The sequence below is a fragment of the Melospiza melodia genome, chromosome 7, assembly GCF_035770615.1.
Source record: "Melospiza melodia melodia isolate bMelMel2 chromosome 7, bMelMel2.pri, whole genome shotgun sequence".
Lineage (NCBI taxonomy): Eukaryota > Metazoa > Chordata > Aves > Passeriformes > Passerellidae > Melospiza > Melospiza melodia.
Window position 1 is genome coordinate 24,519,722 of NC_086200.1, and position 70,793 is coordinate 24,590,514.

General features: G+C 51.4%; 2 protein-coding genes across 2 annotated transcripts; one reads left to right on the forward strand and one right to left on the reverse strand.

Annotated features, from left to right (window-relative positions):
• Nucleotides 1-11,754: 11,754 nt before the first annotated feature.
• Nucleotides 11,755-15,045, reverse strand: LOC134420538 (hydrocephalus-inducing protein homolog). The gene is made up of 3 exons (XM_063160691.1): nt 14,699-15,045; nt 13,056-13,155; nt 11,755-11,809 (listed from the first exon to the last, which is right to left on the reverse strand). Exons 1-2 carry the CDS (start codon nt 14,861-14,863, stop codon nt 13,069-13,071), a joined length of 252 nt encoding a protein of 83 aa, XP_063016761.1. The 5' UTR covers nt 14,864-15,045; the 3' UTR covers nt 11,755-11,809; nt 13,056-13,068.
• Nucleotides 15,046-24,571: 9,526 nt separating this feature from the next.
• On the forward strand, nt 24,572-35,142 carry LOC134420587 (uncharacterized). Its single transcript, XM_063160740.1, has 4 exons — nt 24,572-24,672; nt 27,109-27,332; nt 31,477-31,709; nt 33,337-35,142. The coding sequence occupies exons 1-4, from the start codon at nt 24,643-24,645 to the stop codon at nt 33,675-33,677; spliced, it is 828 nt and encodes a 275-aa protein (XP_063016810.1). The 5' UTR covers nt 24,572-24,642; the 3' UTR covers nt 33,678-35,142.
• Nucleotides 35,143-70,793: the final 35,651 nt, after the last annotated feature.

Below are 70,793 nucleotides of genomic sequence, written 5' to 3' on the forward strand. Positions count from 1 at the left end.
GTGTGAGAACAAATAGGTCTGACAGGAGATTGTTTTACACATCCTGGCAGACCAGATCTCCCTGTTTGCCCCAAGGGCCCCTTTGGGAAATGCTCTGATCCACGGGGCTCCATGTGAAGGCTGCTGTGACACTGAGGGACTTGCACAGGAATTCCATCCAGGAGCCTGGGTGCCCCTCAGGCACTGGGACCCGGCCCCTTCCAGCCAGAGGGGAAAGGGCCCCCCAAGCCTTGTTAGCCACAGACTGCATGGGAAAGCTGAACAACAAAGGGCCTCGGGGCATTATTCTGGAATTAAAAAGGTGCAGGCTCCATGGACAACAGAATTCTTGTTCCTAATTGGGATGAGGTTGAGAAAAAAGAATGAAGAACGGTGTCACTGAAGTACTACTGATGTCTGTAAGGTGTACCTTGATAGTCAGCCAGAATCTTTGTCTGCCACAAACACCTCTGGTGTTTCATCAAGGGATTAGTCATCAAAATGTAATGATGGGTTCTGATGCATTGCTGAGCTTCTTTTGTAATTCTTTGCTAATGATGATGTGCTTTGCTGAGCTTATCCTATTGTAAATCTTGGCAGCTGTGCATGATATAAATGACACAATTCCTTAGGCTGGTGTCTGTCTCTGGTAGTGACCCTGCCCACTGGTGAAACAGGGCCCCCTCTTGCCTAGGTGTTACCTGGGAAGGCAAAAGCCCTCACTCCAAAATTCCCCCCTTCCTCCCTGTTCCCCCCTTCACACCCTGAGCATGATGTGCTCTGGTCTGGGGTATGCCCGGGGTCAGTTGGGGTCCCCTGTCCTGGCTGTGTCCCCTGCCCAGCTCCCCCGCAGCCCCAGCCCCTCCCCAGCGTGGCTGGACGAGGGGCAGGACAGGCCTTGGCTGTGCTGCAGCTCAGCAAGAACAAAACCATCTCTGCGTGCCCAGCCCTGTGCTCAGCACCCGGCCCAGCAGTGTCTCAGTGCCAGGGGCTGTGCCCTCAGTCCCTGCCAGGGGTTTCCATGGCAACTGCCAGGCCAGGTGACCCAGGTGTCCCCCGCAGTGCCGGTTGCCATGGAAACAGTGCCCAGCCCCGCCCCTTTCTGTCCGGCTGACCTGGCCTTTGGCCCTGGCAGTGCCGGTGGCTGCTGGTTCCTGGTGCCAGAGCGGCCAGCGCGGCACAGGGCAGGTGGCCATGGCACAGCCCCCAGAAAGGATCCCCTCTGGCTCTGGGCACTGACACCAGCCCTGAGCAAGGGCCCAGGACAGCTTCCCATGGCCACCAACCACCACAACGGCTCCGGGCATTGGTTGCCATGGCACCAAACCAAGGACCCGATCCCGGTGGCCACTGCTATGGCACCTGGTGGCACCAACGAGTGTCACTGCAATTGTACCTGGAACAGCCCTGGCACCGCTTTGTCCTCAGGGTTGCCATGGCAGCTGAGGGCAGCAACAGCTGGTGCTCTGCAAGGGCCCTGGGGCAGACGAGAAGGAGCAGCAGAGCAGGAGCTGATCCATCCCCAGTGTGCTGCACAGCCCAGGGCAGCATCCCAGAGCGTCCTGATGGAGCTGCCAACAACATCCCCCCTCTGCAGCTCTGGCCTCCCCCCTAGCTCACACAGGTGCCCCATCCTTGCAGGCACAGACATGGCAGCACTGGCTCAGGAGCCCCTGTTTGCATTGCACAGAGCAGGGGCAGCACCCCCATGCTGTTGGTGTGGGGACATGAACCTGAGGGAGCACAAATGCCATCAGCCCCTGGGGCCAGCAAGGGCTGGGGGACACCAGGGAAACCACTCAGCTTTGTCCTGGCCTCTGCACTCAGCCAGAAAGTTTGTTCCCATCAGCTGGGAGTTTCCTGTCTCACTGCAGACGCTGTTGCTCAGAGCCAGGGCTTCCTGGCAGCCACCCCCAAACTGCCCTGAGCATTTCCTCTGCTTCACCTTTGCTTTCTTTCCTCTTCCTGATACAAATGTCTTTTCATTTCCCACCCCTGTTCCCTCCCCTGCAAACAGCCCATCTCTGTTTGCCCTTTCCTCTCTGGCCCCACTCCCCATTGCAGTTCCTGACTTGTCCCCATGGGAACGTCCCTTGGGCAGCAGGATCATCCTACAAGTGCTGCAGGAATTGTCTGCAGGCTCCGGCAGTGCCTGGTGCTGCTCCCTTGCCAGAGGCACCCCGGGCCAGGGGGACACATCTGGGCTGCTGTGTCTGGCCCTGGGGCTCCCTGTTCTGGGCCGTGAGGAGGAGCTGCAGAGGCTCTGCAGGACTGACAGGATGGGCTTTGGGGCTGGCAGGAGAAGCTGAGGGACCTGGGCTGCTGGAGCTGCTGAAGAGGAGGCCCAGGGCTCATCGGTCAACTGCTGCAAGGGTCCTTTCAGAGAATCCCAGAATCAGCAAGGGTGGAACAGGCCATGGAGATCATCAAGTCCAACCTGTGCCCTGACACTGCCTTGTCTCCCGCGAGCCTCCTCTTCTCCAGGATAAACAACTCCATCTCCCTTAGCCACTCCTCACAGCAGTTGTGTTCCAATCTCCTCCCCAGCCTTCTCTGGACACACTCCAGCCCCTCCATGTCCTTCCTAAATTGAGGGGCCCAGAACTGGACGCAGCACTCGAGGTGCTGCCCAAGCAGTGCTGAGCACAGGGGAAGAATCCCTGCCCTGCTCCTGCTGGCCACACCATTCCTGATCCATAGGAGTGCCAGGGGTTGGATGAGGGTGTCCTGGGTTGACCATATGATGCTTTTATCCCCAATCGTTTCATTCTGTTTATGTTGAATCATAAGTTTTGCACCTTTAAGAGTGTTCCAGAGAGTGAAGGAGGGAGAGAAGAAGCGCGCAGTTTGTTTTCATACACTGCACTCCACTCCCCCACATTCCTGCTCCTGGACTGTTGCTGTCTGTGGACAGACAGCGGGACAGAGCTCTTCTTTGGCTTCTTAGTTAGTGTTAGCTAGCTGAGGCAAAGAAGTTCCCTCGACTGTGTATTTTCTTTTCTTTGGACCTCTTGAATCCTGCTCTGGACTGAACACCCAGGAGAGCACCTGCAGCTGCACCTGTGGCCCACCGGGCCGGGCCTGGCCTGCGACAATTCCAGCACCGGAGGGACTGATCAGAGACTGAGTGAGCTGCAACCCAGGGACGGGCTTTTCCCAGTTTGTCATCTCTTTTAGAGTGGCAAGGGGTCTCATTGTTTGATATTGTTTTGGTTTTATTGTTTAACAAACAGGGTTTTTTCCACCTTTCTCCAGGGAGGTATTTTTTCCTGCTGGACCAGTTAGGGGGAGGGGCCGATTGGATCTGCTTTTCCCACCAGAGCTGCTTTGGGGGATTCTTCCCCAAATTTGCTCTAAACCTGGACAAATACATGAATTGGCGCCCAACACGCGGCTGGAAAATGTGGAAAAAAAGCTCTATTAATTGTGTGTTTGTTGTTGTTAAGGCAGTTAGTAGCCATGCTGCTTGAACCCCTGATGTCTCTGGTTGTGAAAGCCTTTGTGTGGCTCTGGGCTCTAGACCTTTTTGAGGTTTCAATACCTTTCTGGTCACTAGGATTATTGTCCTTAACAAGTAATTTTTACGATAGAGGGGTACGAATTGGAATAGCTGTTGTGCTGGCCTTGGTGATAATGATTTATAAAGCATTTACAAAGATACTGACCTCTGTTTATGATATGTATGGTTCATGGTTTCTTCATCCTACCCTGCATCCCAATTCCAGTAGTATGTTTTGGGAATTTATTAGTAATTACACTCAGTCTGTTAGGGGAGGAGCCAAGAATGAGACTTTCCAGCCTTCCCTTTCCTTCTTCTCCTTCGGATCAGTTATGTCACTTTTTAAGAACGTTCAGTTTCCCCTGAATGTTAAAGAAACCGTCTTTCTGGTATTTAATCTGGTAAGCTTCCTCTATATCGTCTGCAGCTTCTCTAGAATGAGGGCTGATATATCCAGAGGAGCTGGTGAGACCCCTGGCCCAGAAGCAGATGCAGGTGTGAAAAATCCTAGTGGTGTGGACAATGGGAAAATATAAGCCAAACCCTGAAGGAATTTTCTGATCCTGTAGACTGGGATTTTCCATGGGAACAAATTCAGAACCCAGCTGAGGTGGGGAAATACCTAAAAGAGAAGTGCCATGACGATTCTAAGGAGAAAAGGCTCATTGCAATAAGCTGGGCCCTGCCCTATGCTTATCAGACTCTGTTAGATAGTGTAGGGCAGCAGACAGAGGCAGGGGGGCAGGGAGATAAATCAGCTATCCCAGTCACTCAAGCTGTAGCCAACAGCCCAGGCTCGAAGCCAGCAGCCAAACCAGATAGCGAGCCTAGGCCAGCATCTAAACCCATGGCTGTTGCTACCAGTACTAGAAGTGGGAAATGCACAGAAAAAACTAATCAACCAGTGGATGATGATGGTGATGGTGATACAGGAGAAGAAACCTTGATGCCTCCTGACATAAAATCAGGAGTCAAAGCAGCAGGTGCAAGATCAGACGCAAATATTGAGTCCTTTTCCCTGAAGGACCTTCGTGGCTTACGGAAAGATTACACCCGATGACCTGATGAATCCATAATTAGTTGGCTGGTCCGTCTCTGGGATGCTGCAGGCGAGGCTACAATTCTGGATGGCACTGAAGCCAAGCATTTGGGATCCCCGTCACATGATCCTGTCATTGACCAAGGAATGATGAGCGGGGCTAACCCTCACAGCCTCTGGGAACGGGTCCTAAGAAGTGTAGCACAAAGATACCTGTGCGCAGACGATGTCTATATGCAGCAAACCCAGTGTAAAACCATAAAGCAAGGGATTCAACGCTTGAGGGAAATGGCAGTGGCCGAGATTGTCTTCTCAGATGATGGAAACACTGTAAATCCAGACTTGGTACCATGCACATCTCTGATGTGGAGAAAACTTGTACGACTTGGGCCACGAGAACACGCTTCTGCTTTAACAATAATGAAGTGGGATGATGGTGAGGAGACTGTGCTGGATATGGCAAGGAAGCTCCGAGCATATGCAGATGCTGTGCATGGCCCAACACATGCCGGAATCACAGCAATGGAAACATGTCGGCAAAAATTAGAAGACAAGACAGAGGAGGGTCACAAGAAACTGAGGGAGGAGATTAAAGAGGGCTTTCTCCAAATCTCAGCAGTACAGATCAGAGGTTCTGGTACCCAGCGCAGACGTTCCCCAGATGGCGAGAGAAGGAACACCCCACGAGCTGAGCTGTGGTTCTACCTGCGTGATTGTGGAGAAACATGGGGAGATGGCACAGAAAACCTACCGCTGCTCTGGCACAACGGGTGTGTGAACTGAAGACTCAGAGAGGAAGTTCCAAAAGGGAAGCAGCTCCAGTGGCCAGTAACCGAACTGTCACATATGATGATAATGACAATATTTTTGATCCCCTTGAAAGGCCCTCCAAGGCATATGCCCAGGGAAAGAAGGATAACCAGGCTTAGAGGGGCCCTGCCTCTAGCCAGGTAGAGGCTGGGGAAAACCGTGTTTTTTGGACTGTGTGGATTCGTTGGCCTGGCACATCTGAACCGCAAGAATACAAAGCTTTGGTTGACACTGGTGCACAATGTACATTAATCCCATCGAGACATGTGGGGACAGAGTCTGTTTCTATTGCTGGTGTTACAGGGGGATCACAGGATTTTACTTTGGTGGAAGCTGAGTTGAGCCTGACTGGAAATGAGTGGAAGAAACACTCTATTGTGACTGGGCACGAGGCCCCATGCATTTAAGGCACAGACTTCCCCTGAAGTGGGTATTTCAAAGACCCAAAGGGACTCAGATGGGCATTTGGAATAGCTGCTGTAGAGACAGAGGGTGTCAAGCAGTTGAACAGCTTGCCTGGACTGTCAGAAAGCCCATCTGCAGTAGGTCTCCTGAAGGTGGAAGAGCAACGAGTGCCAATTGCCACCTCAACAGTGCACCGGCGACAGTACCGAACGAATCGAGATGCTGTGATCCCCATGCACAAAATGATCCGTGAGCTGGAGAGCCAAGGGGTGCTCAGCAAGACCCACTCACCCTTCAACAGCCCCATCTGGCCTGTGCGTAAATCTGAAGGAGAATGGAGATTGACAGTGGACTATCGTGCCTTGAATGAAGTGACTCCACCCCTGAGCGCTGCTGTACCGGACAGGCTGGAACTCCAGTACAAGCTGGAGTCCAAGGCAGCAAGGAGGTACACCATATAGACATTGCCAATGCATTTTTCTCCATTCCCCTGGCAGCAGAATGCAGGCCTCAGTTTGCCTTCACCTGGAGGGGCGTGCAGTACACCTGGAACTGACTGCCCCAGGGTGGAAGCACAGCCCCACCATCTACCATGGACTGATCCAGGCTGCACTGGAAAAGGGTGAGGCTCCAGAACACCTGCAATATATTGATGACATCATTGTGTGGGGGAAGACAGCAGCAGCTCGAGAAAGAGGAGAAAATCATCCAGATTCTCCTAAAAGCTGGCTTTGCCATCAAGAAGAGCAAAGTCAAGGGACCTGCCTGAGAGACCCAGTTTCTGGGAGTGAAGTGGCAAGATGGACAGCGTCAGATTCCCACCGATGTCATCAACAAGTTCACAGCAATGTCTCCACCATCCAGCAAGAAAGAAACACAAGCTTTCCTAGGCGCCATAGGTTTTTGGAGGATGCACATTGCCGAATACAGTCGGATCATGAGCCCTCTCTACCTGGTCACCCTTAAGAAGAATACTTTCCACTGGGGCCCTGAGCAGCAACAAGCCTTTGCACAGATCAAGCAGGAGATTGCTCATGGAGTGGCCCTTGGCCCAGTCAGGACAGGACCAGAGGTGAAGAACGTGCTCTACTCTGCAGCCGGGAACCATGGCTTGTCCTGGAGCCTTTGGCAGAAGGTGCCTGGGGAGACTCGAGGCCGACCACTGGGATTTTGGAGTCGAAGCTACAGAGGGTCTGAAGCCAACTACACTCCCACAGAGAAGGAAATCTTGGCTGCCTATGAAGGAGTCCAGGCTGCCTCAGAGGTAATAGGCACTCAAGCACAACTCCTCCTGGCACCCCGACTACCAGTACTGGGGTGGATGTCCAAAGCAAAAGTTCCCTCTACGCACCATGCAACCAGTGCTACATGAAGCAAATGGATTGCTGTTATCACACAGCGCGCCTGTATTGGAAAACTGAATCGCCCTGGGATTCTGGAAATAATTACAAACTGGCCAGAGGGTGAAAACTTTGGTCTCGCTGATGAAGGGGAACAAGAAGCGACACGGGCTGAGGAAGCTCCACCATACAACCAACTGCCAGCAGAAGATCCACAATACGCTCTCTTTACTGATGGTTGGTGCCGCATTGTGGGAATGAACCGGAAGTGGAAAGCAGCCGTGTGGAGCCCCACACGACAGGTGGCAGAGGCCACTGAAGGAGAAGGTGGATCAAGCCAACTTGCTGAACTCAAAGCTGTTCAACTGGCCCTGGACATTGCTGAGAGAGAGAAGTGGCCAACGCTCTACCTTTACACTGATTCATGGATGGCAGCCAATGCTCTGTGGGGATGGCTGGAGAGGTGGAAACAGGCTAACCGGCAGCGCCGAGGAAAACCAATTTGGGCTGCTGAAGCGTGGAAAGACATTGCTACCAGGGTAGGGAGGCTACCTGTGAAAGTCCGCCATGTGGATGCTCACATTCCCAAGAGCAGAGCTAATGAGGAGCACCAAAACAATGAGCAAGTAGACCAGGCTGCAAAGATAGAGGTGTCAAAGATAGACTTAGATTGGCAACATAAAAGAGAGTTATTCCCAGCTCGATGGGCCCACGATGCCTCGGGCCATCAGGGCAGGGATGCCACCTATAAGTGGGCACGAGACCGAGGGGTGGATTTAACCATGGACAGTATTGCTCAGGTTATCCATGACTGTGAGACGTGTGCTGCCATCAAGCAGGCCAAGGGAGTGAAGCCCCTGTGGTACGGTGGGCAGTGGTCTAAGTACAAGTATGGGGAGGCCTGGCAGATTGACTCCATCACACTGCCCCAGACACGCCAGGGCAAGCACTACGTGCTGACCATGGTTGAGGCCACCACTGGATGGTTGGAAACCTACCCTGTGTCTCATGCTACAGCCCGGAACACCATCCTCGGCCTGGAAATGCCAGTTCTGTGGAGACATGGTACCCCTGAGAGGATTGAGTCAGACAATGGGACTCATTTCAAGAACAGCCTTATCAAAACCTGGGCTAGGGAGCATGGCATTGAGTGGGTGTACCATATCCCCTACCATGCACCAGCTGCAGGAAAAGTAGAGAGGTACAACGGACTGTTAAAAACCACATTGAAAGCATTAGGTGGGGGATCTTTCAAAAACTGGGAGCAGCATCTGGCAAAAGCCACCTGGTTAGTTCACACCCGAGGCTCTACTAACCGAGTGGGCCCTGCCCAATCTGAGCCTTTGCAGAGAGTAGATGGAGACAAAGTCCCAGTGGCACATGTCAGAGGTTTATTAGGGAAGACAGTTTGGATTAAACGTGCCTCGAATACAGACAAACCCATTCGTGGGGTTGTTTTTTTCTCAGGGACCAGGTTGCACGTGGTGGATAATGCAAAAAGATGGAAGAACACGATGTGTACCTCAGGGAGATCTGGATGTTGGATAAAACCTCTGTAAATATCACTGTTTGCTGAATGTTATTACCATTGTCTGTGTATAGCTGTATAATGGATGTATCATGTATGTACTTGTAGAGTTAGAGTTTATATTAGTTTTAGTAGTGAGCAGATGATATGGGGATAAGGGGTGGAATGTCCTGGGTTGACCATATGATGCTTTTATCCCCAGTCATCTCATTCTGTTTATGTTGAACAATAAGTTTTGCGCTTTTAAGAGTGCTCCAGAGAGTGAAGGGGGGAGAGAAGAAGCGCGCAGTTTGTTTTCATACACTGCACTCCACTCCCCCACATTCCTGCTCCTGGACTGTTGCTGTCTGCGGACAGACAGCGGGACAGAGCTCTTCTTTGGCTTCTTAGTTAGTGTTAGCTAGCTGAGGCAAAGAAGTTCCCTCGACTGTGTATTTTCTTTTCTTTGGACCTCTTGAATCCTGCTCTGGACTGAACAGCCAGGAGAGCACCTGCAGCTGCACCTGTGGCCCACCGGGCCGGGCCTGGCCTGCGACAATTCCAGCACCGGAGGGACTGATCAGAGACTGAGTGAGCTGCAACCCAGGGACGGGCTTTTCCCAGTTTGTCATCTCTTTTAGAGTGGCAAGGGGTCTCGTTGTTTGATATTGTTTTGGTTTTATTGTTTAATAAACAGGGTTTTTTCCACCTTTCTCCAGGGAGGTATTTTTTCCTCCTGGACCAGTTTGGGGGAGGGGCCGATTGGATCTGCTTTTTTCCCACCAGAGCTCCTTCGGGGGATTCTTCCCCAAAATTGATCTAAACCTGGACAGGGCTCTGGCTGCCTCCTCCTGTCCAGTCCTGAAGTGCCTCCATCGAGTTGCCGGGAAATCCAGACTGGTTCTCATCTCCTTTGGTGGCGGGGGTTTGAATTTAGGTGGGTGGAGCTCATCTCTGGAAAATAAATAACTATGAACAGGGACCTGCAGTGGGAGGGAGGGAGGGACACCTGCACCAGCAGCTCCTGGCCAGGATGCAGCCCCTGGCTGGGTGCTGGCTCGTTGAACTGAGAAATGGTTTGACCCAGCCCTTCCCAATCCAGGCTGGGGCAGGTCTGTTCTAAAGGCAGCCCAGGGATGGCACTGAGGTGCTGCAGCAGCTGCAACTGCTTGCATTGAGCAATCACAGAGGACAGGCATTTACGCCTGGTGGGGATGCAAAAAGCACAGTGGGAGAGGAAAAGACAGAGAAGGCAGCACAAAGGTGAGATTTGAGACACCGAGGGGCAGACCCAGCCAGTGCCCAGCCAGCACAGCCCACCCAGTGCCCAAGGCCAGAAACTCTGCAGCTCCACCAGGGATTTATCAGGAATGTTCCCCTGACACCGCTGGGGGGTTGGTTGACATTTTACAACACTCCTAGGTGACTCAGGTCGCATTCCCCATCCATCCATCCATCCATCCATCCATCCATCCATCCATCCATCCATCCATCCATCCATCCATCCATCCATCCATACGTACACAGGCTGTGGTGCTGGGATCCTGCCAAGCTCTGCCAGCCTTGGGCTTGGGGAGATTTCTGCCAGCCGTCCTGAGCTCCGTAATTGTGCTCTCTGTTCCAGGAAGCAAGCAAGAAAGATTTTAAAAAACCCAAAACAAACCACAACAGAGAAACCTAAAAAACCTTCAACAGCTCAACCCTGCTCAAGATATTTCTTTAGGGACAGCTACCACTCTCCAGCTGAAATGCTGGGCTTTTGGGGAAAAAGAAAATTACATGTTCACCTCCAAATTGAAAAGGATTAAGATAAGAGAACCTTTCAAACTAAAAATTACTGTCCGAAAGCTTTCATCTTTGCAAGAAATCTCTAGGTAAGACCAGCCTGACAGTTAAACAACTGGTTCTTCTGGTGGGGAGAAACCCTCCTCTTTAAGGGAAGCAGCCTGATAGTTGAAAGCAACTGTTTGCTCAAACTTCAGGCTCCCTGGCACAGCCTGCATTGCCTTTCCTTCCTGTTCACTGATTTACAGGCAGTGCCACGATGGCCCGGGTTCAGATGTTCGGTGCCATCCAGGCAATTTGGCATTGCCATTCCCATATGTTTTAATCGAAGTTTCAGTCCTTGCAACCACTCTTCAAGTGCCAGCTTTCCTTTCTTTTACAGAAAGCTCAAGGTTCCTAGAAGACTTCTGACATCCTCTCTTGCGCTCAGAGAGATGACATTTTCAAACAGATGTTTCCAAAGTTAACAGCATTTGAAAGAATAATGACCTCAAATGCCCCTGCATTCCAGCTTAGCCCAACTCCATTCTGTGTCAGACACTGAGATTCCCACCTCTAAGGCAGGAGCTGTTTGTGCCCCCATCCCTCCTGTCCTTCTCCCCAGCAGCCTGTGCCTGTTTTCCCCGGCAGAATCCCTGTCCCCGTGCACCCTGCCAGGAGCAGCTGCACACAGGCTCACAGCTCCCCTTGCCCTCACCAGGGGGTTTCTCTCATCCCCGAACACGCCGATGAGAACGTCGGTGCGATGCGTGCCCAGGGCCTGCACTGCCACCACAACTGGGATCTCTGCTGTGCTCTGGGGCTGCACAATCCCACAGGGCTTGGGGCTGGAGTAGAGCACAGCAGAGTCCTCCTTGCGCTTCTGGAAGGGACACAATGAAACGCACATTCAGAGGGACCTCTCAAGAAACTGTAGGCTCCTTAACGTCCACCACAACAGCAACTTACACACACCTTGAAAGCTCCCCAGGACAAAGGTCAAAGGCACAAACAAGATGCAAGAATTGTAGGGTTAGCACTCCCAGGGCATCCTGCAAGGAGGCTGCCAGCACAGCCACTGGTGTCTGTGGGTGCAGCAGCTTTTCACAACCCTCTAAGATCTCCCACAGGAAAACACCCTGACGACTAGAGCATCAACTGTTTCCTCAGGAGCTTAAACTGCCTCCTCAAGTTTACACTTGGGTAGGATCCTGTTCTCAGCAGATCTTTAAGACTGAATAGAAACCAGCAAGGTCTTATCCAAACCCTTTGTTCCCCTAATAATCTCCTCAGGAATATTTGACAGGAGGAGGTGGATGTGATGCCAAACCTGGGGAATAAGCCCGTAGCAGCCAGAAAGGTGGCTGGCATTCCTAATGAGGATCTTCCTCTCACAGGGCACCTTCAGGTGGCACTCATCACACAGCAGCACTGGGGAGGACACTTGGAGCTCAGGAACGAGACACCTGGGCAAAGAGATGAGCCCAGGACAATCAGAGATACTGAGAGAATGGAGAATGCCTACCCGCAAAGATTGTGAAATGGAGCAGAACACATTGGTCACTGTCCAATGCACACTGAAGAGCCCTGCAGGGATAAATTGCCTTCTACCTCTTCCCACTCCCACATGTCTTGTCAAGGAGGGGCAAACCCTGAGAGGCAGCACCCAGAGGCTGCCAAGTGCCCCAGGCAGAGCACTTTGCCCCACAGCTGCCTCAGCCCCTCCTTTACCCAAGAAGGCTTGCAAGGACTCCTGCAACAGTGCCAGTGACCCACGAGCTCTGGGGGAGCCTTCCCAACAAGGATCAGTGCTCCCTAAGGCTCAAGGAACACACAGCTCCAGGGTCTCAGTAAAACTGACTCCCTTCTCTGCCATGGTGCTGTTGCCCTGCCTGAGAACTCAGCTCTTTGCCCCAGCCCTGGAGGGCACGAGACAGCAGCTGCCCCACAGAGGGGCTGATCAGCCCCTGCCAGGCCCTGCAGCTCCCTGGCTCCTTCACTGCACAGCTCCAGGCACTGCCTGGCCCCAGCTCCACCTGCTGTACACAGTGGCAGCCCAGGCACTGCCTGCATGGCTCTGCCTGGCACAGGGAACAGCACCAGGGAGCTGCATCCCTCTGGGCATCACACTGACACCCACAGCAGCACAGCAGCATGGAATTCTGCTGCAGCAACAACGACTTTTGCTCTCAACTCTGACAACATTAAAGCTCAAAATGGGAAGCAGAGGCAAGGACAACAACTGGAGCTGACCTGCCACATCAAGGGCTGCTTTCCCCTTGTCAGACCTTGCCCTCCCCACTCTTGCTGGGAGCCACTTCCCCCCTGCCATGTGCCCTCATGGACAGAGGCAGAGCCTGACTCTCAGCAGCTGCTTGGTGTGGCCCAAACCAGTGCACAGTGCTCACAGCCAGCACAACTCCACCTCTTGCAGCCTGAAGGAGAGGAGGCCCTCAGGAAATTTGTTCCACCTCAAGCACCAAAAACAAGGCCAATCAATGATATCATTCCTGGTGCCTTTGGAAAAGGGCCCAGGACCGTGCTGGGCTGGGAGCAAACGTGCTTTTCACTACAGGCTGCTGCCCAAGCACTGCTGTTCTCGTGTCCAGCTGGCACAACATGAGGGCATTCAGCAGCACTTCTCCTTGGCAGCTGCAGCCAGCACAGCCTGGGCAAGGCAGTGCCTGGGGGAGGCCAGGCAAGGGCTGGTACCTGGCTGTGATGATCAGGCTGCCACTCCCTTGCCAATACCCTCCAGGTCCACCAGCAATCTCCGGTAGAACTCCATCACCGTGTTGGAGCACAGGGTCACCTGGTGGAAGAGAAGAACTGTCAATTCTTCCTTCCAAAACCTCATTACCCACGGGTGATATCCTCCAGTTCCTGAGGGAGGATTTGCCTTTCATTCTTCTGCTGCTCCATGTGTCAAGCACAGTCTCAGAGTAACAAAAGCCTTCTGGCAATACCGCATTTGTTAAACACACCTTGCTATCAGGGCACAGGTCAGCTACATTAAAACATTAGACTACAGCTCCATGCACCACTGCATTCAAATTAAGGGGCCAATTTCTCAGCTGACTACAAAGACATCCATGCAGAGGAAATCTGACTTGACCACAATGAGTTCAGCTTTACAGCAGGAGGCTGAGGGCAAAGTGTGGCCCAGCAGGTGCTGGGCAGTTCATGGCTGCCCTGGGACCCCGAGCCCGGGCTGGCTCTGAGAACTCCGGCCCCACGCCAGGAGTGGGGAACTGCCCCAGGGTGGGCAATGACCACAGGCAGAACCCTCAGAACTGCCCCAGGCTGGGCAATGACCACAGGCAGAACCCTCAGAACTGCCCCAGGTTGGGCATTGACCACAGGCAGAACCCTCAGAGCCTCTTGCTCTACACTGCAAGAGACCAGCCACCAACAGGACCAGGCAGAGGAGAAAGGAGGAGGATCTGTGTCTTGAAATTACACAAGAAAGGGTTTATTCCAAGCAAAAGGACCAGAGCCAAAAGAGCCCTGGACACTCCTGTGCAAGGGCTTTTGTACAGACACAAATCAGGGGGTGGATACAAACAGCAAACCAAAAGGGAATCCTCAGGGGAGCACTGAGGGGATTACATCAAGTGTCTGGGGCCACTTTGCGTAGGAGGGTGGGGAGGATGGCTCACTTGGGCCAATGGGGCCTCCAGGAACAGGGGAATTCCAAAGGGGCGTTGCAGACAGGGATTGGCTCCAGGTTAAATTGGCAAAGAAAGTTGGGGAACAAAAGGGGCTGGGTTTGACAGGCAGGGAAAGAGCTGGAACAAGGGGCAGGGAATGGCATGAAGGACAGCTTTGAGGGAGGGTAAAACCCAGGGGTAAACTAACTCGGGGACAACACAGGGTACAACAGAACAAACCACTTAACAAGGAATCAATACAATAAATTTGAACTGCTACACATGGCTGCAGATTTTTTTGTCTCCACTGGAGCTTCCTGCAGTGAACACAAATCATTCTGCTCCCCAGGAGGGGGGAAATGACACCAAGAAGAAAAGCTCACTGCTTGATACAATGACATCTCTCTAAAAGCCACCTTCTGCCCTCATCCTTGCTCTGCCCCGTTGCAATCAAATCGCTCTCAAAAACACAAGAATGGTTTCAGGCCTTGACCATAAGGTCTGTGAGCTCAGCATATGATTTTGGAAAGCAAGCAGTGCTCCTTGAGGAACATCCCGACTAAGCCAGCCAGCAGAGGCCTCCCAGCAGTGCAGATCTCTCAGTGCCAGCATGCTCCAAGCTGGCACCAGAGCTAAAGCCCTCCCACCCTGCAGTGCAGCTCCAGCCCTGGTGCTGCAGCGGCTGTGGCCGGGCTCTTGCCGTACCTCGATGTCCTGGTGTCCCTGGGGGAGGATGGTGCCTCCGCTGGGATTGATGGTGAACTCCCTGGGCTCCACATGCAAATGGATTCCCTTGCTCCAGGCCGGGTCGCTGTCCCTGCGGATCTGATCCACGCTGTCCACAGCCGGCTGCGTGCCATCGTCCGACATGCGGAGCTGGAACGTCAGGGGCACCGCGGAGCTGCTGGTGAGGCGGCAGCGCTGCGTGTAGGGAAAGCCTGGGCAAGGACACAAACAGCCATTCAGGCACCCAGCAGGGCATGATCCTGGGGGCAAGATCCTGGCAGGATCAAAGTGGGATTGGAGTTGAGCTCTTTATGATCTGAACTACAGCTCACCCAGAAGCTGCGTGAGGAATTAGTCGTCACTTAGTTCCCTTTGACACAGATTCCAGACTGCAGCCTTGAAAATGCCCACTCCTAGCCCTGCTGAACACTGCAAGCTTCTCTCTTTGGGATGGGGATAAGCTCCCTCACCTGCCCCAAACCAGCCCCAGTTCTCTCTCAGTGATGAGTGTGCACCCAGACCCAGCATTTACTCTGAGAATTCAAGCTGTCCAATTCCCTGCTCAGCCTGCCAACACTCCCACCTTTTTCAAGACATATAAAGAGTGAGTTGTCAGTGAGAAGAAGCTACAGCAAAAGAAAGTGAGGATGGGATCAGCAACTAGAACGTGATGCAATGCACCCTAATGCAGCTTCTCTCTGCAGGATCCTTAAGGCATCTCTTGCTTTGGGCCAAACAGACTGAGCACGCGACAGCTCAGAGCCCACTCAGCTGGGGGCACAGCCCAGCCTTGCTTTGAGATTAGCAATCAGGAACCAGGTCCCACCTCAGCCCACACACAGGAACATCACAGCCGTGCTGCGCACTGAGAGTGCTCCCTGCAAGGGTTTACCCCGCTTTGGCTCTGAGATTTGCTTCCCATCCTGCAAAGCCAGAGATACAGCCACTCATGGTGGGGATGTCCTGCAGAGCGCGCAGAGCAGCCACAGCCTGCTCTGCACTGCACATCTGGCTGGGCTGGCCAGCTCTGTGGGGAGGAGATTTCTCCCCAGGCCTGCTCACCAAGAGTCACTGGGACACAGATGGGGAGGAAAAACAACTGCAGCTGCAGCCCAGAGCTTCTCTGTGCCCATCCAAGTGACCACTGCCAGCTCCAGCAGGGACTCCAGCAGGGAGGCAAGAGAGGCACAAAAAGGACAAACCCAGATGTCAAAACCTCCAATGAGACTGAGGCCAGCACATGCAGACAACAGTCAACAGTTACAAAGAAGCAAAGATACAACAGCTGCCTTCAGCTGAAGAGCCCTTAGGCATGAAATTGGATTCAGCAGGATCAGTCTCCTGCTTCAGACCCATATTTCCATCTGTTGCCTTTCTTGTTTCATTCCTTCCAAAGTCAACTTGACAAGCGCCTCTGTGGTGATGCAGGCTGGGGAAGAAGCAGCTCAAGAAAGGCAATGAGTTTCCTTCAGAAGTTCATGAACTTCATTGTTCTGGCTTTAGGCTTGGCAGTGAACGGTGCCCTGGGTCTGGGAAGGGGGACAGGGGTTCTGGGGGTTTCTGGGGGGTTTTGGCCCTGGGCTGGGCCTTTCCCTTGGGGGTTTTTGGGAGTTGTGGCGTGATGCCGTGGGCGGCTGTGCAGTGGGAGCTGAGGCTGGGCAGGGAGCGGAGCTTCCCTTCCTCCCGCTCGGGGGTCGCAGCTCGGCCGCTGCTGCTGCGGGAGGTTTGTGCTTGGCCCGGGGCTGCCCTGGCTGCAGCTCAGCGCTGGCACCGACCCTGCCTGCCTGCCCCGCTGCTGCTGCTGCTGCTGCTGGGCACTGCCCGCATTCTCCTGCCCTCTGGGGCTCTGCAAAAGGAGCATTTCCTCCTTCCCTTCCCTTCCCGCACCGGCTGGGGGGGATCCCTGCCCTGCCAGAGCCCACAGCTCCTCCTGCTCTCACCACACCTCCACCACAGGGGAAAAACAGGACTTGGCATCTGGGAAATGTCTGTTCTTGCCTTCTTGTCTGTGCTCTCCTGAGATAGTCTAGCAAAGAACTGTTATTCCCTTTCCCACAGTTTTGCCTGGGAGCCCTGTCATTTCAAAGGGATAATCATTTGGAGGGAGGGGCTCACCTTTCCATTGCAGCAAGATTCCCACCTTCCTTGGCAGACATCTGTCTTTTAAAGCAGCACAGAGACACCAGAAAATTCTGCCTTTCTATTCCTTGCTTCCATTGGATCTCACAATGGCAAAATGCCCCCTGAGGCAGCAGCAGCCCTGCAGTTCACAGCCTGAAGAGGCTGCTGGGGCAGAGCAGGAGTGAGGGATGCTTTTCTGTTGGAAGGCACAGATCCCTGAGGCTGTGTCCCAGCCCAGGGAACACTCACCAAAGGAGATGTCCCCGAAGTCGAGCTCAGCGAGGTCGAAGTGTAAACTGGGTGCAGTGACGCTGCCCCTGCAGGCCGAGGACAGAGCAGGCAATGGCTCGGTTAAAAGCATTGCAAAGGTGCGGCTGTCGTGGCTCGGGGGCACAAAACCCGGGCTCAGGGCACCAGGCGTGGGCAGGCAGCCTGCAGCCAGTCACACCTTGGCACTGCTGGCAGGCACTGCAGCCAGGCCTGACAGGCGCTGCTTCCCCTCCCTGCACATTGCTGAGCATTGCCAAGGGAAGATGCGCAGGAAACAGGATGAAAATGACAGAGGGGTGTTGATAGATGTTGGGCCATCTCTAGGTCCAGTGGAAGGGGTTTCATTCTGATGGAAAACACCAGAGGAACAAAGAGGTCAGAGAGCTTTCCTCCTTCCTGGACTGCCAACAGCTTCCCTGCCTGCCCCTGAGCTGGAGCAAAGCCGGTGCTTTGTCACCCCCTCTGTTGTGCAGCCTTGCAGCTGTGCTGTCCCAGAGCACAAGTGAGCATGGCACAGCTGCAGGGCCAGGGCAGAGGATGTGCTGTGCCCGTGAGCCCGGCCTGGCACAGGCACACTGGGCCCTGGGTGCCCTTGGTCAGCAGGAGGTTGCTGAGCTGCAGGGCACTTGGACACCTGCCTGAAGGAGCTGGTGTAGGGCAGGTACAAGCTGCAGGCAGAGCTGTGAGCCCAGAGGCCATGGCAGTGACACTGCTGGGGCTCTGTCTTCATGCCTGTCCCTGTGCTTGCTCTGTCAGCTGGCACCCGTTCCGTGCCAAAGGTGCTTTTGCGGGGAGGTTTGAACAGCAGTGCTGAGGCCCTGGCAAGTCTGATCTCAGTGCTGGGATCTGGAGGGTTCATGTTCTGATCTGGAGGCTTGTTCATACAGAAGGGTTGAGGGCGTGGCATGGAAGGGAGGAAGCCTTGCAGGGAAACAAAGAGAGGCCCTTTCCAACAGCATCCTGCTACCTCTTAGCACCGTTCTTCTCCTGACTTGGTTGGACAGGCAAAGTTAGAGGGGAGTTGTGAGGCAACTGATGTTTCTGCACCAGGCCAGAGGTGCAGGATGTCTTTGGGTGCAGCTGTTTTCTCCTCTTCCTTTTGCTGCTTAGAGTCAGTTGAACACTTTGTCCTATTCTCAGACAGTGGGAATATAGAAGCCTAAAGAGCAATGTCCTGTGTTCCCCAGCTCCATGTTGCTTAGAAGGGGCTTAGGAATTCTTTAACATCATTAAAGTTTAGAGTAAAAATAATGGTGGCCTAGGGCTGTTATCTCTATGACCCAAGTGACACAAGAGCTGAATGCCACTGAGACAGATTTTGCAAAGTGCACTGGTGCCTTTAAAATGTGACATAGTAGTAGAACTTAGTGTTCATGTGAGGGTGCAATAGGTAAATTGATGCCCTTGAAAGGGTATAGGAAATGGTTTTTCTTCTGCCATGGGATGGAGGCGATGCGGGGGCTGATTTGCACTCAGTTTTCCAGACCTGACAGCTGAGTCCTGAACTTGGCTGGATCCTCTTCTCCTGATAATTTGAAAAGAAGAAGACACCTTCTTTCTCAGGCAAGCCCTGAAGTCATCCCTGGAATGTTATTCCCATCCTGCCACCTGAAGGCAGGAGCATGTAACATGGGGCAGGAGTGGGAAGGGAAGGGAAGGGAAGGGAAGGGAAGGGAAGGGAAGGGAAGGGAAGGGAAGGGAAGGGAAGGGAAGGGAAGGGAAGGGAAGGGAAGGGAAGGGAAGGGAAGGGAAGGGAAGGGAAGGGAAGGGAAGGGAAGGGAAGGGAAGGGAAGGGAAGGGAAGGGAAGGGAAGGGAAGGGAAGGGAAGGGAAGGTAGTGCTGAAGCCTGGCCAGGGATTCCCCTAACTGGCAGCTTCTCTATTGCGGTGAAATTTCTGGCCAAAGACTAAGAACAGAATGCTGTGCCTTGCCCCCAGCAGGCCCTGATCCCCCCAGCCCCAGCAGAGCTGCAGCAGTGCTGGCATCAGCCCCGGGGCAGATGCAGGAGCACGAGCACTGATCTGGCTCTGGGGCTGCTGGGGCCTTGTCTTTCCTCCCCTCCCTCCAAAGTCTCACGTCCAGCACATGAACATTGCTGGCCCAAGGCTTCTCCATCAGCCAGCAGTGATGTTCTCACCAGTGGCAATGGGAACAGGTCAGCCCATAATTACAGCAAGAGGTCCTTAAGGAGCAGAACCTGTAGCGAGTTCATCAGCTGTTACTACTGACATGAACAAAGTTCAGCTTGCCAGATGTTCTCTTTGTTTTTGTGTGTGATGCATTCATCAGCAAAGTCCCCAGAACACATTTGATGTGACAGATTGACCAGCAACAAAGCACCAAGGCCAGGAACTTTTGTTTCCTCACTGGGGCTGTAGAAGGGCACCAAGCCCAGCAGCTGCTGGGCAGAAGCACATTTCCCCTGAGCTGTCCCTGAGCATCAAAGCACAGAGTCTTGTGTTTGTCAGGCAAGAGCTGTTTACCTGGTGACTAAATCCTGATTGCTCCTGTTAAATCCAAAGTGCACCAACGCATCTGCATCATTATTTCCAACACATTGCACAGAGTTTCTCTGCTGGGCCAAGCAAACAGTTACCAGCCTGCATGACAGCCCAGAGTCCCAGACTGCATTGCTGGTAAACACACAGAAACCTCTGGTTCTGCTTCCTTGATGTGCTCCTGCTCATGATGCTTCATTTAGCTGGGATTGGACCCTTCAGACTGTAAATGGCATCGTCCTTTTGGGTTTCCATGTCACTGTATTGCTCTAATCTGCCTTTGCACTCTTTCAGAGTTTTGATAACTCCTCTTCTTAGAGCAGCTTTCATTGAAATGCCTTTAAAAGTTGCCCTTTTTAGGCTAAATCACGATGATTTAAAGGTAAAATAAACCAAAGAAGCACACTGCAAATTCAACAGGAACTATTCTTTGGTCTTCAGGGAAAAGTTCCTTCTCCCTGTCTGATTGCTAGGCTGTAATCTCCCAGGACAGGGAGTGCCCTACCATTTGCATCTCTTGAGATGCGATTTGTAGGCAGCAGGAAAAGAGAAATTTCTGAGGCAGTCAGTGTCAAGTTGTGCATGCAAATAGCTCTGAACCCTCTCTGTGCTTTTCACAAACCATTCTCTGATGGGATTGCTGGCAGTGGGAGCCTTGAGCCTCATTGCAGAGAGCTGGATGCAGAGTATGGGGAGCTGAGGCCCTTTAACCCCCAGGATCTTGTGAGGGCTGGATCTTGTGAGCAGTGGCTCAGTGGCTGTTTGTGATCCTGTCTGTTCTGTCTCTTGTGCTGCCTGTGCTTGGTTTGCTCCCTGCTTGCCCAAGGGAGCTGCAGGGAGCTGCAGTGCAGCAGGAATCTCATGGCCAGGCGTCCCCAGGCCTGACCCCTCTCTCTGTGTTGCAGTCCTTTCTCCGTGGTGCCGGCCACAGGAGCTCTGGGCGCTGGTGACACCGTGCAGGTGACAGTGGCATTTCACCCGCTGGCCAGCGGTGCCCATTGCGGCTCCCTGGCCGTGTGCTGCAGCTCAGGTGAGTGCTGGGCCCTGCAGGGCACAGGACAGTTCTGCACATGGCTCCCTGCTGTCCCATCCCCTGCATTGCCTCCAGAGGTGCCTCCCCTGTTCAGCCTTACCCCAAAGCAAACTGAGAACTGCTTGGTGTTTAGGGGCTTGAGAAAGGCAAAGATTTTTGACTGCTGTTTTGCTGGGACTTGCTGAGTGGAGGAAGGAGGAACTCTGATTCTCCACTACCATGTGGCTATGCCTGGGTGAAGTTTTATTTGATTCCTGGGCAGTGCTGTAGGTGAGGTCTCCATCAGACTCTCTCCAATGCAATGGAATTCTTGCACACCTCTGTCCCATATGCTGCTTCTCCACTGGCTTGTCACAGGCCCTTTTTCTATGTGGCCCTTACACATAGATGTAGTTTCTGCCTAACAACATTTTCAGGCCCTCAAGTTCCTTTTTTGTGACAAATCAAAACGAATTTTTCCCTGTCCCCATTTCCCAGGCTGTTCAAGCTGTTGCAAACCTCTCACATCTATCTCCCATTTGATTTCTAGACTGAGGGATCCCATTCAGTAGAATGTAGAAACTGCTCTGTACTCAGTAATCTTTCCATTGTCCCTTTCTTATTTGATTTGAAATGCTCCAGCTTGGTTTTTCAGATCAGAACAATATAAAATATTTAAAGTCTGATGTGGCTGTGTGTTTGGACAGGGAGATGATTTTCATGGTGCTCATTCTGTAGTGGTTTGTCACATTGCAGAGCCAGGCTGGTTGTGTTTCCTCACCTGTGTCCCCTCCTGCTGTGGGCTGTCACTTCACTTGTTCCTCTGGGCCTCCTTTTGCTGCCCACCTGCCCCCAGGCATATTTGCTGGTCAGCAAGAAGGGATCCAAGGGCTCAGGAGAGACAGGAGTCTCCTGGGATGCTCGGGGAGAGCCTGGGCAAGGCAGGACTGAGCAGGGCTCCTCAGCCCTGTCACCTGAAGGACTTGGATGCAGAAATCCTGGTGATCTGAGTGGGTCACCGGAGCACATGGACCAATCTCCCTGTCCATCCTGTCCCCTTGGGGCCAAATCTCTACAAACACCCTCAGAAATAAGGTGTTTTAGGAGGTGCCCAGGACATCCTCACGCTGTACACACAGAGCTGAAGGATGTGATCAAGGGAGTGGTCCACAGAACTGCTCCTTCAGCGCAAAACTGGGACACTTTCTTCTGTGCCCTGTGCTTTGCTCTGTTCCTTGTGCTTCCATCAGCCAGTGAGCTGAGCAAAGACTCCCCTTTGCTTTGTTCCAGGTGAAGAAAGAATCCACACAAAGCTCCAGGGAGAAGCTGTAGATGTCATCGTTGGGCTGAGCACAAATTCCATGGAGTTTGACAGGACTTTCACCACCATGTCAAGCCACAGAACCCTGTTCATTGAAAACAGGAGTAACATCACAGCCCACTTCCAGTGGAAGGCTTTTGCTGCTGAGAAAGAAGAGAATGAAGAGAAGAGGAGGTTGGTTTGAAAGATGCATTTCAGTGGGATACAGGCCCAAGACTGAAACTAACGAGTGGCCTCAGAGGATGTTGGTGCTTTTGAATGGTTTTGGCCAAGTGAACCATGCCTGGCACTGGGGTGTGTGTCCCTGGGCTTCAGGAGCTCAGCACTCAGCATTCCAGGTCATTTATACTCCAACCAGGGATGGCCTTTTGGGAAGGAAAGATTGATTGTGATGACTGGATTTCCTCAGGTCCTAATTGTGCTCTTGTCTCTCTTATCTTGTTTCTACCTGACCTGGCAACATCCGTAGACATTTCCTGAGTTGCCAGTCCCTCTTTCCAAAGGTGATACACCCTATTTTTTCCCTTTAGTTCCTTCAAAAGCTCCTTGCCCATGCGGGCTGCTAGTGTGTCCCTGTGCTGCTGTCAGAGAGGTTTTGTGCTCTCAGAGCAGAGAGGATTTTTTGTGAGAGAAGATAGTGCAGGATCCTTTCCCTCTCAGGACATTCTAGTGCCGTGCACTGAGATGGGATCCAAAAAGCTCTGGCTCATGAAAAGGTCTCTCCTGGAGTTTGCTGTCTCCCTCCTGCACAGCAAAGTTCCTTCCCCTCTCAGAGCCTCTGTTTTCATGCATATTGCATATAAAAACTTGAATGTCCCCGAAGGGATTCGGTGCCTGAATTCATCAATTTCCTGTGGAATGCTCTGGGATGCTCTTGTGAAAGGCAGAGGAGGGAACGGGGCAGGTCCAAAATGGAAGAAACAAAGAGTGATGCTGGTAACACGTAGCTGCAAGCCAGCTTTGTCTCCCCTTGCCAGGGAAATGCTGCAGTGGGTGCTCTGTGATCTTTCTGTGCCCCCCCGAGCAGCTCAGTGGGAGGAAAAGCCACTTGAAATGGCTGGTTGATTCTCCCTCAGCTGTGGCAGAGGCTTTGAGGCAGGAGGCTCTCTGGAGGGATGCTGGCTTTGCAAACCTCTGCTGAGCTTGCAAGGGTGGAGTGAAACTCCCTGCTGGGCCGGGGAACAGCAAGTTGTCCTCTGATCCCTGTGGGACCCTCGTGGCTTGGGCTCAGCCTTTGCTGGGGAGCTGCTGCTGCTGCTCCTCCCCAGGTGCTTTGCTCTCCTGCGCTGACACTTCTCTCTGCAAATCTGTGGCTCATGAAACCATCTGCTGGCCTTGTCTCTCCCTGGGGCTGCAGGCAGTGTTTGCTGCGGCCGCCCAAAGAGGTGCCCCAGGAAAACTTCCCAGAGGAGAAAGAAACAGAGAAGGTGAAGGGCTTTTGTGGAGATCACAGTGCCCTCCTGAGCAGCATGGACCAGGAGAAGACGGCAAAGGTGCAAGAAGACCCCATGCTGTTCTCTGATGACATTTTTTTCCTTGAGCCAATGGTAAGTGATAGCTCAGAACATTCTCTTCCTCCTCCTCCTCCTCCCACCCTACTCCCTACACCCACCCCTTCCCCGGCTGCGGTCACTGGGCAGATCCTCAGCTGGCTCCATGTGCTGGCAGGGAGGACATGGAGTTTCTGGTGAGGCTGCAGGGCTCGCTGCTGAAAGCATTTGTGCCCTGCAGGCTCCAGGCAGGGCTGGGAGCCTGACAAAGCCCAGCTCTGCTGCCAGGCTCGAGCTCAAGGCACTGCCTGCGTGTCCTGTCAGTGTCCCAGGGAGCAGTTCTTGTAGGCAGGGGCTCCCCCCACACGTGGGGCTCAGCAGAGGCTGTTGGAGCACTGCCAGCTCACACACTGACCTGAAGCTTGCAATTGTTCTCTGGCAAAAGGAGGCCAAATTCAGCCCAAGGTTAATGACAGAAATGCCATCCCCTCCTGTAACCATGCCTTGCACTATTTCTGAGTGTCCCTTCCAGTGTCATCTGTGAGCCTGGACACCAGGGTGGAAGGCTGAAATGGGCCTTTGGAGTTGTCCTGCACACAGGGACAGAAAACCTTTTCCTTTTCTGGTGATGCAAGCAAACTGCCACATGCTCCCATCGACCAGAGCCTTTATTCTGAGTACTGGCATTGTGAGAGATGATGAATGCCTGGTGTCTGCACAGTGGAACACCCTTCTCATCTTGGAGTAAACCCTACAATAATCCCAGCCTCTGCTTTCTTTCAGTACAGGTTAAACTAATATTTTTATTTCCAAGGAAGGGGATCATGTTCTCTTCTTGGTTACAGCTATGGTCCATCTAAGGCCAAGAGCCAGCAGGGCACAGTGGCAGTTGCATCCCACTGTAGCTGACAGCAGCATGATGTGCCCAAGAGCTTGTGTCAGAGCAGCAGGAATATTGTGGAGAGTGGGAGCTGATCAGCTGAGCATTGAGAGCTGTGTTGGGCTGGGTTTGGAGTGTTTCCTTGGCTCCTTGTGCTGTTCACTCATCAGTGATACTCTAAACAAAGGCTTACAGGAGGGTGGTGAAAAGAAGCAATGTGAAGTTTGCAGAGCAATGTTTTGCTGTCTCTTTCTGCTGCAGGAGGGAGAAATTGGGCCGAATTGTTTGGCTGAAATGAAGGTGACCTTCAAACCCCTGGAAGCACTGGAGTATGGAAGTGTGGCTTACTGCAGCATCTCAGGTGCAGCTCCTTTGCCCTGCCTCTCTCCCCCTCAGTGAAGCCATGGTGCCAGCCTGAGCCCACGGGGCTCCCATGGAAGTGCTGGGAAGGGTCCCTGGTCAGCAGGGCAGTGCTGGCACATCCCCCCTGGCCCTGCAGCTCCCAGGGAGTCTCCCGTGCCAGGCCAGGGCTCAGAATGCTGTGTGTGCCTGAGTGATCCCAGAACAGCCCAGGCAGTGCAGGGAGAGGTTTTCATGCCATGGCTTTGCCAGCATTCCCTCAAAGGCCAGAGAGCTCCAGAGCAGAACAGCTTTAGTGAACAAGCACTCAGCCCCTGCAGGTCCCTGGCCTCCAGGATGGCTCCATTTGCCATGGATCCATCATCAGGAAGCAGGAGCTGAGTTAGAAATGGGCTCCCTGAGCCTGGACCACCTCCCAGTGCCCAGACAGCAGCAGAGCAGAGGGGGCTGAGCCCCACTGAGCCCGGGCTGTTGGTAGAGGGAGCAGCCTTGGCCAGCAGCTGCTTCTCTCCCTGTGTGGCAGTTGTCACCTTGCAGCTCTCAGTCTGTGGCAATAGAACACAGTGCTGAGTGTCACAAGGGGAGCACTTGGGCAACAAAGTCCTGTGCTCCTGGGCCAGGGAGTTTGGGAATTGCCAAACTCTGTAGGAGCTTTGTGCCTTCACTGAATGATTTCAAAGCTCCTCTAGGTGCATGGGAAGGAAACCACAGAATCACAGTATGGTAAGGATGGAATGGACCTTAAAGATCATGCACTGCCAAGGCCCCTGCCATGGGCAGGGACACCTCCCCCTAGGAGGGGAGCTCCAAGCCCCATCCAGCCTGGCTTGGAACACTTTCAGGGCTGGAGCCTCCACAACATCCCTGGGGAACCTGCTCCAGTGCCCCACCACCCTCACAGGAAAAATTTCTTCCCTAATACCTCACCTAAATCTCCTTTCTCTCCATTTCTACCCATTACTCCTTGACCTGTCACTACAGGCACCAGAGATGTTTTAAACTCAGCAAACTGGTGGCTCAAATTGGAAAGCAGCCCAGGGAATGGGTTAGAAATTGCAAGTCAGCCTCAGGGGATATGTCCTGAGGGAAGAGAAGGGTCCATATCTTCTCCTGCAGCATCAGGAGCTGGTTGCATCCAGCTCAGAGTCAGGGACTAGCACTGAGGCAGCCTGGAAAATCCAGTGTAGCAGAGGGAATGATTGTACTGCAATGGACATCTCTCCCCAGGCCGTGAGAGCAGGCTGCCCCTGCAGCTCAGAGGGGAAGGCCAAGGAGCCTTGGTTGAACTCAGCTCTCCTACTCTGAACCTTGGGAATGTTTTCATCAACACCTCCCATGTCTGTGAGGTGAGCAGCAGGGCTTGGGATGGATCCTGATGGCTCCTGAAGCAGCAGCAAGCCTGGTGCAGCTGTGGACTTGCTGCCAACCTGGGCAGCTGTGAGCAGGGAATATTTGATGGACTGCTCAAATCTGGGGGGTCACAAAGGTGTGTCAGTTGTTCCTGAAGCCCCAGTCCCTTCTTTTGGGCAGCCTTCCTTAGGGATCAGCTGGGAGGCTTCCTGCAAAACAACCCCTTGGCACATGAAACCAACACTGTCTCCCAAAGCTGCATGTTCAGAGGCTTGTGTGGCAGTGCCAGACACAAGGCACCTTTGGACTGGGCTCTGCAGAAGCAGCTGCAACAAACTGGCTGCCTTTGAGCTTCAGCCCACTGCCAACAGCTCCCAGCCAAGTGTCTTCTGCTTATTGCTGCAATCACAGGAAATCCTTGGGAGTTCTCTCCCTTGCTGACCAGTCCCTCTGCACACTTCAGCCTCGGTGCATCTCTGGCTCTAGAAAGAGAAAAGTGTTCCTGGGAATAAAGCAAAGGGGTTTTCTACCTATTTGCCTCTCCCCCAGTAGAGTCAAGCTTGCAAAACTTCATGAGGCACTGCATCACGGCAGACACTTTCAAAAGCTTGGCTGTGGATGGGAAAGACATGCTGAGTGTTCTCACCAAAAGATGGTGTTGTTTTGATGCTGATGCCTCATTCTCAAGGTATTGTTTTCATGGTCTGGGAAAAGGTGAATGAGCAGATGGTGCTGTTGGAGCTGTGCTCACTGGGGCAGCAGCAGCTCTGGGGTGATTCCCTAGGCAGCTGCAATCAGCCCACGTTGCTCTCAGCACCAGCTCTCAATGCGCTTGGTGCTGCTGAGCAGAGGGGCACTGCTCTGTGCCCATGGGATAAGCCCAAGGTGACTGCAGTTCTGTGGAGTTGCCACTGCTCTGCATGAAAACCCAAAGGCAGAACTTGTCCTGTTTTATCTTTGGACTTGTGCCATTCAGCAGCACAAAGCACCTTCTGCCTTTTCTGGGTGTTCATTGCATCATTAGACAATAACTCACAAGAAGGGAAGATTCCACACGTATTTCCATTTTGCTTTCTTGCTGCTGCAGGTGAAACTGATGAACCAAGGAGCTATTGATGCTCCCTTCACCTGTCTCCCTTCAGCCACCAACCTGGGCTTGCTCTTCAAGTTTGCCCCCGAGGAGGGCATCATTGCAGCAGGTGGGAGCCAGGCTGTGCAGATCTCCTTCAGAGCCACCGTGCTGGGGAGCTTTGAGGAGGAGTTGCAGTTCAGTGTGGCTGGATCTCCTAGGCCTGCCATCCTGACCATCAAGTAAGGACCCTGGGAGCTGGGTGGGCACATCTGTAGCTGTCTCTGGGACATCCCCCACCTGCCTCCTTTTGGGGTGGAGCAGAGGAAAAAAATGTTTCCTGAGGTCTGAATCTCTGCTCTGCCGCTGGCATTGCTTTAGTGTCAGGCTGCCTCCTGCCCTGTGTGGTAGCTGGGAGCTGGAATGACTCCTCCCTGCAGGGATCTCCGTGTGCCTTGGGCCATGGCAGGCAGTGGGATGGATCAGCTTTGGGCAGCAGCTGCTCTGGGATGTCCCACCTGAACACCCAGCAAGGCCCCCAGGGCTTTGCAGATGGGCCAGCCTGGCTGATTCTGCAGCAGCAGCAGTGTTTGTAAAACCTTGTGTGAATACTCCATGCCAGATGGGCAGCAGCAGCCTCAGCTCACCTCTCATGGCCATGCTGTGGGGCACAAGCTGTGCCCCCAGCTCCTGTGCACAGAGGGCTCTGGTGCCTCCTTTGCACAGCCAGCAAAGCGCTGATGTGGGAGTCAGGAACTGTGCCAAGGACTTGGGCACCATCCCATGGGCTGATGCCAGGGCAAGAGACAATCCTGGCCCAGGCACAGGGAGAAGGGCGGATCATAGGGGAGGCAGAGCTCAGTGCTCAGCACCACAGCAGCGTGAGGCCTTGTCCCTGCCAGCCTGAGCCATGTGCTGCAGGATAATGGAGTGGAAGCAGGAGAGCTGATGCTGGCTGCTCTGCAGCTTTGGAGCTGGGCTGCTGCTCTTGGGCGGCACTGGCTCAAGGCAGTGAAGAAATGAAAGCAATCTGCACTGGATGATACCAATGAGATAAGGGAGATGGGTAAAGAAGAACAAGGAAGTTATTCCTTAGCAAGAGAAAAGTGGTGAGCAGGTGTGCCCATAGTGGAGAAACAATGATGCTGCCTTTGTTTTTGAAGGAAAAGTGCTGCTTTTTTCATTTGGAAATCAAGAGGGAACCTTTCACCATCAAATAATTGATTCTCCTCTGTCCCTCCCCCAAAATGGCCATGGGGTGTTTGTGCATAAGCAGCTTTCTCCTTGAGCAGGGGCAGGTGTCTCTTGTTGAGATGTGCAGAGCAGAGCCAGGGGCAGTCCTGTGAGTACAATAGAGGACACAGCTCACTGGTTCTTGATTTTGAACCAAAAGGCAGAGTGGGCACTGATTGGCATCAACCATGAAATCAACTGGTGAATGTTGTGCAGCTTCAAGTGCTGATTTCAGTGGATGTTGGTGGCTTTTGGAGTGTGTCTGCTGAGTTCAAGGGCAGGTGAGGGGCTGTGCTAGATTCAGGACAGCCAAGTTTGGTTGTTGAAGCTCTTGCTCTTGGCTGTGCCAGCTGGTGCACTGCTGACAAGCTGGTCCTTTCCTGTAGGATTCATCTGTGCCCTGGGTAGAACTGTTGCTGCTCTTTTCAGAGGATGTTTGGGAATGCCCTGGATTCGTGTCTCAGAACAGTGTCTGTAATGATTGTGTGGGTCAAACTCTCTTGAGAAAGCTCCTCCATGGGAGCAGCAGTTGCAGCTCAGAAGGAGCAAAGCAGGGAAGCTGTGGCTGGAAGGGCTGCTTACAGAAGTTAGTGGGGACACCTGGATGTCCATGCCATTGCAGATGGGGAAACTGAGGCACGGAGCCATGTCTGGGTGTGTGTTCAGGGTCCTTCATGGGACCCCCAGCAACCCGGGGGCTTCTCCTGCCTGCCCTGTGCCCAGAGCCCATCAGGGGCTGTTGGCTGCTGCCCCTTGGCTGGAGCTGCCTCCTGTGCCCAGGGCCCTGTGCTGAGCACACGGGGCTGTGTTGGTTGGAAACCCAGGGTGCCCTGAGCCCGGGTTTTGTGCCCCCGAGCCACGACAGCCGGACCTGTGCAATGCCTTTAACCGAGCCATTGCCTGCTCTGTCCTCGGCCTGCAGGGGCAGCGTCACTGCACCCAGTTTACACTTCGACCTCGCTGAGCTCGACTTCGGGGACATCTCCTTTGGTGAGTGTTCCCTGGGCTGGGACACAGCCTCAGGGATCTGTGCCTTCCAACAGAAAAGCATCCCTCACTCCTGCTCTGCCCCAGCAGCCTCTTCAGGCTGTGAACTGCAGGGCTGCTGCTGCTGCTGCTCAGGGGGCATTTTGCCATTGTGAGATCCAATGGAAGCAAGGAATAGAAAGGCAGAATTTTCTGGTGTCTCTGTGCTGCTTTAAAAGACAGATGTCTGCCAAGGAAGGTGGGAATCTTGCTGCAATGGAAAGGTGAGCCCCTCCCTCCAAATGATTATCCCTTTGAAATGACAGGGCTCCCAGGCAAAACTGTGGGAAAGGGAATAACAGTTCTTTGCTAGACTATCTCAGGAGAGCACAGACAAGAAGGCAAGAACAGACATTTCCCAGATGCCAAGTCCTGTTTTTCCCCTGTGGTGGAGGTGTGGTGAGAGCAGGAGGAGCTGTGGGCTCTGGCAGGGCAGGGATCCCCCCCAGCCGGTGCGGGAAGGGAAGGGAAGGAGGAAATGCTCCTTTTGCAGAGCCCCAGAGGGCAGGAGAATGCGGGCAGTGCCTAGCAGCAGCAGCAGCAGCAGCGGGGCAGGCAGGCAGGGTCGGTGCCAGTGCTGAGCTGCAGCCAGGGCAGCCCCGGGCCAAGCACAAACCTCCCGCAGCAGCAGCGGCCGAGCTGCGACCCCCGAGCGGGAGGAAGGGAAGCTCCGCTCCCTGCCCAGCCTCAGCTCCCACTGCACAGCCGCCCACGGCATCACGCCACAACTCCCAAAAACCCCCAAGGGAAAGGCCCAGCCCAGGGCCAAAACCGCCCAAAACCCCCCAGAACCCCTGTCCCCCTTCCCAGACCCAGGGCACCGTTCACTGCCAAGCCTAAAGCCAGAAAAATGAAGTTCATGAACTTCTGAAGGAAACTCATTGCCTTTCTTGAGCTGCTTCTTCCCCAGCCTGCATCACCACGGAGGTGCTTGTCAAGTTGACTTTGGAAGGAATGAAACAAGAAAGGCAACAGATGGAAATATGGGTCTGAAGCAGGAGACTGATCCTGCTGAATCCAATTTCATGCCTAAGGGCTCTTCGGCTGAAGGCAGCTGTTGTATCTTTGCTTCTTTGTAACTGTTGACTGTTGTCTGCATGTGCTGGCCTCAGTCTCATTGGAGGTTTTGACATCTGGGTTTGTCCTTTTTGTGCCTCTCTTGCCTCCCTGCTGGAGTCCCTGCTGGAGCTGGCAGTGGTCACTTGGATGGGCACAGAGAAGCTCTGGGCTGCAGCTGCAGTTGTTTTTCCTCCCCATCTGTGTCCCAGTGACTCTTGGTGAGCAGGCCTGGGGAGAAGTCTCCTCCCCACAGAGCTGGCCAGCCCAGCCAGATGTGCAGTGCAGAGCAGGCTGTGGCTGCTCTGCGCGCTCTGCAGGACATCCCCACCATGAGTGGCTGTATCTCTGGCTTTGCAGGATGGAAAGCAAATCTCAGAGCCAAAGCGGGGTAAACCCTTGCAGGGAGCACTCTCAGTGCGCAGCACGGCTGTGATGTCCCTGTTTGTGGGCTGAGGTGGGACCTGGTTCCTGATTGCTAATCTCAAAGCAAGGCTCGGCTGTGCCCCCAGCTGAGTGGGCTCTGAGCTGTCGCGTGCTCAGTCTGTTTGGCCCAAAGCAAGAGATGCCTTAAGGATCCTGCAGAGAGAAGCTGCATTAGGGTGCTTTGCATCACGTTCTAGTTGCTGATCCCATCCTCACTTTCTTTTGCTGTAGCTTCTTCTCACTGACAACTCACTCTTTATATGTCTTGAAAAAGGTGGGAGTGTTGGCAGGCTGAGCAGGGAATTGGACAGCTTGAATTCTCAGAGTAAATGCTGGGTCTGGGTGCACACTCATCACTGAGAAAGAACTGGTGCTGGTTTGGGGCAGGTGAGGGAGCTTATCCCCATCCCAAAGAGAGAAGCTTGCAGTGTTCAGCAGGGCTAGGAGTGGGCATTTTCAAGGCTGCAGTCTGGAATCTGTGTCAAAGGGAACTAAGTGACGACTAATTCCTCACGCAGCTTCTGGGTAAGCTGTAGTTCAGATCATAAAAAGCTCAACTCCAATCCCACTTTGATCGTGCCAGGATCTTGCCCCCAGGATCATGCCCTGCTGGGTGCCTGAATGGCTATTTGTGTCCTTGCCCAGGCTTTCCCTACACGCAGCGCTGCCGCCTCACCAGCAGCTCCGCGGTGCCCCTGACGTTCCAGCTCCGCATGTCGGACGATGGCACGCAGCCGGCTGTGGACAGCGTGGATCAGATCCGCAGGGACAGCGACCCGGCCTGGAGCAAGGGAATCCATTTGCATGTGGAGCCCAGGGAGTTCACCATCAATCCCAGCGGAGGCACCATCCTCCCCCAGGGACACCAGGACATCGAGGTACGGCAAGAGCCCGGCCACAGCCGCTGCAGCACCAGGGCTGGAGCTGCACTGCAGGGTGGGAGGGCTTTAGCTCTGGTGCCAGCTTGGAGCATGCTGGCACTGAGAGATCTGCACTGCTGGGAGGCCTCTGCTGGCTGGCTTAGTCGGGATGTTCCTCAAGGAGCACTGCTTGCTTTCCAAAATCATATGCTGAGCTCACAGACTTTATGGTCAAGGCCTGAAACCATTCTTGTGTTTTTGAGAGCGATTTGATTGCAACGGGGCAGAGCAAGGATGAGGGCAGAAGGTGGCTTTTAGAGAGATGTCATTGTATCAAGCAGTGAGCTTTTCTTCTTGGTGTCATTTCCCCCCTCCTGGGGAGCAGAATGATTTGTGTTCACTGCAGGAAGCTCCAGTGGAGACAAAAAAATCTGCAGCCATGTGTAGCAGTTCAAATTTATTGTATTGATTCCTTGTTAAGTGGTTTGTTCTGTTGTACCCTGTGTTGTCCCCGAGTTAGTTTATCCCTGGGTTTTACCCTCCCTCAAAGCTGTCCCTCATGCCATTCCCTGCCCCTTGTTCCAGCTCTTTCCCTGCCTGTCAAACCCAGCCCCTTTTGTTCCCCAACTTTCTTTGCCAATTTAACCTGGAGCCAATCCCTGTCTGCAATGCCCCTTTGGAATTCCCCTGTTCCTGGAGGCCCCATTGGCCCAAGTGAGCCATCCTCCCCACCCTCCTACGCAAAGTGGCCCCAGACACTTGATGTAATCCCCTCAGTGCTCCCCTGAGGATTCCCTTTTGGTTTGCTGTTTGTATCCACCCCCTGATTTGTGTCTGTACAAAAGCCCTTGCACAGGAGTGTCCAGGGCTCTTTTGGCTCCGATCCTTTTGCTTGGAATAAACCCTTTCTTGTGTAATTTCAAGACACAGATCCTCCTCCTTTCTCCTCTGCCTGGTGCCATTGGTGGCTTGTCTCTTGCAGTGTAGAGCAAGAGGCTCTGGGGGTTCTGCCTGTGGTCAATGCCCAGCCTGTGGCAGTTCTGAGGTTTCTGCCTGTGGTCAATGCCCAGCCTGGGGCAGTTCTGAGGGTTCTGCCTGTGGTCAATGCCCAGCCTGGGGCAGTTCTGAGGGTTCTGCCTGTGGTCATTGCCCAGCCTGGGGCAGTTCTGTGGGTTCTGCCTGTGGTCATTGCCCAGCCTTGGGCAGTTCCCCACTCCTGGCGTGGGGCTGGAGTTCTCAGAGCCAGCCCGGGCTCGGGGTCCCAGGGCAGCCATGAACTGCCCAGCACCTGCTGGGCCACACTTTGCCCTCAGCCTCCTGCTGTAAAGCTGAACTCATTGTGGTCAAGTCAGATTTCCTCTGCATGGATGTCTTTGTAGTCAGCTGAGAAATTGGCCCCTTAATTTGAATGCAGTGGTGCATGGAGCTGTAGTCTAATGTTTTAATGTAGCTGACCTGTGCCCTGATAGCAAGGTGTGTTTAACAAATGCGGTATTGCCAGAAGGCTTTTGTTACTCTGAGACTGTGCTCTACACATGGAGCAGCAGAAGAATGAAGGGCAAATCCTCCCTCAGGAACTGGAGGATATCACCCGTGGGTAATGAGGTTTTGGAAGGAAGAATTGACTGTTCTTCTCTTCCACCAGGTGACCCTGTGCTCCAACACGGTGATGGAGTTCTACCGGAGATTGCTGGTGGACCTGGAGGGTATTGGCAAGGGAGTGGCAGCCCTGATCATCACAGCCAGGTACCAGCCCTTGCCTGGCCTCCCCCAGGCACTGCCTTGCCCAGGCTGTGCTGGCTGCAGCTGCCAAGGAGAAGTGCTGCTGAATGCCCTCATGTTGTGCCAGCTGGACACGAGAACAGCAGTGCTTGGGCAGCAGCCTGTAGTGAAAAGCACGTTTGCTCCCAGCCCAGCACGGTCCTGGGCCCTCTTCTAAAGGCACCAGGAATGATATCATTGATTGGCCTTGTTTTTGGTGCTTGAGGTGTGTAGAAGTCCATCCGAAAATCCTTCATTTTTTGCCTCACAATTGTCATGAGAAAAGACTACCGAAGAGTTAAAAGTGCTGAGCCGGTTGGGAAAGAAAGTCTCCTGCTTATCTAGTGTGTTCACAAGTGATGTTTGCAGATCACGCCATGCTGTACTCGAAGGGGGCATGCTGCCCTTTTCTGGACAATTGAACTGGACTTTCTTCCAAACTCCTGACCTGGCTGGACTGAGCTCTGGGGTGGCTCCCCCCCGCTCCATGAGAAGACCCCTCTTGCCTGTCTTCAACCACCGTGACAGACCAACAGAGATGCGAATCCCCTCATCAAGGAACCAAGAACCCCTCTGGCACCCTATTGACACCCCCATGGCACCACCATGGCACCCCCCCGGCAACCTCCTTCCAGAGACTGGGACTGTACTCCCTCCCAACTCAGGGAGGGGGAAAACTTAACGTACATGTGAGCATTCGGCCATGAAAACAATGGACTTCTCCCCTCCATGGAAACCTAATTTCAGTTACCTTCCCCCAACCAAGAACAGTATATATATTGGGGTTCGGCCCGACTGTCCTTTGAGATCTCCCCAAGACATGTACCAGCGAGTTTCGGCGGCGGGACCCCGAAGACATCACGTCTAGGTAGCTATACCCCATTCCCTGACCTTCTTTCCTCCCTTTTTTTTTCCTTGTCTTACCCTTCTCTTCCCCGGATCCCTTAACCAAACGCATATTTAGCTGTGGTTATAATCAATAAATTGCACCTTGTTGATTTGTTACTGCAAAACACCTGTGCCTCTTGTTGGTTATTTTTGCACCCAAAAATCATTCGTCACCCGTTTATTTCGGGCGGACCTTCACATAATTGGCGTCACGGACAAGGATTCCAGCAGCCAGTGAGATTTTGCAGGTTTTGTGTAGTTTGTAACCTCTTAAAGACTACACACGCCGAAGCCAAATCTCATGCTCGATTGAGCACACAGGCTCCGGAATTGACACAAAAGATTTTTTCGGTGCAAAAGCAGGGGAAATTGTTACTGTCATTACTGATACTGATTTTACCGGCACGAACACTGGCACTGATACTTCTCCTGATCCTGATATTGATGCTGTTACTGATATCGATACCGATATTGATACTGTTGTTGTTGTTGTTGTATTTGAATTGAATCTGAACCTGTTACTGTTGTTTTTGAGGTGAATTTGAACCTGTTACTGTTTTTTACTGCTGTATTTTGTGTACCTGGACAGTCTAAAAGGGAAGGGGCAGACTTGAAGTAATTAAGCAGTGCCTTTTAGACAGATATTGTCCCTTCACCTACACAGGGAGCGAGGGGCGGCCCAGCGAAGGCTGAGTGGCTTTTTCCCTGTTCTAGGTTCTGGTCCCCTCACAAAGAAAACATTTCTGTGTGTGTGTGTTCATGTGAGTGCGTATCTGTACTGTCTGGGAAGGAAGAGACAAATTTGAAGCAACCTCACAGGGCCTCCCAGACTGATTCTGTCTCTTCAACTACCCAGGGAAGCAAGGGGACAGTGGAAAGGCTGTGTGATTTGTGTAACTTAAGTTAACTCCCTGGTGTAGCTTTGGTCCCCTCACAAAATGACTAAAAACTTCAGTGCAAAAGGTAAAGCTGAATTTTATGCTCTGCTTGCTAAACACAATGCCACACCTTTTCCGGGGGGAGAAGAATGGGCAAACTGCAATTGGTTTAACTTAGAAAATGTTATTGATAGAATATCTTCTTTGCAACATGAAACAAAATTTAAACTGGGCAAAAATAAAGCCATCCTCTGCTCAGTCTTGGGTGCCTGTCTCACAGCAGCCATAGAAACTCACTTTAAGTGAAAAAGTGAGAAAAATGCTATCATAGACTCCCTCCAAAACCTAGTTTAAGTTTTGCAAAAACAATTGGATGAAGAAAGAAATGTAAATAACTTGTTACGGACTGCCCTGAGAGAGGAACATGTTAAAAATTCACAGAACTCTGATTCCTCAAAAGAAACAGAGGAGAAAAAACTCCTCACACTAGTCAAAATTGTTCTCAAACAGAATTAACCCTGATGAAAAATTGCGGGAAACACTGCTGTAACAACATAAAACCTCTAATTAAAACAGAATACAACTATATCAATAATGAAGATTTTAGCCCGCACAAAACCACTAAAGAAATCCCGTACACTGCTACTGAATTAACAAAACTTGCAAAGCAGTACGGGCTTCTCCCCCAAAAATCTGAAACAGAACACATTTGTCAAGTGTCTCTCACTGGGGGACATCAGATTCTCTTGTCAGAACAAGGAGCCAGCGGGTGCTGGAGACATGGGGTGTTCCCAACAACAGCAGACAGACGCATCCCATGGTCCCACAGCACACAGCTCATTGGGCAGGGGAACTTAACCCCTTGGAAAGGAGAGACCTTTTGGTTGGTACCCTTGACCAACTCCTGGAAAACATTCACAAATCCGGCTGCCTGCAATTGATTCATGAAAAGAAATTAATTCCTGATTTTGAATCTCCAATCCAATCACCTGTAAAGCCTGAAATTATGACCTCTTTAACTCAAAGGCTTCCAGGAACACTTAAACCTACAGCAATTCTCCTTCAGAAAACCATAGTAGCTCTGTCTCCTATAGAAAGACCAGATAAACTTCTTAGTAACCAGAATGACCCTTTTGTTCCCCTTTATGACTTGCTGAGAAAAAGAATAAAATGGGATTGGACTTCTTCTCAGAAGGAAACATTGCAATTGCTGATTCTTGAAGTGACAGCTCACCAAGCACTGGACCCTATCTATCCTACAGACCCCTTTCAGGTGGAGTGGGGATTTGCCTCCTCACAACTTTCAGTAAACATTTGGCAGCAGGGTCCCGAGGGTCTGACAAAGCCTGTTGGGTTTTATTCCTGTGGTTTCAAAGATGCTGAGAAAAGGTACACTACCTGGGAAGGGGTGTTTGTGGTTGGCTTGGCTCCCAGGAAGGTGGAGGAGAACTGGGCAATCCAAGAAACTGGGAGCTTGGGTAGCAGCCAAAATAAACCTGCCTCTGTGACTAAAGCAACCCCTCCTCTCTCCCCCACTTCTGCTAACAGAGAGGAACAGGACAATGCCCAGGTTGGGGAACTGTTAACTGTTTGGAGTATTTTCCAAAGTGAGGGACAGAATTACTTTCTTGTCTGTATTAACACCAAGTCCTATGCTATGTTTATATTTGGGTTGCTCCAGGCTGATGCTTTTAAAAGAGCTACAGGAGATAATACTGTAAAAGCAATGCAGGGATGGTTTGGGATTTTCCTAAACCCACAGGAAATTCAATCTGGTAATGTTTCTCACTTTACTGTCAAAAGTGTGCAGGATAGGGCAGAAGGTGAAAAGATTAAATGGACTTCTCACACCTCTTACTATAGATGGGGGGTAAATGAGTGTTCCAAAATCACTGCTTTTTGCCAGACAGCTCCAAGCACAATTCCTTCACTACAGGGAGCAGATGATTTTAAGAACCCAGGGCATTACCCTGGACAACCTGTTTTTGGTGGACCCTCTGCTGCTGTAGGGGAAGTACCACTGCTGTTCAAAACCTCTCTGGCAATTCCATTGTTCTAACCTTTTCTGCCTCTTCGTGGCAGAGTCTGTTGTGTTTACTTTTTCAGAAAAACTCCGAGGGACATGAAGACCTGACAAACCATGATAACACTAGTGATGAACAACAGAAATAATGTTTTTCCTTCCCCTTATGGTAACACCAGGTGATGATATTATACATTACATGTAAATTAATTGAACTTGAATAAATTGGCTGTCACAATTAGAGATTTGACCAAATTACAGCAACTACTGCAGTCATTCTTATTGGCTTTTGCGAACACACCAGAGACTGCTATCAAGCATATTACCAAATTGGGAAAGAGTGAATGTGGATGATCACAAATTGGTAATTGATGCACTTAGTGCTACACAGAACAATGTTTCCTTAGCCCTCAGCTGTATCCAGGCACAATTGTAGATGCAATCTGTCTCTGCTGCAATTATAAGAGAGGGGGAGGAAGGCACATTCCCCACAGAAATTCGGAAAATAATCTGGGACAGTGCCACTGAATTTGAAAGAGAATTCCAATCCTGGTGGAACCTGGTGAACTTTACCTATGATCCCATTTCAAACACAGCCACTGCTTTTGTCCTAACCATACGCAATGCCTCTGTACATTTGGTCTTCCCTGTTATTGCATTAGGATTAAACCATGACGGAGCTGTTCTCTATCCTACTGAACATAGGGGATGGGCCCGTCAGGTCGATGACAAATGGCAAACTGTTAACCTGGAAACTTGTGTTGTCCAAGAACAACAAGAGTTCATCTGTGAAAGCAATGCAATCATAGATCAAATATTTGTTTAGACATAGAGCAAAATATCTGTCATTTCAAGATTGGTCCACATGAGGATACCCAGACAGCTCTTATATACATCGGCAATGGCTGTGCATGCTTTAGAACCACATGTGATTCTGTCTTTGTAGAAGATGTTGTAGTAGATGCAAAGAATCATTCAAATTTTTGTGCTTGTAACTTTACTAAGATAGTAGGATGCGATTTCTCTTATGAAGCTCCAGTTACTTCTCACCACCTACTGCAATCCAACTACACGCTGATCCAGAAGCTGATGCCCACTCCTATTAGAATGAACCTCACCCTCGTGAGACAACTATTGCTCCATCAAGACCTGATTGACATCCTCGAGAAAATCAAGGAGGGAGGACAGAAGACCCTGGTGACTGTTCATCACAACGTGAGACAAATACACCGGGTTATGGAGAGGGTAAAGCAAGAGGCTGAGCATAGGTGGTGGGATACTCTCTTTGGGTGGTCACCTACTGCCACAGGTGTTCTGAACAGTGTGTGCCATCCAATTGTTGTTCTTTTGATCCTAGTTACGCTTGGCTTTATCTTGTCAGCAGCCCTATTCATTTTGAATTGGAGAATGATGAAAAAGCTTAAGAGACTGTCAGCTGTAGTCAATGCACACCGCTTAGCTGATGTACTCAATACAATAGATGTCCCCAAAACACTTGATACGAAACGGTTATGAATCAAGCATATGTGCTTTAGAACAACTTCTTAAATATCAAGTATGATTTGCAGAAAGTTACTTTAATTTTTGGAAAATAATTTTAAAAGACGATGATAATATTATGATTTGTTTGTTGTTTTGATTATTTGTGATTTGTTTTAATCATTTTGAAATTGTTAAACAAATGATATTGCTTTCAGTGATGAATATTTTTTGAAATTGTTAAAATTAATCATAATTTTTTGAAATCGTTATAAAAAATAACCACGTGTGAAGTTGTTATGATGATCAATAATAATTATGTTTATGTTTGTTGGTTCCCCTTTTCCCTTTTTCTTTTCCTTCTCTTCCCCTTTTATCCCCTCTCTCCCGTCATCCCTACTTTTCCGGGGTCATGCTACCAACGTGCAACAAGTTTCGAAGACACTCTAGAGCTCTGCTGATGAAGATTCCTCAAGACAATCGTGAGTCACGGGGTCGTGTAGAAGTCCATCCGAAAATTCTTCATTTTTTGCCTCACAATTGTCATGAGAAAAGACTACCAAAGAGTTAAAAGTGCTGAGCCGGTTGGGAAAGAAAGTCTCCTGCTTATCTAGTGTGTTCACAAGTGATGTTTGCAGAACACGCCATGCTGTACTCGAAGGGGGCATGCTGCCCTTTTCTGGACAATTGAACTGGACTTTCTTCCAAACTCCTGACCTGGCTGGACTGAGCTCTGGGGTGGCTCCCCCCCGCTCCATGAGAAGACCCCTCTTGCCTGTCTTCAACCACCGTGACAGACCAACAGAGGTGCGAATCCCCTCATCAAGGAACCAAGAACCCCTCTGGCACCCTATTGACACCCCCATGGCACCCCCATGGCACCCCCCTGGCAACCTCCTTCCAGAGACTGGGACTGTACTCCCTCCCAACTCAGGGAGGGGGAAAACTTAACGTACCTGTGAGCATTCGGCCATGAAAACAATGGACTTCTCCCCTCCATGGAAACCTAATTTCAGTTACCTTCCCCGAACCAAGAACAGTATACATATTGGGGTTCGGCCCGACTGTCCTTTGAGAACTCCCCAAGACGTGTACCAGTGAGTTTCGGCGGCGGGATCCCGAAGACATCACGTCTTGGTAGCTATACCCCATTCCCTGACCTTCTTTCCTCCCTTTTTTTTTCCTTGTCCTACCCTTCTCTTCCCCGGATCCCTTAACCAAATGCATATTTAACTGTGGTTATAATCAATAAATTGCACGTTGTTGATTTGTTACTGCAAAACCCCTGTGCCTCTTGTTGGTTATTTTTGCACCCAAAAATCATTCGTCACCCGTTTATTTCGGGCGGACCTTCACACCCCTGCATTCCTGAACCCACTGACACCATTAGGATGAGAGACAGAAACTGCTGTAAAGCACAGACAAGCCACCTGCTGTCTGCCATCTCCCCTCCTTCTCTACCCCCTGCCCTGGTCTGTACGGATCACACAGGCCTGGATTCTAGCCTAACCCCTTCTCCAGTACCTCTCCTCCCTGGATCCCCATCAGGTAGCTCACAAAATGGAGTCCCTCCTCTGGAGGGGGTTGTCAATGTCAAACTCCCTCCCACCCCCAGCTCTCTCATCAAATCCTCCCCCTGTGTTGGGTCCCAGCTCTGTGTCAGGTACCACCCCTGCATTGGGTTCCAGCGCTTCCTTGCCTACTCCCGCTGCCCTACCTCCTCCAACTCAGCCCCTTGCGGATCCCACACTGTCGGAGCCGGAGGTGTGAGGGGCGGTACCCGGAAGGCCGCCATCTTGGCTACCAGAGGCCCACACCACCGGGCCTGGCCAGTCACCCCAAGGCCCCGCTCCTCTGCCAGAGACCAAGTTCCCTCTTCTGGAGAGGAGAGGGAAGGGTCATCCCACCTTCAGCATGAGCCTGAGGATTCTTGGACAAGGATGTGGAAGCTGGCGACAGAAGAGGGGAACTGGGAATTGGTAGCTAAAATACAAGAAGCACCGGTGCAGAAGCAGAGGGGGACTAAGCCCCATTTGGAAGTTCTCATACATGGGAGATGAAAGACCTTTAGAAAGCAGCGAAAGACCATGGGAGGGGCTTGCCCTATATTAATCATTTGTTAAATACCATCTATACAATACATGTGTTGGTGCCCCACAATTTGTGCCACTTTATGCGCATCCTACTTTCTCCCACTGAAATTATTCTGTGGGAAGGAATGGGGAAAAAACTACTACAACAACTATTAAAAGACTATGCTAGAGAAGAGAGGCGGGCACACCTAACACTAGACCATCTAGCCAGGGAGGAAGATTTCACTAAACCTCATTCAATAGACCTTCCTGGAGCTCTGTTAGAAGAGACCTGCAGGGACCTGGGAAATCCCTTCTAAAATTTATTGATCACCTTACACAAGCAATAGAGAAGAAAGTTGAACATCCAAAAGCCAGGAAGGTACTGCTTACTAAACTTGCTGAAACAAATGCTAAAAACACCTTTAAAGACATTTTACCTTCTCTACCCCTCAACAGAAAGCCTACCATTGCACAAATGGTCGTGGCATGCACCATTAGGCCATCCTTATACTGTAATGCTACTCGAGATAATGCTTCCTGTCACGGTGTAGTAGAGGTGCTAGTAGCCTCCCTGGTTATTCCCTGACATACACATGAAAAAGGACCTGGTTTTAAGTGTAGGGAGATGGGGCAGTTTCAACAGAATTATAAAAATACAGGCTATTACCAGGCACCTTCTAGGTGTCACAGCCACTGTCCTCACGGCCCCCCTCGTCCACATGCTTTCCAACACCAGCAAAACCGGTGGCCTGCGGGAAACCCCACACAGACACAGAAAGGCCCCAGGCAAAGACACCAAATGCGAGGCGGTTCTGCCCTTCTCTCCCCAACATCGTGGAGAACCAGCACAGCGGCCTTCTCAGATCCAGCGGGACAGCTCGATTGCTGCACAAAACTCGACAGAAGACAGCTCTGCCCTGGAACCTAAAGGCAGCTGGTAAGCGCCTTTTCAATTCCAATCCACGCTATTTATGTTCACCATATTCCCACAGGCAAATACAGGCCTGAAGGACGGCCCAAAGACATTTTGATTTAAACCATAACCGGGAAAGGGATGCAGACACTCACTCTACTACCTGAGGTACTCGCCTTGACCTCTTTGGAGGAGATAACTGTCCAGGCTCTATGCTTAGTCCCTTTTCATTGCAAAAGGAACAGTTATAGCCAGAGCCTACCTCCTACTTGACATGATCACCACACCAGCTGATCCCATGTTGATGTGGGCACAGACAACAGGCAGAAATAGACCCATTCCAAAGTGTGCTTTGTCATGTAAAGGGAGAAAGAGATGTCTTTCAGGACTATTAGATACAAGAGCTGATGACACCATAATTTCCTGCTCTGTTTGGCTAAAAAACGGCCCCTGGTTCCAGCTGCTGGGGTAATTATTAGCTACCAGGGGAGCCACTACCAGCTTCTGGAGTCACAGTATCAGCTGCATGGAAGGTCCTGAGGGCACAGTTGCTACAGTAAGATCATTCGTCGCCCGGGCACCAATAACAATTTGAGGAAAAGACCTGTTGTCCCAAAGCGGGACAAGGCTAGAGATCCTATCAACACCTCAGGATTTCTAGACGGGGCCACAGAGCAGCGCGCCACACTTCAGTCAACCTGGAAGACCAACGACCCCATATGGGTGGATCAGTGGCCCCTCCCAGGCAGAAAGTTAAAGGCCCTGCAGTCCCACGTGCAGGAGCAGCTGCCTGTGGGCCACATTGTACCATCTACTAGCCCCTGCAATGTGCCTGTCATTATCATATGAAAGCCTGGCAAAGACAAGAGGTGGCAGCTGCAGGACCTCAGGAAAATCAACGAGGTCACTGAGGACATGGGTGCCCTCCAGTCCAGCCTGCCCTCAGCCTCCATGTTACCTGGAGATTGCCGATGGTGCACCATGCCGTAGTTGTGGGTAGCATCTTTTGGAGTCCTCCTATTTTTCGGATACCTTGTTCAACATTTAGGCTGTGATTGATGGAGCCTGAGCATAGGAAGAGCATTGCTTTGAAGATTGCACGGATTGAGATGTAGAGGAAGGCTAGTTCAGGGCGGTTTAGTCCAATTGTCATTTTATTTCACAGTTATTGGCAGAGGGTTGTTATAGATCTTAATGACTACTTTTTTGATGCCCCCATGCTTCCAAATGACATCCCCTGGTTTGCCTTGACCGTCCCTGAACCACCAAACACCTTTACAGAGGTACCAGTGGACTGCATTTCCTCAAACAGAGAAGAGTAGCTCAACTATTTGGCAATGGCTTTGAGCCCAAAATCTCTCGCCCAGATGGAAAAGACATCCTAATGCTATCGTTTTTCATTACATGGACGATACAGTCATTTGTGCAGAAGCTCAAATCATTTTGGACGTTGCGCAACAAGATGTCATCACTGTGGTACAGCAGAAGGGTTTTGAGATTGCAGCAGATAAAGTTCAAAAGACAGGAAGTACCTTGGGCTAAAGAGCACAGAGAGAACCATCACACCCCAAACACTGCACATCAAGGACAACCCAAACACTCTGCAAGAACCCCAAATGCTCTGTGGAACAATCAGTTGGGTACATTCACTCCTGGCAATCACCACAGAAGATCTCATGCCACTGTTCCTGCTCCTTAAAGGCAGAGAAGGACTTGATTCCCCTGATCACTGACACCAGAGGCAGAAGCAGCTGTACAAAAGGTCTCCTGGGTGATTCAAACTAAACAGGCACACAGATACCACCCTAATTTTCCTTTCTCCCTGGCAAACCTTGTTGTACGTCTAAAATTCCATACATTATTGTTTCAGTGGGACTATACTATCTCAGGTGCCCTGATAATAATTGAATGCGTTTTCAGAGCACACCAACCTACTAAAACAATAACAACTCAACAGAAAGTTATTGCAGAACTAGTGCAGGAAACCTAGAGAGCATCTGTGCTCCCTTGCAGGAATAGACCTTGTGAATATTTACTTACTTCGCACTCAAGAGCACCTCAATTGCCTACTTCAAACATCTGAACCACCGCAATACACCTTAGATCATTTTTACACATATTAGGATCAGCCATCAATTCTACCACCAAAATATTCCTGTGCTGCTCAGGATGTTCAAAATTACCCCACACCCGGCAAGATCCATTGTAGCCACCTGCCCAAATTGTCAGGAACATGGCCTTGCTTCTGTCACAGCAGGAGTCAGTCCAAGAGGACTAGAGAGTCTCCACATCTGGCAACCAGACATCACACACTAAGCTCCTTTGGACAGACTAAAATACATCCACGTCTCAATCGACGCCTTTACCAGTATGTTTTTTGGCTCTGTCCATGCTGGAGAAAAATCAGAAGATGCTATAAAACATTACTTTTTCGTTTGTTCCACCTTAGCACTTCCACAGGAAATTTACACTGATAATGCACTTGCTTATACCTTGCACTGATTCAAACAAGGGGCTTTCTGACCACTGGGGTATAAAACATGTCACAGGCATACCACACTCCACCACAGGACAGTCAATAGCTGAGAGGGCCAACTGAGCCATCAGAAGGATCCTTGATCAACTGAGAGGGGTAGTCCAGATATTATCTCCCATTGAGACACTGGCCAAGGCCTTTTATGTACTCAACTTTTTGAACAACTCATTTAGGGAGACAACTCCCCCAGTCATCAGGCATTTCACTAATTCAGCTGCAGCCCAATTAAAAAAACAGCCACCTGTGTTGACCAAAGACCCTGAATCTAAACAAATTATCGGCACCTTCCCATTGATTACTTGGGGAAGAGAAGATGCCCTTGTCTCTACAGCAACACTCCTAAGATCGATCCCAGCAAAATGCATTAAAACTCTTTCTGGGAACTGCGAGGCAAACACCAGAGCCACCATCAGAAGAACAGAATGGAAGCCGAAGAGAGACAGTAGCAGCCTAGAAAAGAAGAAGGGGAAGGACAGAAGAAGATCTCCTAAGCAGCATTGACCACACACACCAAGACCAAGATGGCTCAGACACCACTAAGCAGGATATATGAATTTACACTTGTAAAAATTATATTTTAGCATTGATACATGATTCTTCTAATAAGCTGTGTTCACACCCTTGGCTTACTGAAGAGAAAGTTTAGTGGGAACAAAACTTAACTTTCATCTTCTAATCTCTTTATCTGTTTACTTTTAGGACACCCAAGCCTCCAGATAATAAATCAGACTAAGCCCGAGGGTGCTGCCGTTTGTAGCCGCTGCAGCAGGAATCTGGATGCTCCTCACTGAGCCGCATGCCTTCAGCTGGGCACTTCCACAGACAAGCCACAATGTCTTGTCCATGGCCATGGCTGTCAGGCATTTGAAGGCATGTGTTTTTTCTACCCGTTGTCACATAGGGAGTCAGTATATCAGGGCATCCAGCTGCTAAAAGATCAAGGAAACAAGATCCAGATGGAAGGCAACTACGACTGGTTCACTAGACTTTGCAAACACAGGGCTTTGCGAGGCTGGCTTTCATCTTTAGTTAAGACTGTTGTGTGGGCTTTGTTTTTTGTATTCATTGTGTTTTTTATTTTATCCGTTTTTGCTAAATACCTCCAAAAGTCTATGGCAGAAGCTTTCTTTCTAGATAACAAAAAGGGGGAGATGTGAGGGCCTAGGGGCCTACCACTGGAACTGTAATACCTCAGGGCAAAGTGACCAAGGTAAAAATAAGTCACCGCTCTGAATGCAATGATGTTGCCCATGCGCATTTGCAGGCTCATGGTGATGCAGCACGTTTTTCTGGCATCAGCCAGTTCAACGGCTGCATTTTCCCTTCATGTACTCCCTCAGAATGTTCCAAATCTCTTGTATCAATTTGGTCCTGGCTTACTGTAATTATCCTGCGCTGTTCACCCCCATATTGTGTGCCCAGCCCCATTTTGTCTCCATTCCTGGACCCTCTTCAGCACAATCCACACTACTTGGATTTCCACACAACGATCCCTCTCTTGCCTCATACATCAGCCATCCAAGCAAGCCAGCTCCCAGCTCTGCGACTGCAGGTCCCTCACAGAGGTTGCTGTGGGCAGGCTGCAACACAGGAACTCAGTGCACCAGGGACTGGGCCTCTAATAAAAGGCATGAATCCCACAGCCCACGCAACCCAAAGACTTCCATGTTTTTTCTTTTTCCTTATTCTCTCAATTCTCAAGCCATATTCCGCATTTTTTCTGACTGGGAACTTGGCTTGTCTCTCTCCTGTCTGCAGGTTAAGTCACACGTGTTACCCTGCAGGAACAGCCTGAAACACAGGGAAGTGGGAGAGCACACTTTCTCAGGAACTGTAGTGACAGGACAGGGAGGAATGGGATCAAACTGCAAGAGGGCGAAGAGATTTGAGGATTGGAAGAAGTTCTTTACTCTCAGGGTGCTTGTCCCTGACACAGAGACCAGTGCAGAGGGGATGTGGATGCCCCATCCCCAGCAACATCCAAGGACAGGTGGGACACGGGCCACATTCCACATGGTGTGCTGGGAGCTGGCTTAGCTTGGAACCAGATCATCTTGAGGGTCCCTTCCAAGCCAAACCATTCAAGGATTGGATCATTTCGCCATCCCCATCTCCCACTGCACAGCACCCCTGAATCTTCAGTGACATCACAGCTCCCAGAGGGTTCCAGGTGGAACGTCCAGGACCTGGAAACGAGCACAGCAGACACTGCAACGGCTGCCAAGGGTCAGTTGCTGCTCACCCTGCGCTCTGACCCTCAGTGCTGAGCTGCTGCTGCCGCCTGGGCTCTTCCCGCTGCCGGCTCTGGAGCGCCAATCCCGCAGGATGTGCTCTGCTGTGCCAATGGAGGTACAGTGCCATGCCAGGCAGGGGGCACCCAGCTTGGGCAGGCTGCAGCCATGTGGGAATGGATGGTGTGGGACAGGAAGCCCACTGGGAGATTGTGCTGCCCCTTGCAGACTGACAGAGACACTGTGGAGGCAATGGATGTGGACCAGGGGCTGGAAGAGGATGGCATGATGGAGGTGGACTCCTCCTCTACTTCCATGTCCTCCCCTGTTGAGGACATGGAAGTAGACGAGGAGGAGACCATCGAGGAGATGGAGGTGGACATGGAGGATGACACGGAAGATATGGAAGTGGATGAGAACGATGAGGAGGAGCCCATGGTCCTTGGATGAAGATGGTGCCCCACAGGTAAGACAGGCAGATGCTTCCCACGCCCTGCCCACGCACACACTGGGTCCCCTGACGCCAGGCTGGGGCTGGGCTGGATGGCCCCGCTCTGGGACACGGTGCCCGCAGGGGGCCTGGATTGTGCTGCCACAAGCACCAGCCCCGGCCTGCCCTGCGCTTGCCTGGGGCCACGCCAGCCCTGCCAGCCCCGGCCCAGCCCCTGGGGCCCAGCTCCCAGCCCTGCTGGGCCCAGTGCTGCCAGCTGAGTCCAGCTCTGCTGCTTACTTTCTTACAGGACTCATGCACATGATGGCACCGATCAGATGCATTTGTAAATATGTTTGAAAGTTTAGAAGTTTGCTGTAAATATGTTTTCTACGTTAGAAGTTCTCTGTAAATACGTTTTGAAGATTGTTACCCCATCGGATCCCATGTAAATATCTTCTGTACGTTGTTGTTGTTGTTGTTATAACGATTGTTATAATGACACATGTTCTGAAAATCCTAGATTTGCCAATTTCGGCAAATAAATACTGTTTCTTTTTAAAACCTGACTCCTCTTGGCCATTCCTTTGGGCACAGGCAGCCTTTGCACATTTGTGGGTTCCACTTGTTCCACGTTCCCACTGCTGGAGATCCCTGGGGGTGCTGGCACGGCCACCCCTGGGCCGGGGGTGCCTGTGCACAGGGGCTCCCACTGACACCACTCCTGGCCCTGGGCACTGCTGCTCTTCCTGGCCTGGGGCACAGCGCTGTCCCCAAGAGCTCAGCTCTCACCAGCTCTCACACAGGGGGCTCTCACAGCACTGGCCCCTGCAGCCATGCCACCAAAGCAGCCAGCAAACCTTCAGCCACCCTTCCTGCTGCAGACACAGGCACTCCTGGGCCCAGAGCTGCCAGCAGGCCACAGCCCTGCAAAATCCACCTGCACGCTCTCAAGGCCACCACAGCCTTGGCAACTGGGCCAGCTGCATCTGGGCTGCTGCAAGGACAGATCTTGCAGCCTTGCAGCCTCCAAAGGCCCTGGGCTCGGCTTCCCAGCCTGCTTTGCACTGCCCTGAGCCCGTATTGTTCCAGAGACAAGAGCCAAGCCAGGGCATCCTCACCCTGCCCGCATTCCTGCTGCTGCCAGCGGCCACCGGGCCCTGGGCCCGACTCGGGTGACAGCTGCAGGGACAGGGCAGCCTGTGCTGGGCAGGGGGCACGGGGCTTTGGGCCCTGAGGCTGCTGCTGCTGCTGGGGGCCATGAGCCCAAGAGGGCCCCAAGCTCAGCCCCTGCCCGGCCAGCTGCCCCCAAAGCCCCACACTCCCTGAGCATCCCCATCACACCTGCCAGGGGAAATACCACGGGCTTCAGGAAACAAATTCCCCATAGTGACTAAACCAAGGTGTCCAAGGGGAAAGTACACACCAGCTGATATTTACCCACCCTTACAATGGTGGCTGCAGGGCAGGTGAGATCTCCAGGGCCTCTGGCAGGGCCTGCTCTGCACGTGAGCCTGTGCGGCTGCTCCCAGTGGGACACAGCACCAGGCTCAGGCCAGCCCTCAGCCCCTCACAGCTGATCCCAAGGAGCAGGCTCAGAAAGCAGTTTCAGACCACTTCCTCTAGATATTTCAAAGGACTAAATGTCATTCAAGGAAGCCACCTTGCACATTCAGTTTTGGTGTCGTGGCATGAGAAGCCATGAAGGTGCCTCTGAATGTGCACTCAGGGCACTTCCACTGCCATCCCAAAGGGAACACAAAGGACAGGCCTCTGCTTTCAGCACTGCTGAGCTCCTCAATGAAGTCATAAATGAAGTCTCAGGAAGTCGTAGTTTTTTGGAGTTCCAGGGGCCTACCATTGCAACTCCAACACCTCATTAGTGCTATGGCGAACTAAAGTAAGTTGCGGCACCCCTCTAAAGCAATGATCTTGCCCATTGGCTTTTGTGGGGTCATGGGGATTCAGGTAATTTTCATGATATCATGAAGTTTTTTCTTTCCTTCTATGTACTCCCCTAGGTGTTCTCCCCTTTCTTATCCTCTATTGGTCCTAAGTTACTGCATACAAGGTCCTTTTTTCCTGCATATAACACCTTGTGTGCCCAGCCTCATTTTGTCTCCCTCCCTGGACCCTCTCCAGCACAAACCACACTGTTTGGAGTTCCACACAAACGCTCCTCTCTTGCCTCATCCATCATCCATTCAAGCAAGCCTGCTCCCAGCTCTGGGAGTGCACGTCTCTCACACAGGCTGGCTGTGGACATGCCACAACAAGGGGTGCCCAAACAGGGACCTTCTTTGAGAATTCCTGAGAGCGATTCCAGTGACGATTCCACTGTTCCACCGTCACGGGACAGAAGACGCCTTGGGTCAGCCTCCGCCCTGGAGTGAGACCTGAGTTTTATCAGGGCTTGCTGAAGGCAGCGTTGGCACCCTCCTCCAGCAGCAAGAGGGCCGACTCGATGGACAAAGCCCATGGCATATTTTGAAACACCTGCATCCAGAGCCACCAGAGCAGTGAGCTGGGGGACAGCCACCAGCAGTGCAGGATCTTTGGGTCATATTTTAGTCCTGGGGGTGGGCAGCCCTTTACATCAGGGGCAGCTCTAGGTAACAAATTATCCAAAGATGAGAGGGACGTATATGTTCCAGTTATGGACGTTCTCCTTTCAGAATGGAAGACTTTTACTAAGGGAAGTTTGAAGTCGTTTGTTCATTGGCTGTTTACGGAGCTCCCAGACATTTCTGTTGATTCAGTTCGTCATGTAGCATTTTGGGACTGAGTTAGGGAAAGACTCTATCTTTTGCAAACTCAGGGAGTGATAAGAGTCGCAACATTTTCCACAATTTTTCACATGTTTTATGGAGTTTTCTCAAGGGTTCAAAGTTCTAATATTCAACCCAGACTTTCAGTTCTGCCCCCTGCATTCCTGAACCCACTGACACCATTAGGATGAGAGACAGAAACTGCTGTAAAGCACAGACAAGCCACCTGCTGTCTGCCATCTCCCCTCCTTCTCTACCCCCTGCCCACGTCTGTACTGATCACACTGGCCTGGATTCTAGCCTAACCCCTTCTCCAGTACCTCTCGTCCCTGGATCCCCATCAGGTAGCTCACAAAATGGAGTCCCTCCTCTGGAGGGGGTTGTCAATGTCAAACTCCCTCCCACCCCCAGCTCTCTCATCAAATCCTCCCCCTGTGTTGGATCCCAGCTCTGCGTCAGGAACCACCCCTGCATTGGGATCCAGCGCTTCCTTGCCTACTCCCGCTGCCCTACCCCCTCCAACTCAGCCCCTTGCGGATCCCACACTGTCGGAGCCGGAGGTGTGAGGGGCGGTACCCGGAAGGCCGCCATCTTGGCTACCAGAGGCCCACACCACCGGGCCTGGCCAGTCACCCCAAGGCCCCGCTCCTCTGCCAGAGACCAAGTTCCCTCTTCTGGAGAGGAGAGGGAAGGGTCATCCCACCTTCAGCATGAGCCTGAGGATTCTTGGCAGAGGATGTGGAAGCTGGCGACAGAAGAGGGGAACTGGGAATTGGTAGCTAAAATACAAGAAGCACCGGTGCAGAAGCAGAGGGGGACTAAGCCCCATTTGGAAGTTCTCATACATGGGAGATGAAAGACCTTTAGAAAGCAGCGAAAGACCATGGGAGGGGCTTGCCCTATATTAATCATTTGTTAAATACCATCTATACAATACATGTGTTGGTGCCCCACAATTTGTGCCACTTTATGCGCATCCTACTTTCTCCCACTGAAATTATTCTGTGGGAAGGAATGGGGAAAAGACTACTACAACAACTATTAAAAGACTATGCTAGAGAAGAGAGGCGGGCACACCTAACACTAGACCATCTAGCCAGGGAGGAAGATTTCACTAAACCTCATTCAATAGACCTTCCTGGAGCTCTGTTAGAAGAGACCTGCAGGGACCTGGGAAATCCCTTCTAAAATTTATTGATCACCTTACACAAGCAATAGAGAAGAAAGTTGAACATCCAAAAGCCAGGAAGGTACTGCTTACTAAACTTGCTGAAACAAATGCTAAAAACACCTTTAAAGACATTTTACCTTCTCTACCCCTCAACAGAAAGCCTACCATTGCACAAATGGTCGTGGCATGCACCATTAGGCCATCCTTATACTGTAATGCTACCCGACATAATGCTTCCTGTCACGGTGTAGTAGAGGTGCTAGTAGCCTCCCTGGTTATTCCCTGACATACACATGAAAAAGGACCTGGCTTTAAGTGTAGGGAGATGGGGCATTTTCAACAGAATTATAAAAATACAGGCTATTACCAGGCACCTTCTAGGTGTCACAGCCACTGTCCTCACGGCCCCCCTCGTCCACATGCTTTCCAATACCAGCAAAACCGGTGGCCTGCGGGAAACCCCACACAGACACAGAAAGGCCCCGCGCAATGACACCAAATGCGAGGCGGTTCTGCCCTTCTCTCCCCAACATCGTGGAGAACCAGCACAGCGACCTTCTCAGATCCAGCGGGACAGCTCGATTGCTGCACAAAACTCGACAGAAGGCAGCTCTGCCCTGGAACCTAAAGGCAGCTGGTAAGCGCCTTTTCAATTCCAATCCACGCTATTTATGTTCACCATATTCCCACAGGCAAATACAGGCCTGAAGGACGGCCCAAAGACATTTTGATTTAAACCATAACCGGGAAAGGGATGCAGACACTCACTCTACCACCTGAGGTACTCGCCTTGACCTCTTTGGAGGAGATAACTGTCCAGGCTCTATGCTTAGTCCTTTTCATTGCAAAAGGAACAGTTATAGCCAGAGCCTACCTCCTACTTGACACGATCACCACACCAGCTGATCCCATGTTGATGTGGGCACAGACAACAGGCAGAAATAGACCCATTCCAAAGTGTGCTTTGTCATGTAAAGGGAGAAAGAGATGTCTTTCAGGACTATTAGATACAAGAGCTGATGACACCATAATTTCCTGCTCTGTTTGGCTAAAAAACGGCCTCTGGTTCCAGCTGCTGGGGTAATTATTAGCTACCAGGGGAGCCACTACCAGCTTCTGGAGTCACAGTATCAGCTGCATGGAAGGTCCTGAGGGCACAGTTGCTACAGTAAGATCATTCGTCGCCCGGGCACCAATAACAATTTGAGGAAAAGACCTGTTGTCCCAAAGCGGGACAAGGCTAGAGATCCTATCAACACCTCAGGATTTCTAGACGGGGCCACAGAGCAGCGCGCCACACTTCAGTCAACCTGGAAGACCAACGACCCCATATGGGTGGATCAGTGGCCTCTCCCAGGCAGAAAGTTAAAGGCCCTGCAGTCCCACGTGCAGGAGCAGCTGCCTGTGGGCCACATTGTACCATCTACTAGCCCCTGCAATGTGCCTGTCATTACCATATGAAAGCCTGGCAAAGACAAGAGGTGGCTGCTGCAGGACCTCAGGAAAATCAACGATGTCACTGAGGACATGGGTGCCCTCCAGTCCAGCCTGCCCTCAGCCTCCATGTTACCTGGAGATTGCCGATGGTGCACCATGCCGTAGTTGTGGGTAGCATCTTTTGGAGTCCTCCTATTTTTCGGATACCTTGTTCGACATTTAGGCTGTGATTGATGGAGCCTGAGCACAGGAAGAGCATTGCTTTGAAGATTGCACGGGTTGAGATGTAAAGGAAGGCTAGTTCAGGGCGGTTTAGTCCAATTGTAATTTTATTTCACAGTTATTGGCAGAGGGTTGTTATAGATCTTAATGACTATTTTTTTGATGCCCCCACCATTCCAAATGAAATCCCCTGGTTTGCCTTGTCCGCCCCTAAACCACCAAACACCTTTACAGAGGTACCAGTGGACTGCATTGCCTCAAACAAAGAAGAGTAGCTCAACTATTTGGCAATGGCTTTGAGCCCAAAATCTCTCGCCCAGATGGAAAAGACATCCTAATGCTATCGTTTTTCGTTACATGGACGATACAGTCATTTGTGCAGATGCTCAAATCATTTTGGACGTTGCAGTACAAGATGTCATCACTGTGGTACAGCAGAAGGGTTTTGAGATTGCAGCAGATAAAGTTCAAAAGACAGACCCCTGGAAGTTCCTCGGCCTAAAAAGCACAGAGAGAACCATCACACCCCAAACACTGTACATCAAGGACAACCCAAACACTCTGCAAGAACTCCAAATGCTCTGTGGAACAATCAGTTGGGTACGTTCACTCCTGGCAATCACCACAGAAGATCTCATGCCACTGTTCCTGCTCTGTAAAGGCAGAGAAGGACTTGATTCCCCTGATCACTGACACCAGAGGCAGAAGCAGCTGTACAAAAGGTCTCCTGGGTGATTCAAACTAAACAGGCACACAGATACCACCCTAATTTTCCTTTCTCCCTGGCAAACCTTGTTGTACGTCTAAAATTCCATACATTATTGTTTCAGTGGGACTATACTATCTCAGGTGCCCTGATAATAATTGAATGCGTTTTCAGAGCACACCAACCTACTAAAACAATAACAACCCAACAGAAAGTTATTGCAGAACTAGTGCAGGAAACCTAGAGAGCGTCTGTGCTCCCTTGCAGGAATAGACCTTGTGAATATTTACTTACTTCGCACTCAAGAGCACCTCAATTGCCTACTTCAAACATCTGAACCACCGCAATACACCTTAGATCATTTTTACACATATTAGGATCAGCCATCAGTTCTACCACCAAAATATTCCTGTGCTGCTCAGGATGTTCAAAATTACCCCACACCCGGCAAGATCCATTGTAGCCACCTGCCCAAATTGTCAGGAACATGGCCTTGCTTCTGTCACAGCAGGAGTCAGTCCAAGAGGACTAGAGAGTCTCCACATCTGGCAACCAGACATCACACACTAAACTCCTTTGGACAGACTAAAATACATCCACGTCTCAATCGACGCCTTTACCAGTGTGATTTTTGGCTCTGTCCATGCTGCAGAAAAATCAGAAGATGCTATAAAACATTACTTTTTTGTTTTTTCCACCTTAGCACTTCCACAGGAAATTTACACTGATAATGCACTTGCTTATACCTTGCACTGATTCAAACAAGGGGCTTTCTGACCACTGGGGTATAAAACATGTCACAGGCATACCACACTCCACCACAGGACATTCCATAGCTGAGAGGGCCAACTGAGCCATCGAAAGGATCTTTGATCAACTGAGAGGGGTAATCCAGATATTATCTCCCATTGAGACACTGGCCAAGGCCTTTTATGTACTCAACTTTTTGAACAACTCGTTTATGGAGACAACTCCCCCAGTCATCATGCAGTTTACTAATTCAACTGCAGCCCAATTAAAAGACCAGCCACCTGTGTCAATCAAAGAACCTGAATCTAAACAATGTATGGACACCTACCCATTAATTACTTGGGGAAGAGAAGATGCCCTTGTCTCTACAGCAACACTCCTAAGATCGATCCCAGCAAAATACATAAAAACTCTTTCTGGGAACGGTGAGGCTAACACCAGAGCCACCATCAGAAGAAGAGAATGGAAGCCTAAGAGAGACAGCAGCAGCCTGGGAAAGAAGAAAAAGAAGGACAGAAGAAGATCTCCTATGCAGCGTTGACCACACACACCAAGACCAAGATAGCTCAGACACCACTAACCAGGATATATGAATTAACATTTGTAAAAGCTATATTTTAGCATTGATATAAGATTCTTCTAATAAGCTGTTTTCACACCCTTGGCTTATGGAACAGAAAGTTTAGTGGGACCTGAACTTATGTTTCATCTTCTACTCACTTTATCTGTTTACTTTTAGCCCAAACAAGCCTCCAGATACTAAATGAGCCCAAGTCAGACAATGCTGCTGTTGGTTGCTGCTGACATAGAGAACTGGATGCTCCTCACTGAGCCGCATGCCTTCAGCTGGCTGCTTCCACAGACAAGCCACAATTTCTTGTCCACGGCCATGGCTGTCAGACACTACAAGGCATGTGTTTTTTCAACCTGCTGTCACATAGGGAGTCAGTATATCAGGGCATCCAGCTGCTAAAAATCAAGGAAAGAAGATGCAGATGGAGGGCAACTACAACTGGTTCACTGGACTTTTCAAACACTGGGGGATAAAAGGCTGACTTTCTTGTTTAGTTAAGACTGTTTTGTGGACTTTGTTTATCGTATTCATTGTGTTGGTTATTTTATCCATTATGCTAAATGCCTGCAAAACTCTATGGCTGAAGCCTTCTTTATAGACAACAAAAAGGGGAAGTTCTGGGGGCCGAGGGGCCGACCGTTGGAGCTGTAATACCTCAGGGCAAAGTGACCAAGGTAAAAGAGAGACATCGCTCTGAATGCAATGGTCTCGCCCATGGGCATTTGCAGGCTCATGGTGATGCAGCACGTTTTGTTGGTATCACCCAGTTAAACTGCAGTATTTTTCTTATATGTACTGACTCGAGAATGTTCTCCCCTCTCTTGTACCATTTTGGACCTGGCTTACTGCAATGCTACCCCGATTTCTCTCCGTCATTTTCCCGCTGTGTGCACAGCCCCATTTTGTCTCCCTTCCTGGACCCTCTTCATTGCAATCCACTGAAGTGTTTGCAGATCCCCACAAAGATCCCTCTCTCACCTCGTTCACCAGCAGTTTAAGCAAGCATGCTCCCAGCTCTGGGAGTGCAGGTCACTCAAAGAGGCTGGCTGTGGACAGGCTGAAACACAGGAACTGAGTGCAACAGGGAGCCTGGCCTCTAATAAAAGGCATGAAACCCACAGCACACCCAACGCAAAACCTTGCATGTCTCTTCTTTATCCTCCTTCTCTCAGTCCTCATGCCACTTTCCCCACTTTGTCTGACTGGGTACTTGGCTTCTCTCTCTCCTCTCTGCAGGTTCAGCTACACGTGTGACCCTGCAGGAACAGCCTGACCCAGGGAAGTGGGAGAGCACTCTTGGTCAGGAACTGTAGTGACAGGACGCAGAGGAATGCGATCAAACTGCAAGAGGGGGAAGAGATTTGACGATGGGAAGAAGTTCTTTACTCTCAGGGGGCTTATCCCTGACACAGGGACCTGTGCAGAGAGGCTGTGGATGCCCCATCCCCAGCAACATCCAAGGACAGGTGGGACAGGGGCCGCAGCAACCTGCTCTGCTGGGAGCTTGCTCACCTTGGAACCACATCACTTTAAGGGTCCCTTCCAAGCCAAACCATTCAACGATTGGATCATTCTGCCATCCCCATCTCCCCCTGCACAGCACCCCTGAATCTTCAGTGACATCACAGCTCCCAGAGGGTTCCAGGTGGAACGTCCAGGACCTGGAAACAAGCACAGCAGACACTGCAACGGCTGCCAAGGGTCAGTTGCTGCTCACCCTGCGCTCTGACCCTCAGTGCTGAGCTGCTGCTGCTGCCTGGGCTTTTCCTGACGCCTGCTCTGGAGCGCCAATCCCGCAGGATGTGCTCTGCTGTGCCCGTGGAGGTACAGTGCCATGCCAGGCAGGGGGCACCCGGCTTGGGCTGGGTGCAGCCATGTGGGAATGGATGGTGCGGGACAGAAAGCCCACTGGGAGGTGGTGCTTCCCCTTGCAGACTGAGAGAGACATTGTGGAGGCGATGGATGTGGACCAGGGGCTGGAAGAGGATGACATGATGGAGGTGGACTCCTCCTCTACTTCCATGTCCTCCACTGTTGAGGACATGGAAGTAGAGGTGGAGGACAACACTGAAGAAATGGAAGTGGATGAGGAAGATGACACGGAAGAGATGCAAGTTGATGAGGAGGAGCCCATGGTCCTTGGATGAAGATGGTGCCCCACAGGTAAGACAGGCAGATGCTTCCCACGCCCTGCCCACACACACACTGGGTCTCCCCTGACGCCAGCCCTGCCAGCCCCGGCCCAGCCCCTGGGGCCCAGCTGCCAGCCCTGCTGGGCCCAGTGCTGCCAACTGACTCCATCTCTGCTCCTTCCTTTCTTCCAGGACTCATTCACATCATGGCACTGATGCCATGCCGTTGTAAATACGTTTTAAAGATTAGAAGTTTCCTGTAAATACGTTCACTATGTTTGAAGTTTCCTGTAAATACGTTTTGAAGATTGTTGGCCCATCGGATCCCATGTAAATATGTTCTGTATATTACTGTTGATGTTGTTATAACGCTTGTTATAACGAAACATGTTCTGTAAATCCTACATTTGCCGATCTTCGGCAAATAAATACTGTTTCTTTTAAAAACCTGACTTCTCTTGGCCATTCCTTGGGGCACAGGCAGCCTTTGCACACTTGTGGGTTCCACTTGTTCCGCATTCCCGGGGCTGGAGCTCCCTGGCACGGCCACCCCGGGGCTGGGGGTCCCTGTGCACAGGGGCTCCCACTGACACCACTCCTGGCCCTGGGCACTGCTGCTCTTCCTGGCCTGGGGCACAGCGCTGTCCCCAAGAGCTCAGCTCTCACCAGCTCTCACCCAGGGGGCTCTCACAGCACTGGCCCCTGCAGCCATGCCACCAAAGCAGCCAGCAAACCTTCAGCCACCCTTCCTGCTGCAGCCACAGGCACTCCTGGGCCCAGAGCCGCCAGCAGGCCACAGCCCTGCAAAATCCACCTGCACACTCTCAAGGCTACCACAGCCTTGGCAACTGGGCCAGCTACATCTGGGCTGCTGCAGGGGCTGATCTTTAAGCCTTGGTGCCTCCAAAGGCCCTGGGCTCTGCTTTCCAGCCTGCTCTGCACAGCCCTGAGCCCGTATTGTTCCAGAGACAAAAGCCAAGCCAGGGCATCCTCACCCTGCCCGCATTCCTGCTGCTGCCAGCGGCCACCGGGCCCTGGGCCCGACTCGGGTGACAGCTGCAGGGACAGGGCAGCCTGTGCTGGGCAGGGGGCACGGGGCTGTGGGCCCTGGGGCTGCTGCTGGGGACCATGGTCCCAGAGGGCCCCGAGCTCAGCCCCTGCCCGGCCAGCTGCCCCCATGGCCCCACACTCCCTCAGCATCCCCATCACACCTGCCAGGGGGAAATCCCACGGGCTTCAGGAAAGAAATTCCCCATAGTGACTAAACCAAGGGGTCCAAGGGGAAAGTCAGCACCAGCTGATGTTTACAGCACCTTGACACAGGTGGCTGCAGGGCAGGTGAGATCTCCAGGGCCTCTGGCAGTGCCTGCTCTGCACGTGAGCCTGTGCGGCTGCTCCCAGTGGGACACAGCTCAGGCCAGCCCTCAGCCCCTCACAGTTGATACCAAGGAGCAGGCTCAGAAAGCAGTTTCAGATCACTTCCTGTAGATATTTCAAAGGTCTAAATGTCATTCAAAAACCCAAACTCTAGATCTATTTTTGGTGTTGTGGCATGAGAAGCCATGAAGGTGCCTCTGAATGTGCACTCAGGGCACTTCCACTGCCATCCCAAAGGTAACACAAAGGACAGGCCTCAGCTTTCAGCACTGCTGAGCTCCTCACCCTGCAATGAAGTCTGAGGCAGAGGCAATGTTTTGCAGGCCAGGGGGCCTATCACTGAAATAGTAATACCTCATGACAATCATATAGATTTAAAGTAAGGTGAATAACCCCTCTGAATACAATGATCTTGCTCAATGTCTTTTGCGGGATCGTGCAGATTCAGCACATTTCTTGGTATCATGAACTTCCTTCTTTCCTTATATATACTCCCCTAGGATGTTCTCCCCTCCCTTAACCTCTATTAGTCCTGAATTACTGCATACAAGGTCCTTTTCCCCACCCTGAAAATCCTTGTGTGCCCACCCCCACTTTGTCTCCCTCCCTGGACCCGCTCCAGCACATTCCACAGTATTTGCTGTTTCACACATAGATCCCTCTCTTGCCTCATCCATCATGCATTCCAGCAAGCCTACTCCTAGCTCTGGGAGTGCACATCTCTCACAGTGTCTGGCTGTGGACATGCCACAAGGGCTGCCCAAACAGGGACCTTCTTTGAGAATTCCTGAGAGCCACTCCAGTGAGGATTCGGCTCTTCCACCGTCACGGGACAGAAGACGCCTCGGGTCAGCCACCGCCCTGGAGTGGGACCTGAGTTTTATCAGGGTTTGCTGAAGGCAGCATCAGCACCCTCCAGCAGCAACAGGGCTGGCTCAGCTGCTGAAGCCCAGGGGACATTTTGAACCCTCTGCATCCAGAGCCACCAGAGCAGTGAGTTGGAGGACAGCCGCCTGCAGTGCAGGATCCTTGGGAGATATTTCAGTCCTGTGGGTGGGCCACCCTTTACATCAGGGGCAGCTCTGGGTAACAAATTATCCAATCCTTAGAGGGATACATATCTTCCAGTTAGGGAGGCTCTCCTTTCAGAGTGGAAGACTTTTACTAAAGGAAGTTGGAAGCCTATTGTTCATTGGCTTTTTAATGAGTTCACAGACATGTCTGTTGATTCAGTTGGTCATGTAGCATTTTGGGACGCAGGGAAAGACTCTACCTTTTGTAAACTCAGGGAGTGATAAGAGTCGCAACATTTTACCCAAATTTTCATATGATTTATGGAGTTTTCTCAAGGGTTCAAAGTTCTAATATTCAACCCAGACTTTCAGTTCTGCCCCCTGCATTCCTGACCCCACTGATACCATTAGGATGAGAGACAGAAACTGCTGTAAAGCACAGACAAGCCACCTGCTGTCTGCCATCTCCCCTCCTTCTCTACCCCCTGCCCACGTCTGTACTGATCACACTGGCCTGGATTCTAGCCTAACCCCTTCTCCAGTACCTCTCCTCCCTGGATCACCCTCAGGTAGCTCACAAAATGTAGTCCCGCCTATGGAGGGGGTGTTCAATGTCAAACACCCTCCCACCCCCAGCTGTTTTATCGTGTCCTGCCCCTATGTTGGGTCCCAGCTCTGCGTCAGGTACCACCCCTGCATTGGGATCCAGCGCTTCCTTGCCTACTCCCGCTGCCCTACCCCCTCCAACTCAGCCCCTTGCGGATCCCACACTGTCGGAGCCGGAGGTGTGAGGGGCGGTACCCGGAAGGCCGCCATCTTGGCTACCAGAGGCCCACACCACCGGGCCTGGCCAGTCACCCCAAGGCCCCGCTCCTCTGCCAGAGACCAAGTTCCCTCTTCTGGAGAGGAGAGGGAAGGTTCATCGCACCTGGAGGATGAGCCTGAGGATTCTTGGCAGTGGATGGAGAAGCTCGCGGCTGAAGAGGGGGACTGGGAATTGGTAGCTAAAATACAAGCAGCACCGGTGCAGTACCAGAGGGGGGCTAACCCCTGATGGGAAGCTGTCACACAAGGGAGATGAAAGACCTTTATAAAGCTGCGAAACACCATGGGAGGGGCTTGCCCTATATTAATCATTTGTTAAATGCCATCTTTATGCACATGTTATGGTACCTCACAATCTGCACCATTTTATGCGCATCCTACTTTCTCCCACTGAACTTATTCTGTGGGAAGGAATGGGGAAAAAACTAATACAACAGCTATTAAAAGACTATGCTAGAGAAGACAGGCAGGCACGCCTAACACTAGACCATCTAGGGAGGAAGATTTCACTAAGTCTCATTCAATTGACCTTCCCTGAGCTCTGATGAAGAGAATAAAGTGTGGAAAAGACAGTTCTCATGCAGACACCCAATGGAGAATCACCTACTCTAGATTTCACAGACATTCTCCAGGGACCTGGGCAATCCTTTCAAAAATTTATTGACCACCTTCCACAAGCAATAGAGAAACAAATTGAACATCCAAAAGCCAGGAAGGTACTGCCTCCTAAACTTGCTGAAACAAATGCTAACAACACCTGTAAAGACATTTTACCTTCTCTACCCCTTAGCCCAAAGCCTACCATTGCACAAATGGACAAGGTATGCACACTTACAGCATCCTTACACCGTGATGCCACCTAGCTATGGCGACCAATCAGGGTGTGGTAGAGGTGCTAGTAGCCTCCCTGGTTATTCCCTGACATACACATGAAAAAGGACCTGGCTTTAAGTGTAGGGAGATGGGACATTTTCAACAGAATTTGAAAAATGCAGACAATTACCGGGGACCTTCTATGTGTCACAGCCACTGCCCTCACTGCCCCCCTCATCCACATGCTTTCCAACACCAGCAAAACCGGTGGCCTGCGGGAAACCACACACAGACACAGAAAGGCCCTTTGCGATGACACCAAATGCGAGGCCATTGCGCCCCACGCTACCAAACATCGTGGAGAACCAGCACAGCGACCTTCTCAGATCCAGTGGGACAGCTCGATCGCTGCACAAAACTCGACAGAAGACAGCTCTGCCCTGGAACCTAAAGGCAGCTGGTAAGCGCCTTTTCAATTCCAATCCACGCTATTTATGTTCACCATATTCCCACAGGCAAATACAGGCCTGAAGGACGGCCCAAAGACATTTTGATTTAAACCATAACCGGGAAAGGGATGCAGACACTCACTCTACCACCTGAGGTACTCGCCTTGACCTCTTTGGAGGAGATAACTGTCCAGGCTCTATGCTTAGTCCCTTTTCATTGCAAAAGGAACAGTTATAGCCAGAGCCTACCTCCTACTTGACACGATCACCACACCAGCTGATCCCATGTTGATGTGGGCACAGACAACAGGCAGAAATAGACCCATTCCAAAGTGTGCTTTGTCATGTAAAGGGAGAAAGAGATGTCTTTCAGGACTATTAGATACAAGAGCTGATGACACCATAATTTCCTGCTCTGTTTGGCTAAAAAACGGCCCCTGGTTCCAGCTGCTGGGGTAATTATTAGCTACCAGGGGAGCCACTACCAGCTTCTGGAGTCACAGTATCAGCTGCATGGAAGGTCCTGAGGGCACAGTTGCTACAGTAAGATCATTCGTCGCCCGGGCACCAATAACAATTTGAGGAAAAGACCTGTTGTCCCAAAGCGGGACAAGGCTAGAGATCCTATCAACACCTCAGGATTTCTAGACGGGGTCACAGAGCAGCGCGCCACACTTCAGTCAACCTGGAAGACCAACGACCCCATATGGGTGGATCAGTGGCCCCTCCCAGGCAGAAAGTTAAAGGCCCTGCAGTCCCACGTGCAGGAGCAGCTGCCTGTGGGCCACATTGTACCATCTACTAGCCCCTGCAATGTGCCTGTCATTACCATATGAAAGCCTGGCAAAGACAAGAGGTGGCTGCTGCAGGACCTCAGGAAAATCAACGAGGTCACTGAGGACATGGGTGCCCTCCAGTCCAGCCTGCCCTCAGCCTCCATGTTACCTCGAGATTGCTGATGGTGCACCATGCCGTAGTTGTGGGTAGCATCTTTTGGAGTCCTCCTATTTTTCGGATACCTTGTTCGACATTTAGGCTGTGATTGATGGAGCCTGAGCACAGGAAGAGCATTGCTTTGAAGATTGCACGGGTTGAGATGTAAAGGAAGGCTAGTTCAGGGCGGTTTAGTCCAATTGTAATTTTATTTCACAGTTATTGGCAGAGGGTTGTTATAGATCTTAATGACTACTTTTTTGATGCCCCCACCATTCCAAATGACATCCCCTGGTTTGCCTTGTCCGCCCCTAAACCACCAAACACCTTTACAGAGGTACCAGTGGACTGCATTGCCTCAACCAAAGAAGAGTAGCTCAACTATTTGGCAATGGCTTTGAGCCCAAAATCTCTCGCCCAGATGGAAAAGACATCCTAATGCTATCGTTTTTCATTACATGGACGATACAGTCATTTGTGCAGATGCTCAAATCATTTTGGACGTTGCAGTACAAGATGTCATCACTGTGGTACAGCAGAAGGGTTTTGAGATTGCAGCAGATAAAGTTCAAAAGACAGACCCCTGGAAGTTCCTCGGCCTAAAAAGCACAGAGAGAACCATCACACCCCAAACACTGTACATCAAGGACAACCCAAACACTCTGCAAGAACTCCAAATGCTCTGTGGAACAATCAGTTGGGTACGTTCACTCCTGGCAATCACCACAGAAGATCTCATGCCACTGTTCCTGCTCTGTAAAGGCAGAGAAGGACTTGATTCCCGTGATCACTGACACCAGAGGCAGAAGCAGCTGTACAAAAGGTCTTCTGGGTGATTCAAACTAAACAGGCACACAGATACCACCCTAATTTTCCTTTCTCCCTGGAAAACCTTGGTGTAAGTCCAAAATTCCATACATTATTGTTTCAGTGGGACTATACTATCTCAGGTGCCCTGATAATAATTGAATGCGTTTTCAGAGCACACCAACCTACTAAAACAATAACAACCCAACAGAAAGTTATTGCAGAACTAGTGCAGGAAACCTAGAGAGCATCTGTGCTCCCTTGCAGGAATACACCTTGTGAATATTTACTTACTTCGCACTCAAGAGCACCTCAATTGCCTACTTCAAACGTCTGAACCACTGCAATACACCTTAGATCATTTTTACACATATTAGGATCAGCCATCAATTCTACCACCAAAATATTCCTGTGCTGCTCAGGATGTTCAAAATTACCCCACACCCGGCAAGATCCATTGTAGCCACCTGCCCAAATTGTCAGGAACATGGCCTTGCTTCTGTCACAGCAGGAGCCAGTCCAAGAGGACTAGAGAGTCTCCACATCTGGCAACCAGACATCACACACTAAACTCCTTTGGACAGACTAAAATACATCCACGTCTCAATCGATGCCTTTACCAGTACGTTTTTTGGCTCTGTCCATGCTGGAGAAAAATCAGAAGATGCTATAAAACATTACTTTTTCGTTTGTTCCACCTTAGCACTTCCACAGGAAATTTACACTGATAATGCTCTTGCTTATACCTTGCACTGATTCAAACAAGGGGCTTTCTGACCACTGGGGTATAAAACATGTCACAGGCATACCACACTCCACCACAGGACAGTCCATAGCTGAGAGGGCCAACTGAGCCATCAGAAGGATCCTTGATCAACTGAGAGGGGTAGTCCAGATATTATCTCCCATTGAGACACTGGCCAAGGCCTTTGATGTACTCAACTTTTTGAACAACTCATTTAGGGAGACAACTCCCCCAGTCATCAGGCATTTCACTAATTCAGCTGCAGCCCAATTAAAAAAACAGCCACCTGTGTTGACCAAAGACCCTGAATCTAAACAAATTATCGGCACCTTCCCATTGATTACTTGGGGAAGAGAAGATGCCCTTGTCTCTACAGCAACACTCCTAAGATGAATCCCAGCAAAATACATAAAAACTCTTTCTGGAAATGGTGAGGCAAACACCAGAGCCACCATCAGAAGAACAGAATCAAAGAGTAAGAGAGACAGCAGCAGCCTGGGAAAGAAGAAAAAGAAGGACAGAAGAAGATCTCCTAAGCAGCATTGACCACACACACCAAGACCAAGATGGCTCAGACACCACTAAGCAGGATATATGAATTTACACTTGTAAAAATTATATTTTAGCATTGATACATGATTCTTCTAATAAGCTGTGTTCACACCCTTGGCTTACTGAAGAGAAAGTTTAGTGGGAACAAAACTTAACTTTCATCTTCTAATCTCTTTATCTGTTTACTTTTAGGACACCCAAGCCTCCAGATAATAAATCAGACTAAGTCCGAGGGTGCTGCCGTTTGTAGCCGCTGCAGCAGGAATCTGGATGCTCCTCACTGAGCCGCGTGCCTTCAGCTGGGCACTTCCACAGACAAGCCACAATGTCTTGTCCATGGCCATGGCTGTCAGGCATTTGAAGGCATGTGTTTTTTCTACCCGTTGTCACATAGGGAGTCAGTATATCAGGGCATCCAGCTGCTAAAAGATCAAGGAAACAAGATCCAGATGGAAGGCAACTACGACTGGTTCACTAGACTTTGCAAACACAGGGCTTTGCGAGGCTGGCTTTCATCTTTAGTTAAGACTGTTGTGTGGGCTTTGTTTTTTGTATTCATTGTGTTTTTTATTTTATCCGTTTTTGCTAAATACCTCCAAAAGTCTATGGCAGAAGCTTTCTTTCTAGATAACAAAAAGGGGGAGATGTGAGGGCCTAGGGGCCTACCACTGGAACTGTAATACCTCAGGGCAAAGTGACCAAGGTAAAAAAAAGTCACCGCTCTGAATGCAATGGTCTCGCCCATGGACATTTGCAGGCTCATGGTGATGCAGCACGTTTTTCTGGCATCAGCCAGTTCAACGGCTGCATTTTCCCTTCATGTACTCCCTCAGAATGTTCCAAATCTCTTGTATCTGTTTGGTCCTGGCTTACTGTAATGATCCTGCGCTGTTCACCCCCATATTGTGTGCCCAGCCCCATTTTGTCTCCATTCCTGGACCCTCTTCAGCGCAATCCACACTACTTGGATTTCCACACAACGATCCCTCTCTTGCCTCATACATCAGCCATCCAAGCAAGCCAGCTCCCAGCTCTGCGACTGCAGGTCCCTCACAGAGGTTGCTGTGGGCAGGCTGCAACACAGGAACTCAGTGCACCAGGGACTGGGCCTCTAATAAAAGGCATGAATCCCACAGCCCACGCAACCCAAAGACTTCCATGTTTTTTCTTTTTCCTTATTCTCTCAATTCTCAAGCCATATTCCGCATTTTTTCTGACTGGGAACTTGGCTTGTCTCTCTCCTGTCTGCAGGTTAAGTCACACGTGTTACCCTGCAGGAACAGCCTGAAACACAGGGAAGTGGGAGAGCACACTTTCTCAGGAACTGTAGTGACAGGACAGGGAGGAATGGGATCAAACTGCAAGAGGGGGAAGAGATTTGAGGATGGGAAGAAGTTCTTTACTCTCAGGGTGCTTGTCCCTGACACAGAGACCAGTGCAGAGGGGATGTGGATGCCCCATCCCCAGCAACATCCAAGGACAGGTGGGACACGGGCCACATTCCACATGGTGTGCTGGGAGCTGGCTTAGCTTGGAACCAGATCATCTTGAGGGTCCCTTCCAAGCCAAACCAGTCAAGGATTGGATCATTTCGCCATCCCCATCTCCCACTGCACAGCACCCCTGAATCTTCAGTGACATCACAGCTCCCAGAGGGTTCCAGGTGGAACGTCCAGGACCTGGAAACGAGCACAGCAGACACTGCAACGGCTGCCAAGGGTCAGTTGCTGCTCACCCTGCGCTCTGACCCTCAGCGCTGAGCTGCTGCTGCTGCCTGGGTTTTCCCGCTGCCGGCTCTGGAGCGCCAATCCCGCAGGATGTGCTCTGCTGTGCCCATGGAGGTACAGTGCCATGCCAGGCAGGGGGCACCCAGCTTGGGCAGGCTGCAGCCATGTGGGAATGGATGGTGTGGGACAGGAAGCCCACTGGGAGATTGTGCTGCCCCTTGCAGACTGACAGAGACACTGTGGAGGCAATGGATGTGGACCAGGGGCTGGAAGAGGATGGCATGATGGAGGTGGACTCCTCCTCTACTTCCATGTCCTCCCCTGTTGAGGACATGGAAGTAGACGAGGAGGAGACCATCGAGGAGATGGAGGTGGACATGGAGGATGACACGGAAGATATGGAAGTGGATGAGAACGATGAGGAGGAGCCCATGGTCCTTGGATGAAGATGATGCCCCACAGGTAAGACAGGCAGATGCTTCCCACGCCCTGCCCACGCACACACTGGGTCCCCTGACGCCAGGCTGGGGCTGGGCTGGATGGCCCCGCTCAGGGACACGGTGCCCGCAGGGGGCCTGGATTGTGCTGCCACAAGCACCAGCCCCAGCCTGCCCTGCGCTTGCCTGGGGCCACGCCAGCCCTGCCAGCCCCGGCCCAGCCCCTGGGGCCCAGCTGCCAGCCCTGCTGGGCCCAGTGCTGCCAGCTGAGTCCATCTTTGCTGCTTCCTTTCTTACAGGACCCATGCACATGATGGCACCGATCAGATGCATTTGTAAATATGTTTGAAAGTTTAGAAGTTTCCTGTAAATATGTTTTCTACGTTAGAAGTTCTCTGTAAATACGTTTTGAAGATTGTTACCCCATCGGATCCCATGTAAATATCTTCTGTACGTTGTTGTTGTTGTTGTTATAACGATTGTTATAATGACACATGTTCTGAAAATCCTAGATTTGCCAATTTTGGCAAATAAATACTGTTTCTTTTTAAAACCTGACTCCTCTTGGCCATTCCTTTGGGCACAGGCAGCCTTTGCACATTTGTGGGTTCCACTTGTTCCACGTTCCCACTGCTGGAGGTCCCTGGGGGTGCTGGCACGGCCACCCCTGGGCTGGGGGTGCCTGTGCACAGGGGCTCCCACTGACACCACTCCTGGCACTGGGCACTGCTGCTCTTCCTGGCCTGGGGCACAGTGCTGTCCCCAAGAGCTCAGCTCTCACCAGCTCTCACACAGGGGGCTCTCACAGCACTGGCCCCTGCAGCCATGCCACCAAAGCAGCCAGCAAACCTTCAGCCACCCTTCCTGCTGCAGACACAGGCACTCCTGGGCCCAGAGCCGCCAGCAGGCCACAGCCATGCAAAATCCACCTGCACACTCTCAAGGCCACCACAGCCTTGGCAACTGGGCCAGCTGCATCTGGGCTGCTGCAAGGACAGATCTTGCAGCCTTGCAGCCTCCAAAGGCCCTGGGCTCGGCTTCCCAGCCTGCTTTGCACTGCCCTTAGCCTGCATTGTTCCAGAGACAAGAGCCAAGCCAGGGCATCCTCACCCTGCCCGCATTCCTGCTGCTGCCAGCGGCCACCGGGCCCTGGGCCCGACTCGGGTGACAGCTGCAGGGACAGGGCAGCCTGTGCTGGGCAGGGGGCACGGGGCTTTGGGCCCTGAGGCTGCTGCTGCTGCTGGGGGCCATGAGCCCAAGAGGGCCCCAAGCTCAGCCCCTGCCCGGCCAGCTGCCCCCAAAGCCCCACACTCCGCAAGCATCCCCATCACACCTGCCAGGGGAAATACCACGGGCTTCAGGAAACAAATTCCCCATAGTGACTAAACCAAGCGGTCCAAGGGGAAAGTACACACCAGCTGTTATTTACCCACCCTTACAATGGTGGCTGCAGGGCAGGTGAGATCTCCAGGGCCTCTGGCAGGGCCTGCTCTGCACGTGAGCCTGTGCGGCTGCTCCCAGTGGGACACAGCACCAGGCTCAGGCCAGCCCTCAGCCCCTCACAGCTGATCCCAAGGAGCAGGCTCAGAAAGCAGTTTCAGACCACTTCCTCTAGATATTTCAAAGGACTAAATGTCATTCAAGGAAGCCACCTTGCACATTCAGTTTTGGTGTCGTGGCATGAGAAGTCATGAAGGTGCCTCTGAATGTGCACTCAGGGCACTTCCACTGCCATCCCAAAGGGAACACAAAGGACAGGCCTCTGCTTTCAGCACTGCTGAGCTCCTCAATGAAGTCATAAATGAAGTCTCAGGAAGTCATAGTTTTTTTGGAGTTCCAGGGGCCTACCATTGCAACTCCAACACCTCATTAGTGCTATGACGAACTAAAGTAAGTTGCGGCACCCCTCTAAAGCAATGATCTTGCCCATTGGCTTTTGTGGGGTCATTGGGGTTCAGGTAATTTTCATGATATCATGAAGTTTTTTCTTTCCTTCTATGTACTCCCCTAGGTGTTCTCCCCTTTCTTATCCTCTATTGGTCCTAAGTTACTGCATACAAGGTCCTTTTTTCCCGCATATAACACCTTGTGTGCCCAGCCTCATTTTGTCTCCCTCCCTGGACCCTCTCCAGCACAAACCACACTGTTTGGAGTTCCACACAAACGCTCCTCTCTTGCCTCATCCATCATCCATTCAAGCAAGCCTGCTCCCAGCTCTGGGAGTGCACGTCTCTCACACAGGCTGGCTGTGGACATGCCACAACAAGGGGTGCCCAAACAGGGACCTTCTTTGAGAATTCCTGAGAGCGATTCCAGTGACGATTCCACTGTTCCACCGTCACGGGACAGAAGACGCCTTGGGTCAGCCTCCGCCCTGGAGTGAGACCTGAGTTTTATCAGGGCTTGCTGAAGGCAGCGTTGGCACCCTCCTCCAGCAGCAAGAGGGCCGACTCGATGGACAAAGCCCATGGCATATTTTGAAACACCTGCATCCAGAGCCACCAGAGCAGTGAGCTGGGGGACAGCCACCAGCAGTGCAGGATCTTTGGGTCATATTTTAGTCCTGGGGGTGGGCAGCCCTTTACATCAGGGGCAGCTCTAGGTAACAAATTATCCAAAGATGAGAGGGACGTATATGTTCCAGTTAGGGACGTTCTCCTTTCAGAATGGAAGACTTTTACTAAGGGAAGTTTGAAGTCGTTTGTTCATTGGCTGTTTATGGAGCACCCAGACATTTCTGTTGATTCAGTTCGTCATGTAGCATTTTGGGACTGAGTTAGGGAAAGACTCTATCTTTTGCAAACTCAGGGAGTGATAAGAGTCGCAACATTTTCCACAATTTTTCACATGTTTTATGGAGTTTTCTCAAGGGTTCAAAGTTCTAATATTCAACCCAGACTTTCAGTTCTGCCCCCTGCATTCCTGAACCCACTGACACCATTAGGATGAGAGACAGAAACTGCTGTAAAGCACAGACAAGCCACCTGCTGTCTGCCATCTCCCCTCCTTCTCTACCCCCTGCCCTGGTCTGTACGGATCACACAGGCCTGGATTCTAGCCTAACCCCTTCTCCAGTACCTCTCCTCCCTGGATCACCCTCAGGTAGCTCACAAAATGGAGTCCCTCCTCTGGAGGGGGTTGTCAATGTCAAACTCCCTCCCACCCCCAGCTCTCTCATCAAATCCTCCCCCTGTGTTGGATCCCAGCTCTGCGTCAGGAACCACCCCTGCATTGGGATCCAGCGCTTCCTTGCCTACTCCCGCTGCCCTACCCCCTCCAACTCAGCCCCTTGCGGATCCCACACTGTCGGAGCCGGAGGTGTGAGGGGCGGTACCCGGAAGGCCGCCATCTTGGCTACCAGAGGCCCACACCACCGGGCCTGGCCAGTCACCCCAAGGCCCCGCTCCTCTGCCAGAGACCAAGTTCCCTCTTCTGGAGAGGAGAGGGAAGGGTCATCCCACCTTCAGCATGAGCCTGAGGATTCTTGGCAGAGGATGTGGAAGCTGGCGACAGAAGAGGGGAACTGGGAATTGGTAGCTAAAATACAAGAAGCACCGGTGCAGAAGCAGAGGGGGACTAAGCCCCATTTGGAAGTTCTCATACATGGGAGATGAAAGACCTTTAGAAAGCAGCGAAAGACCATGGGAGGGGCTTGCCCTATATTAATCATTTGTTAAATACCATCTATACAATACATGTGTTGGTGCCCCACAATTTGTGCCACTTTATGCGCATCCTACTTTCTCCCACTGAAATTATTCTGTGGGAAGGAATGGGGAAAAAACTACTACAACAACTATTAAAAGACTATGCTAGAGAAGAGAGGCGGGCACACCTAACACTAGACCATCTAGCCAGGGAGGAAGATTTCACTAAACCTCATTCAATTGACCTTCCTGGAGCTCTGTTAGAAGAGACCTGCAGGGACCTGGGAAATCCCTTCTAAAATTTATTGATCACCTTACACAAGCAATAGAGAAGAAAGTTGAACATCCAAAAGCCAGGAAGGTACTGCTTACTAAACTTGCTGAAACAAATGCTAAAAACACCTTTAAAGACATTTTACCTTCTCTACCCCTCAACAGAAAGCCTACCATTGCACAAATGGTCGTGGCATGCACCATTAGGCCATCCTTATACTGTAATGCTACCCGACATAATGCTTCCTGTCACGGTGTAGTAGAGGTGCTAGTATCCTCCCTGGTTATTCCCTGACATACACATGAAAAAGGACCTGGTTTTAAGTGTAGGGAGATGGGGCATTTTCAACAGAATTATAAAAATACACGCTATTACCAGGCACCTTCTAGATGTCACAGCCACTGTCCTCACGGCCCCCCTCGTCCACATGCTTTCCAACACCAGCAAAACCGGTGGCCTGCGGGAAACCCCACACAGACACAGAAAGGCCCCAGGCAAAGACACCAAATGCGAGGCTGTTCTGCCCTTC

Bases quoted from the DNA above. Each gene is read 5' to 3' on its own strand.
- LOC134420538 (XM_063160691.1), bottom strand. From the start codon at position 14,863: ATGTCGGACGATGGCACGCAGCCGGCTGTGGACAGCGTGGATCAGATC. The intron at 13,156-14,698 runs GTACGGCAAGAG...CTCTTCCACCAG, and splicing joins AGGGACACCAGGACATCGAG to GTGACCCTGTGCTCCAACAC.
- LOC134420587 (XM_063160740.1), top strand. From the start codon at position 24,643: ATGGAAGTGTGGCTTACTGCAGCATCTCAG. The intron at 24,673-27,108 runs GTGCAGCTCCTT...TTGCTGCTGCAG, and splicing joins GGCTTACTGCAGCATCTCAG to GTGAAACTGATGAACCAAGG. The intron at 31,710-33,336 runs GTACGGCAAGAG...CTCTTCCACCAG, and splicing joins AGGGACACCAGGACATCGAG to GTGACCCTGTGCTCCAACAC.